Source organism: Rhinopithecus roxellana, chromosome 5, assembly GCF_007565055.1.
Source record: "Rhinopithecus roxellana isolate Shanxi Qingling chromosome 5, ASM756505v1, whole genome shotgun sequence".
Lineage (NCBI taxonomy): Eukaryota > Metazoa > Chordata > Mammalia > Primates > Cercopithecidae > Rhinopithecus > Rhinopithecus roxellana.
Window position 1 is genome coordinate 174026640 of NC_044553.1, and position 71260 is coordinate 174097899.

General features: G+C 43.0%; 2 protein-coding genes and 1 pseudogene across 4 annotated transcripts in view; 2 read left to right on the forward strand and 1 right to left on the reverse strand.

The window, feature by feature from the left end:
• Positions 1–11639: 11639 nt before the first annotated feature.
• Positions 11640–36036, forward strand: MTFMT (mitochondrial methionyl-tRNA formyltransferase). 2 transcript variants are annotated; one of them, XM_010355493.2, is made up of 9 exons: positions 11640–11865; positions 14213–14422; positions 18178–18300; positions 20600–20702; positions 22558–22633; positions 26308–26399; positions 32812–32890; positions 34066–34148; positions 35775–36036. In XM_010355493.2, the coding sequence occupies exons 1-9, from the start codon at positions 11666–11668 to the stop codon at positions 35952–35954; spliced, it is 1146 nt and encodes a 381-aa protein (XP_010353795.1). In that variant the 5' UTR covers positions 11640–11665; the 3' UTR covers positions 35955–36036. The 2 variants fall into 2 exon arrangements, with proteins under 2 accessions (XP_010353795.1, XP_030787471.1); XM_030931611.1 differs by lacking the exons at positions 32812–32890; positions 34066–34148.
• LOC104655936 lies at positions 14575–15155 on the reverse strand (annotated as a pseudogene).
• A 12606-nt stretch (positions 36037–48642) lies between the features above and the next one.
• SPG21 (SPG21 abhydrolase domain containing, maspardin) overlaps positions 48643–71260 on the forward strand; it is a 28193-nt gene continuing 5575 nt past the window's right edge. Inside the window, exons 1-8 of one of the 2 annotated variants that reach the window (XM_030930933.1) lie at positions 48810–48937; positions 49767–49962; positions 55281–55367; positions 59367–59528; positions 63836–63916; positions 64668–64813; positions 69667–69775; positions 70533–70640. In XM_030930933.1, coding sequence (XP_030786793.1) covers positions 55305–55367; positions 59367–59528; positions 63836–63916; positions 64668–64813; positions 69667–69775; positions 70533–70640 — 669 coding nt within the window. In that variant the 5' untranslated portion in view covers positions 48810–48937; positions 49767–49962; positions 55281–55304. Of the gene's footprint in view, positions 48938–49766; positions 49963–55280; positions 55368–59366; positions 59529–63835; positions 63917–64667; positions 64814–69666; positions 69776–70532; positions 70641–71260 lie in introns of both variants that reach the window. The other variant, XM_010355490.2, reaches the window with a different exon arrangement.

Below are 71260 nucleotides of genomic sequence, written 5' to 3' on the forward strand. Positions count from 1 at the left end.
AGTATGACCATGCTCCATAGTAATCAAATAACCTACCTGAGAGTAAACTCAGATAATACAGAGAACTAAGATCAGGGGAATTATTCCCAGAAAACAGTAGCAAGGGCAGCCAGGTGGGCTAATAAGAGAACTTACTCTACTGCCAGGGTGGAGGTCTTCACAGGTCATGCCCAGCAGGATTTGATAACTGTCATGGGCCTGTGACTGCCGTGTGGACTGTAGCACAGCTTGCTAATTTCCCCTCAGAGTACATTCTTCCCTTCTTTTAATAAGACAATCCTCTAAATTTTTTTTTTTTTTTTTTTTTTTGAGACGGAGTCTTGCTCTGTCGCCCAGGCTGGAGTGCAGAGTGCAGTGGCCGGATCTCAGCTCACTGCAAGCTCCGCCTCCCGGGTTCATGCCCTTTTCCTGCCTCAGCCTCCCGAGTAGCTGGGACTACAGGCGCCCGCCACCTCGCCCAGCTAGTTTTTTGTATTTGTAGTAGAGACGGGGTTTCACCGCGTTAGCCAGGATGGTCTGGATCTCCTGACCTGGTGATCCGCCCGTCTCGGCCTCCCAAAGTGCTGGGATTACAGGCTTGAGCCACCGCGCCTGGCCAATCCTCTAAATTTTAAAGGCATATGGCCACCCAACTAGAAACTGCATTTCCCAGGCCAGGCGTGGTGGCTCACGCCTGTAATCCCAGCACTTTGGGAGGCCGAGGTGGGCGGATCACGAGGTCAGGAGTTCAAGACCAGCCTGGTGATACCCCAGCTCTCCTAAAAATACAAATTAGCCGGGCATGGTAGTGTGCACCTCTAATCCCAGCTACTCAGGAGACTGAGGCAGGAGAATCGCTTGAACCTGGGAGGTGGAGGTTGCAGTGAGCCGAGATCACACCATTGTACTCAAGCCTGGGTGCCAGAACAAGACTCCATCTTAAATAAATAAATAAATAAAAATCAATTAATTAAAAAATAAATAAAAAGAAAAAAATAAACAAATAAAAAAAAATTAATGAACCTACATTTCCCAGATTCCTTGCAGTCATAAGTGGTCCTTTGACTAAGTTTTGGCCGAAATAGACCTGAGAAGTGATTGCAACTTCAGAATCACTTTTTTAAAAAATTTATACAAACTTTTTTTTTTTGGAGTATATATACAGGAAAGTACACAAAAGTTAAGCTCAGTGAATTTTCACTTGTGGACACAGTCATGCATGGGAACATATGCCATCCAGATCAACAAATAGAACAATTGCACCATTGCACACTGTACTCTAGCCTAAGCAACAGAGTAACACCCTGTCTCTAAAAGAAAAAAAGAAAAAGAAATAGAACGTTTCCAGATCTCAGAAGTCTTCTCTTGTCACTATCCCTTACAGAGGCAACCTGACTTTTAATATCATAGATTAATTTTGTCTGTTTTTATACTTTATATAAATGTAATTAATCAATATGCAATCTTTTGTGTCAGCTTCTTTTGCTCAACATTATACTTGTGAGATTCATCCGTGTTGTGTATAGTTGTGGTTCCTTCATTCCTGTTGTAGGGTAGTATTCTATTGTGTGACTATGCTGCGCTATTTCTACTTGTGGATCATATTTTTATGAGAAAATTCAACCCCTCCACTTCCTCCTTCCTCTTTCTGGAACACAGATATGATGGTGGAAAGGTCAGGACAGGGGTTGTTAACCTATGGACCAAATCTTTTTTTTTTTTTTGAGATGGAATCTCGCTCTGTCGCCAGGGTGGAGTGCAGTGGGGAGATCTTGGCTCACTGCAACCTCCACCTCCTGGGTTCAAGCAAGTCTCCTTCCTCAGCCTCCCAAGTGGTTGGGACTACAGGCACGCACCACCATGCCCAGCTAATTTTTGTATTTTTAGTAGAGATGGGGTTTCACCATGTTGGCCAAAATGTTCTCGATCTCTTGAACTCATGATCCGCCCACCTTGGCCTCCCAAAGTGCTGGAATTACAGGCGTGAGCCACTGCACCTGGCCTATGGGCCAAATCTGACCTGCAGAATGGTTTTGTAAAAAAAAAAAAAAAAAAAAAATCTTACTGGGACACGCTATGCTCATTTGTTTGCATATTGTCTAGCGTTGCTATGGCATTACATTAGCAGAATTGAGCAGTTGTGATGATTGGCCCACAAAACCTAAAATATTTGCCATTTGGTCCTCATTTACCAAACAGAAAAAAATTTGCCGGCTAGGCACAGTGACTTACGCCTGTAATCCCAGCACTTTGGTAGGCCGAGGCAGGTAGATCATGTTAGTTCAGGAGTTCGAGACCAGCCTGGGCAACATGGTGAAACCCTGTCTTTACTGAAAATACAAAATTAGCCGGGCTGTTGGTGCATGCCTGCAGTCCCAGCTACTCGAGAGGCTGAGGCAGGAGGATCACTTGAACCTGGTAGGTGGAGGTTGCAGTGAGCCAAGATCGCACCACAGTACTCCAGCCTGGGCAATAGAAGGAGACCCCTTCTCAAAAAAAAAAAAAGTTTACCAACCCAGACAGCAAGACAGAAGGAATCTGACCTCTTGAATGACCTCAGGTAGCTGAGCAGCCTACCTGCCCTGGACCACCTATCCGCTTCTGAAAGTGTTATGTACAGGAAAAGTTTGGGGATCTCCCTGTTACAGAAACTTACCCTGTACTGTAACTAATACATACATTCTGCATGTTTAAAAACGGTTTATTGGATAAGTAAATAACATGGCAGCAGAATTAACTTCTAGTCCTGTCTATCTTTGCTACTGACCAGCTGTGTGATCTTGAGCTAGTCACTGGGACCTCAAGTTTTTATCAAAACGCATTAAGGTTCTATAAGGAGTGAAAAAGCAAAGGATTTTAGAAACTATGATCAGAAGGAGCCAATTGTGTAATGACAAAGCGCAGGCCCTTTAAACATGGGAGATTTCCACCTGGAGTCAACCGGTTGGCTTATCTGCTAAATAAGGTAAAACACCAGTATGAAAGAGAACTTTTTCCCTAAATTGTGACGGAGGCAAGAGGGTAGGGAATACCCGCTCAGCTGTCCAGAAACCTGACCCTCAGCTGGATTGCAGAGGACCCTTTAACCTCAGCTCAGGGTTAAGTTCCAGGAGGCAGAGTCTTGCCCTGACCTTCAGGGCCTAAGGCTAAGTATCTTCCTGAGTCTCAGCCTCCTGTCTCCCCATGCTGAAAATGTGATGACTGCTAGGCTGACAGCCAGCAAAGGTTTCAAAGTGGTGGAAACTGCTCTGCATTTCCAGGGCAGGCTGTTCTGCTCCTTGGGGTGGGCCATCTGTCATCAGCTGGCGCCAGGAGGGGTAGACAGGCCCTTGGCTAGCTGTTTGTTCTCACCCTCATTTTCAAAAGCATCACTTACATGTAGAAGCCAGTTTAACAATTCAGTTTGAACAATAGTTCTTCCAAGTCCCTAACGGCAGCACGTTATCTTCTCAGTAAACTTCATGGAAAATAAAATGAAATCTGAAAGTGGTGATGTAAGGAAATGATGACACACGGGAGCAGAGATGTATGTTCAAGAATGTTCACTGCAACATTGTTTAAAATAGCAAAAAGAAAAAAAAGGAGTAGGCATGGTGGCTTCTGCCTGTAATCCCAGCACGTTGGGAGGCTGAGGCAAGAGGATCACTTGAGCCCAGAGTCCGAGACCAGCCTGGGCAACAAAGTGAGACCCAATCTCTAAAAAAATATTAACCAGGCATGGTGGCATACATCTGTGGTCCCAGCTATTTGGGAGGCTAAGGCAGGAGGATTGCTTGAGCCCAGAAGGTTGAGGCTGCAGTGAGGCATGATCCACCACTGTACTCCAGCCTGGGAGACAGAGTGAGATGCTGTCTCAAAAAAAATTTCTTTGTTTTTGTTTTGTTGTTGTTGTTGTTGTTGTTGGCCAGGTGCGGAGGCTCACGCCTGTAATCCCAGCACTTTGGGAAGCCAAGGTGGGCAGATCACCTGAGGTCAGGAGTTCAAGACCAGCCTGGCCAACATGGTGAAACCCCATCTCTACAAAAATACAAAAGAAATTAGCTGGGCATAATGGTGGGTACCTGTAATCCCAGCTACTCGGGAGGCTGAGGTGGGAGAATCACCTGAACCCGGGAGGCAGAGGTTGCAGTGAGCCAAGATTGTGCCATTGCACTCCAGCCTGGGCGATAGAGTGAGACTCTGTCTCAAAAAAAAAAAAAAAAAAAAAATTTTTTTGAAACAAAAATACAAATATCGAGGATCAGAGGAGTGGTTAAATTATGGTACCAGTGGAACTACATATGTCTTCTAGGGGCTAATTTTTATGTTAAACCCAGAGGAGGGAAAAAAAACAAATAGTGGAATTAGTAAGGGACATTTTTGGAAAAGGTAAGGAAAGTAAGTCCAAAATTATTTCCAGTGAAGCGCTGACTTGAGGTCTTCATCTGTAATAGGATGGTTGAGAGGAGTGACAGGTGTTCAAAGGGAAGTCATCTGTATACTGAAGTAAAAGGATCTCCATGATCAAAGTCTTTTTCTTCAGACACAAGTTTTGCTGGAAGCATTTCAAGAATATTTGCAAAATATAGGAAGTTTGGCAAAACCTGGTGTGAAACAGTAAAACCAAGTACAATATGTACTTTCTCCAAGAAAAGATTTTCTGCAGGCACCACCTCAATCCCTTTCATCTTATCGATAGCATTTGAGACTATCTATGTTGTTGACCCTTATTCATAATCCTTTAATTATTTCTATGTCTTTGACCTCTTGCTCCTGGTTATAGTATAACCAAAAATTTTCTTCAGTCCCCTACTAAACCAGAGTCCAAGAGTAGAATAAAATCAAAGTCTATCAGCCTTTCTTTTAGCTATAGGAGGTGCTTAAAGCTTAATCATTCTCAGACACAGCACTATGAATAGTTTCATTTTGCAGACATATTGTTCAATAATGTTTTTGAGGAATGTCAAACAACTTGGTAAGTAAGAATTGCGTGTTAATTTGTATCAGTTTTGTCCCTCCCATTTACAGGCAAGTAAGCACTCTTTTTTTTTTTTTTTTTTAAGACAGGTTCTGACTCTGCTGCCTAGGCTGGAGTGGTGTGAACATGGCTCATTGCAGCTTCAATCTCCTGGGCTCAAGTGATTCTCCCACCTCAGCCTCCCAAGTAGCTAGGACCATAGGTGAGCACCACCACACTTGGTTAATTTTAAAAATTTTGTAGAGACAGGGTCTTGCCCAGGCTGCTTTCAAACTCCTGGCCTCCAGTTATCTTCTGTCTTGGGCTCCCAAAGTGTTGGGATTATAGGTATGAGCCACCATGCCTGGCTTGATTATTTGCAGGCATACTATAGAGAAAGAAAAAAAAATTTAAGGAAAATATTGTTTTGCTAAGCGTAACCCATTTTACAACAAATTGCATTTTTTGGAGGCATCATCCTTAAATTTACCTGCATATTAATTTATCCATTTGGATTAAATTTTCCATTTAAGATATTCTGGCCAGGCACGGTGGCTCACGCCTGTAATCCCAGCACTTTGGGAGGCCAAGGTGAGTGGATCACCTGAGGTCAGGAGTTTGAGACCAGCCTGGCCAACATTGAGAAACCCCGTCTCTACTAAAAATACAAAAATTAGCTGGGCATGGTAGCAGGTGCCTGTAATTCCAGTTACCCGAGAGGCTGAAGTAGGAGAATCGCTTGCTTGAACCCAGGAGGCGGAAGTTGTAGTGAGATAAGATTGTGCCACTGCACTCCAGCCTAGATGACAGAGTTGAAACTCTGTCTCAAAAAAAAAAAAAAAAAAAAAGATTTTCTACAGTCTTGACCGCCTAGATAGAATATTTAATACATCCTGGATTCTAAGGGGGTTTGGCAAGGTGGGTAGGTATTCTGAGGCATTTGGTCCCTCATTTCTGAAAACTAGATGATCTAAAGTATACAATATTATCCATTTCATGAATTTTGAGGGTCCTCTGAAATAATATAGCAACCAAGGGTAGGACTCACAAAGCTAATAGTCAGAGAGATTTAGGGTAGTTCCTTTATGTGTGTTGAAAGTTCCTTTCAGTTTGAACATTTAAAGCCTATTACATTGAGGGTTAGAGATGGAACACAAATGACTAAAGAGATGTTTTTCATATGCCTAGTAGAATATAGAACATAAAAAAAATACTGACAATATTTCAAAACGCAATCTGAGTTTCATCATTGGTTTCATTCAGTCCTATATAATGAATTCTCCATAGGTGGGTCTTGGGTCAGCAGTCCACATTTGCAGAATTACCTGCTTCTAGACAAAGGCACCCTGGAAATCCTGAGATGTAAGTGCTCTGGTACAATGTGCTAGGCATCCATGTGCAGCAGCAAAGTCAGTTCACACAAAGAGGCCTGAACTCCTGAGTTTACTCCCTGCAGTATCAGTAGTTATATGATGATACACTGTCACTCACTGCTGGTGGGAATGTAAAATGGTGTGACCACTTTGGAAAACAGCTTGTCACTTCTAAGAATTAAAACATAGAGTGGGGCTCAGCAATTCCACTTTTAGGTATATATCCAAGAGAATTGGAAACATATTTCTTTTTTTTGAGATAGAGTCTCACTTGGTTGCCCAGGCTGGAGTGCAGTGGCTCGATCTTGGCTCCCTGCAACCTCTGCCTCCCAGGTTCAAGTGATTTTCCTGCCTCAGCCTCCCGAGTAGCTGGGACCACAGGTGTGCACCACCACTCCCAATTAATTTTTGTGTTTTAGTAGAGATGGGGTTTCATCATGTAGGCCAGGCTGGTCTTGAACTCCTGACCTCAAGTGATCCGCCTGCCTCGGCCTCCGAAAGTTCTGGGATAACAGGTGTGAGCCACCATGCCCAGCCTGGAAACACATTTCCACACAAAAGCTTGCACATGAATGTTCACAGTAGCATTATTCATAATAGCCAACAAGGAGGAACAATTCAAATGTTCAATTTGAGGCAAGATAGGTAGTCAAGGAAGTGACCATGTCCTCGGGATGCGGCAACCGTGGTGACCACACAGTCAACACAAGAATCCCCAGCATTCGCATTGTAGTTGAGCTCATTCAAGCAAAGCTATCTGCAGTAGGGAATTTCCCCTGTAAAGAGGATGTGTATTTTGGCCAGGCGCTGTGGTGCAGCCTGTAATCCCAGCATTTTGGGAGGCCAAAGCAGGAGGATTGCTTGAGCCCAGGAGCTCGAGACCAGCCTGGGCAACATGGCAAAACCCTGTCTCTACAAAAAAAAAATTAGCTGGGCATGGTGGCACATGCCTGTAGTTGGAAGGCTGAGGCAGGGGGATCACCTGAGCCTGGGAGGTCGAGGCTGCAGTTAACCGAGATCATGTCCTGGCACTTTACCCTGGGTGACAGAGCAAGACTCTGTTTCAAAAAAAAAAAAAAAAAGTGCCTGGTACAGCCCCTTCAGCCCCTACCCCCAAGGCTATAAAGTTTTATTTTGATATTTCTTCCAGAAGCCAAGATCTCTGACTTATATACAAGGGTCTTTAGGCTAACTGTGAGGAGAGAGAAGAAACCACCTGTTAATGATAAGACTGGGTAGCTCTGGTTTAATTTATTACAGAGTCAGCTAAATCAGATTGGAGGCAAGTAGGATTCCCACAGGAAAGCAGGATATAAGCAAATGAGCCTTTCTATAACTCTTACGTAAAGACTGAGATGATCATTATCCCCAACAGAGGGATGTATTATAGACCAGAAGGTTTTGGCAAATCTCCAGGGAATGATAATCTGTATTGTAAAATGTAAAGAGGATACCACAGGCACCTCCAACCCACCAAATTATTACACTTCTAGGAAAAATTTTCTTAGAAGTGTATTTATTGATAGCCCTTACATACGAACAGAAATATGCTACCACCCCACACAGGATACATGATATATATTCACAATAACAATCTATACAAAACTTCCTTGGGGTAGCTTCATCCTCTCTTTCCCATATTCTGAAGCTGGTAAATAAAGGAAGCTTGCTAGTGAGCAGCTGATTAGAAACTATGGAACTCATCAATTGCCTGCAATCGCCCTTCTTCGAGTCCCACGTGAGGGTAAAGGGTGATGAAGCAAGGCTATAGCGCTATCTAGTGGCTGTCTAGGAAGTAGCAAAGGTGATTTTGTTTAAAAAAGGACTTCTGTTTTATCACTGCATGTGTGGAACCTGATTTCAGAGAACAGCATCAAAAAGTGTTTTCGGATAAAAACACAGGTGTCCAAGAACAAGAACTGGCCACAGCTGTAGCTATTTTACTAACTAGTCTTTCCTCCTGTTAACAATATACAGCTTTGTTAACACCGTCTAGCATTTTTGCTGGGGGTAAGGGGTTAGGAACTAAAGTGTTTAAGATTTGGTCTCTTTAAGTCTACTTTGAAATATTCTTTTGGTTTTCTAGGATGCCCCTCAGCAGCAATGAGGAAATGTCCATATTGTTAGGCTGCTTCTCCTACCTGTGGTACATCTGGCTTCTCTTCCTGGGGCTCCTGACACCCCTTAGATGTCCCTTAACCTCTCCAGTCTCTCTCCTCAAGGAGAGAGTCCTGTGGACCCATGCTACTGCGTGTGGCCTTTCATCCCCAGCCCTGATTTACAGAGAGACCGGACAGGTTAGGGAGTGACATCTACTGGACCACACAGGGCAGTAACAACACAGAGGGCAGATTCCGTCAGAGGCACTGGAGCAAATGAACTATCCGCTACGCCCTGTGACGGGACAGACTGGTGGGCAGCACCTCCTTGCTGGCATCTGATGCAACCACAGGCAGGTGATGGCTGTACGTGGAGTGGCTCGTTAGGAACTGCATCTCAAAAGGCTTCACTGGGCTGTGCCCCGAGGTCAGTTCCTGCCCCTGGCACTGGGCTGACACCTATGTGTGGCAGTCCTTCCCCTGGTCAAATGTGGCATTGCCTCCTAGGCCACAAGCAGGGGTTCTTGTGGACTTAGGCGTTGGTCACCTTACCAACCGGAGTTCTGTTCTGTGGTAGTTATCCTTGCCCTGCAGATATAATACCCATATAGTCATGGGGTGGGGTGAGATGATGGGAACAGGAAGTGGAAATGCTTGTTGCCTCCTCCTCCTAAAGTGTACCAAGGTTTACACTTTAGGCAGCATCCAAATTCTTTTTTTTTTCTTTTTTAGATGGAGTCTTGCTCTGTTGCCCAGGTTGGAGTGCAGTGGCACGATCTCGGCTCACTGCAAGCTCCGCCTCCCAGGTTCACGCCAGTCTCCTGCCTCAGTCTCCTGAGTAGCCGAGACTACAGGCGCCCGCCACCACGCCTGGCAAATTTTTTGTACTTTTAGTAGAGATGATGTTTCACTGCGTTAGCCAGGATGGCCTCGATCTCCTGACCTCATGATCCGCCCACCTCGGCCTCCGAAAGTAGAATTACATTTTGCTTACCCTAAGAGAGGATACTGGAACAGAACTTGATCAAGGGAATAGAGGTTTGGGGTCCCGTCTCACTCTCCTTCTCATATGTGATCAGATAAGCAAAATTACTGGAATATCTTCCTCTTTGCTTCTCTTTTCTATTCAAAACACGTGAATTTCTCAATGTCTATGCATACATTAGACAATCTTCCTCAATAATACCAAACTATGTGAGAAATGGGGGTCCCTACAGAGTATTAAGGGGGTACATAGGCTGAGTGTGGTGGCTCATGCCTGTAATCCCAGCACTTTGGGAGGCTGAGGCAGGCGGAACACCTGAGGTCAGGAGTTGGAGACAGCCTGCCCAACATGGCAAAACCCTGTCTCTACTAAAAATACAAAAAATTAGCCAGACGTGGTGGCAGGTGCCTGTAATCACAGCTACTCAGGAAGCTGAGGCAGGAGAATCACTTGAACCAGGGAGGTGGAGGTTGCAGTGAGCTGAGATCACACCACTGCACTCCAGCCTGGGCGACAGAGCAAGACTCTGTCTCAAAAACAAAAACCAAAACAAAAACCAAAACAAAAACAAAAACAAGAACAACAACAACAATAACAACAAAAACAGGGCACATGGAGAAAGACAATAACTCTAAAGAGGCAAGAGCTCAAAGCTTCAGGATGAATGTCTGAACTTAGCATTGAAGAATGCATACAATTTAGAGAGGAATTAATGTGGGAGGGCAGTCTAGGCAGGAGAGCATGAGCAAAGGCGCAGGAGCAGGGATGTGCAGAGCTCATAATTTAGGAAAAAGGACTGGTCCAGGGTCACTGGGTTTAAGACTGTGTGACTGGGAAAAGGTGGTGAGATGGCCAGGCGCAGTGGCTCACGCCTGTAATCCCAGCACTTTGCAAGGCCAAGGTGGGCAGATCACCTGAGGTCAAGAGTTCAAGACCAGCCTGGTCAACATAGTGAATCCCAACTCTATTAAAAATACAAAAATGACCTAGGCATAGTGGCGCATGTCCCAGCTACTTGGGAGACTGAGGTGGGACAATCACTTGAACCTGGGAAGCAGAGGTTGCAGTGAGCCAAGATCACGTGCCACTGCACTCCAGCCTGGACAACAGAGTGAGACTGTCTCAAAAAAAAAAAAAAAAGGTGGTGAGAATTAGATTAGAACAAAATTCGGTTGAGGTCTGTGCTCAGATCCTGTTTCATGGATGTCTGATTCTACTCAAGGAGGCTTTGGGGATACAGAATCTAAGCACTAATGGTCCTCGGAGGTCTTCAAGGGATAAGGTTCCCTGTCCATTTTCCCTAGGAATCACCTCTATAGTATCCTTCTGTGTGCAAAGGATCCCACAGGGGAGGAGTAAAGATGGAACCTTCAATTCAGGAAGGTGATTGCAGGCAAGCAACTAAGCCTCAATTTCCTCAGGTGCAAAATGTGGGTAATTGACTTGCCTAATACATAGGATCGCTGTGAAGGCCAAGCGGCTAGGGTCACAAGCCTTGGAATTACAAGAGTCCCACCTCTGCTCTGTCATTTACTAGCTGTGTGAACCTCATACACTGATAAGTCCTTGCTTTCACAGAGCCTCAGTTTTTGTTCAGTAACGTGGTTGTAATAGTATTTACCTCCTAAGGTTGACCTGATGATTAACCAGAATAATGAATATAAAATGCTTAGCAAAAACGTACTCAGCAAATATTGGTTATAATGGTTGAGAAAATGACATGCACTACGTACATGAGGTTTCGTTGTCTGAAACACGTACGATTTGTTACCAAAAGACTTATCCTGGGCCAGCGCAGTGGCTTACGCCTGTAATCCCAGCACTTGGGAAGGCCAAGGCAGGAGGATTGCTTGAGACCTGGGCAACATGGTGAGATACTGTCTCTACAAAAAATCAGCCGCCCATGGTGATGTGTGCCTGTACCTCAGCTACTCCAGAAGGTGAGGCGGGAGGATCCCTTGAGCCCAGGAGCAGTGAGGTTGCAATGAGCCGTGATCGCGCCGCAGCACTCCATCCTGGGCGACAGAGCAAGACCCTTTCTGAAAGAAATAAAATAAAAATAAAATAAAAATAAATAAATGATTTTAAAAAGAAAAGAAAGACTTAATCGGGAGGATTGGCTACCTAGTGCAAATAAACAGAACAAAAATCTAGGGCCGCTGTAGCGGGCAAATTCGTTCACCAATTCCAACCAGACCCCGCCTCCAAGCAGGCAAGCCCCGCCCGCCCCAGGCTGCACTCTTGTCCCCGCCCCGATGCGCCTGCGCAGAGCGGGCCGCCGGCAGCCTAGGCGATGAGGGTGTTGGTGCGGCGCTGTTGGGGTCCTCCGCTGGCTCATGGCGCTGGGCGTGGGAGGCCGAGTCCCCAGTGGCGAGCGCTGGCCCGGCTCGGCTGGGAGGACTCCAGAGTCCGCGAGAAGCCTCCCTGGCGGGTGCTCTTCTTCGGCACGGACCAGTTCGCCTGCGAGGCGCTGCGGGCGCTGCACGCCGCCAGGTACCCGGGCCAGGGATCCGGGGACCCGGCCGCTGAAGGCCCCCAGGCCGCGCCCGGGAGGCCGGCCCCGAGGGTTTTGGACTTCTGGTCGCGGAAAGCAGGGGCGCCATAGCGGTGTGGGCCCAGATCTCGGCGTCTCCCGGCGCCCGGAAGGTGCGCCATTCCCGCCGGTCAGCCTTTGGGCGCCCAGTCCCTGCGGTCTGCGACCCCCACTCCCCGCCGCCTCTGTGGGTTCTCCAGGCACCCCGTCACCCACGCTGTGCCTAGCCGGGGCTGGGCGCTCTGCCTGCATCCCTCGGGCCAGTCCCACGGCCTCCCTGCCCGTTTTGCGTGTGGGGAATCCGTGGCTCAGAGAGGTTATGCGATTGCCGAAGGTCATCAGCCGAGGTGGTTCGGACTAAAACCGGGTCCCACTTCAAAGTTCCCTGCTTTGCATTTCCTCCTCCTGCCCCCATCCTTCGGCACACCCATATCGAGCTCTTTTGTTCCCCCTGTGCTCCTTGTATACAAGGACATAGTCCACAAGCTTCCTGTTTTCAAAAGGATAAATTTATAAATCAGAACTGTTAGGTATACATTTAGTATTCATAATATTTAACAAGTCTTGTTTACTGGGAAAGAAAATTATTTGAAATCCAACCAGTCCTGAGAGTCCATGGTATGTGGTGGCAAGACCATATATACTTCTCTCTTTTTCCCAATTAGTGTTTTTTATTTCCCCATTCTGTTTTTTCCTGACGCAGTCCCCCTTCCACTTTTTTTGTCATCCCTATCTCCTCTTCCCTACAAATACTTCCCTGCAGCCCCTCATGTATTGAATCCTTCGTCAATCCCCTGTGTGGTTTTCCTCCCTCCACACACCCCTCTGTGCACACACCCGGAAGGAAACCCCGTGTTGCCTTTGCACATCCTCCATGGGCTGCTGTTGTCACATGCGTCTCTCACTGCATTTATACGTTTATACCAACACTTTTGTTTTTGTTTGTTTTTGAGGCGGGGTCTTGCGCTGTCGCCCAGGCTGGAGTGCAGTGGCCAGCTCATAGCTCACTGCAGCCTCGACTTCAAGGATCAAGCAGTCCTCCCACCTCAGCTTCCAGAGTAGCTAGGACTACGAGCGCGCACCATCACGCCTGATTTTTAAATTTTTTGTAGAGGCAGGTTTTCACCATGTTGTCCAGGCTTATCTCAAACTCCTGGGGTCGAGCGATCCTCCCACCTTGGCTTCCCGAAGTGCTGAGATTACAGACATGAGCCATCATTCCTGGCCTATCCTGATACTTCTGATGATGCTTCACTTGGCAGCTCCATTACTCCTGTGCTTTCTTTATAGTGCCCCAGGACATACTCTTCATAACTCCTTAACATGTGCATACAATACCTGTATAATAAATGTTCCCCCCTGGGTACTAGAATACTATGCAGCAGGTAAAAAGGATGAGGTAGTGCTACATGTACTGCCATGGAATGATGCCCATGTTATGTATTTTTGTTTTTTAAAAAGTAGTGTGATGATATCATGGTTATGGTAAAAAAAAGTTCCATGGATTCAAAGGATATACAGTGAAAAGTTACCTACTTCCACCTCTCTTTAGCCGTTCCCAGTTCCTTTATCCAGAGACAGCCACTGTTTTCAGTTCCTTCTAGAAATGTGCAGTGCAAATACAAGTATATGTATATTTAACCCATTTTTCAAGAAGACTCACATCATGGCATAAATAGCATTGTTAAGAGGAAAAAAATGCAAATCAGTATGTAATATCCCAGTTGTGTAAAGTATCCATACTATATATGTTTCTGTATGCACAGGAAATCCCTAGAATGATACTGTTCAAACAGTAGCCACTAGCCATGTGTCGCTCTTTACATTTTAAGTAATAAAAATTAAATAAAAAATGAAAACTGAGGCCAGGCATGATGGTTCACGCATGTAATCTCAGCACTTTGGGAGGTAGAGGCAGATGGATCACTTGAGGTCAGGAGTTCGAGACCAGCCTGGCCAACATGGGGAAACCCTGCCTCCGCTAAAAAACACAAAAATTAGCTGGGTGTGGTGGTGCATGCCTGTAATCCCAGCTACTTGGGAGACTTGAGTCAGGAGAATCACTTGAACCCCGGGGGCAGAGGTTACAGTGAGCTGAGATCACTCCGCTGCACTCCAGCCTGGGTGACAGAGTGAGACTCCATCTCAAAAAAGAAAAAATGAAAACTCAGTCTCTCACACTAGTTTTAATCATTTAGCCCTAAATGCTTCATGAATTTAATCATACACATTCCTAGCGATATGTGAAGTCGTTTTAGCTTTGAGTTATTGCCTTAACACTCACACTTTTCTTCCAATCTAAATTAGGGAAAACAAAGAGGAAGAGTTAATCGACAAACTGGAGGTGGTCACAGTGCCTTCCCCATCACCAAGAGGACTGCCAGTGAAGCAATATGCTGTGCAGTCTCAGCTTCCAATATACGAGTGGCCGGACGTGGGATCTGGAGAATATGATGTTGGAGTAGTGGCTTCGTTTGGCCGACTTTTGAGTGAGGCTCTTATTCTTAAATTTCCCTAGTAAGTTTTATTTGTAAGGAAATACAGTATAGAAACCTTGGTCTTTATAAATGGGCCTTGTATCTAAAATGTGATAATTTGAACTCCAGTTATGCTTTCTGTAATCTTTTTTATTTTTACCATTTTATTTTTGTGTACATGTTTGCTTAAAGTCAATGAATTTCTCTGCCAGCTTCAGGTAACTGAAGGGCCTTTATAAGTAGTTTATATTGTTTAAACCCAAGGTATGCTGCAGACAGTCTGGAACACAATAGGAGATAACATCTTTCTAAAGACAGGCTTAGACATTTGAATCCAGTAACTTAAGATGTTCCCTTTCTCTGGTAACAGAGTTGATTCATACCAGGCTGCTAGGCCTCCGGTCACAGGTATAGACAAGAAAACAGGGTATAGACCACCAAAAGCAAGACCAACCAATCCATTCTGTGTTATGGTACAGGTTTCACAATTCAAATCACCTGTATTCGAAGGAAAATTTACAAAACTTTTGTAAGCTGTGTTTGTTGTAAGAAAAGGGATCACTGCCATTATTAAGTCAGCAGCTATAAGAGCCTGTGCCATGTTCAAGACGTGTTGAAAAAGACTATTTGCTATGAGGCCACAGAGGGCAGCATTAAATCCAGCACATGCTGATCCCTGTTCAGGTAGCTTGTGGAAGCTGGTTAATTTTTCTGGTTATGACATCAAAAATTGTTAAGTTTTCCTTGATAGTATTGGATTTATGATTTTCCATCTTGAGCCTTATGCTCTTCTCCCAGCAGCTGGTGTACCTCCCCAGGTCATCTTCAGCCACGCGGGGGCTCACTGAAGCCTTTGCTTAACTTGCCTGGGCACAGCCATATTTGGCTGACACATGACACGGCCTGATATTTTCTTTTCAAGTACTAAAGAACATTTTATTTGTGGCATGAGTTGTCAAAATGTATTTAATTCCTTATCACCCTCTGTAAGCTTTCATCCACCTTCGTTTAAATTCCATATATATGCCAAAAACACCCGAATTGATCCCTGTAGCTCAGCTCTGTCCCCAAACTCTAGTCCCCTAATACCTACTGCCTCCACAGCTCTGCCTGGATGTCTGATAGCCGCTTTACATTCAAGATACCCAAAGCATCTCCTAAAATCTTTATCTCAGTAAATGGCTACTCCATCCTTCTAGCTGCTTGCACCAAAATCCTGGAGTCATGCTTGATTTGTTACACCCCATATCCAGTCCATCAGTAAATCCTATTGGCTCTGCCTTCAAAATCTGTGTAGAATCTGTCTGTATCTCATCACTTCCACTGCTGCCACTCTCGCCTACATTACTACAGAAGCCTCCTAACTGGTCCCTACTTCTGTCCTTGGCCCTCTCAGTCTTTTACCAATCCAGCAGCCAAAATGATACTGTATTTATTTATTTATTTCTATTTTATTGTTTTTAGAGACAGAGTCTTGCTGTCACCCAGGCTGGAGTACGGTGTTGCTATCTTAGCTCACTGCAGCCCCAGACTCAAGGGATCTTCCTGCCTCAGCCTTCTGAGTAGCTAGGACTATAAGAATGTGCCACCACACTCAGCTCTTTTTTTTTTTTAGAGACAGGGGTCTCGCTATGTGGCCCAAGCTGGTCTCAAACTCCTGGCTGCACGTAATTTTCCTGCCTTGGCCTACCAAAGTTTTGGGATTATAGGCATGAGCCACTGTACCCTGCCTCAAAGTGATCCTTTTAAAACATAAGTCAGATCATGTCACTCTGCTCAAAATCCTCTGGTAGTTTTCTGTCTTACTCAGAGTAAAAGTTAGGCCAGGCCTAACTGGCCTCCCAGCTGTGCCTTGAACCTGCCGAGCATTTACCTTCTTCAAGATCTTTGTACTTAATATCCCCTCTGCCTGGAATGCTTTTCTCCCATATATATGCATAGTTATTTCCTTCTTCATGTTCTTGTTCAAGTGAAAGCTTTCTCTGACCACTACTAAAATTGTAATCTGTCCCCCTCATATTCCTCTTTGCTTTATTTTCTCCGTAGCCCTCAGCATCATCTGGCAAACCTTTTACATATTTTGTTTTTTCTTGCTTATCTCCTACTCTTTGTACATAAACTCCCTGAGGGCAGGGTTTTTTTTTTTTTCTATCTGGTTCACTGCTGCTTGTATGCCTAACACTTAGAACAGTGCCCACACATGGAGTGTGCTCAGTGAATGTTGGATTGGGCTGAACAGTGAGACTCAGAATATAAGACTTTCTCACATGTACATGCTCCCAAGTGCACAGAATCATGCTGATGGAGGCATCATTAAACTAATGACAGATTAATAAAGTATTTAAATTGCACATGAATGGATGATAGGTATATTAGGATAAACAGCAAAGGTGAATGGATCATTTGGTGGGGATTCAAGAAGCTTATTTTAGGCTGGGCGTGGTGGCTCACACCTGTGATCCCAGCACTTTGGGAGGCCGAGGCAGGTCACTGGAAGGTAGGAGTTAGAGATCACCCTGGGCAACATCCTAAGACCCTATCTCTACAAAAAATAAAAAAGTATCTGGATATGGTGGATGCACTTGTAGTCTCAGCAACTTAGGAGGCTGAGGTGGGAGGATCTCTTGAGCTTGGGAGGTTGAGGCTGCAGTGAGCCATCCAGCCTGGGCAACAGAGCGAGACCCTGCCTCAAAAAAATTTTGTAAATAAAGAAAGGAAAAAAAGAAAAAGCTTATTTTAGGCAGTCTGTATGTAAACCAAGTGAAGTGAGGATAGTTAGGTGACTAAACTATAAAATTAGAATTGTTCATGAGATGCATAATAGGGTTTGAGTGGTTCTCTTATAGTCATAAATGCATTTTTTTTTTTTTTTTTTTTTTTTTTTTTTTTTTTTTTTTTTTGAGAAGGAGTCTCGCTCTGTCACCCAGGCTGGAGTGCAGTGGCCAGATCTCAGCTCACTGCAAACTCCGCCTCCCGGGTTTACGCCATTCTCCTGCCTCAGCCTCCCGAGTAGCTGGGTCTACAGGCGCCCGCCACCTCGCCCGGCTAGTTTTTTGTATTTTTTTAGTAGAGACGGGATTTCTCCGTGTTAGCCAGGATGGTCTCGATCTCCTGACCTCGTGATCCGCCCGCCTCGGCCTCCCAAAGTGCTGGGATTACAGGCTTGAGCCACCGCGCCCAGCCCATAAATGCATTTTAAAATTTTATTTAAAAACTCCCAGACATCATGGGCTGTTGTAGAACATCTTTTTTGTTTGTTTGTTTGAGACAGAGTTTCGCTTTTGTTGCCCATGCTGGAATGCAATGGTGTGATCTCGGCTTACCACAACCTCTGCCTCCCGAGTTCAAGTGATTCTCCTGCCTCAGCCTTCCGAGTAGCTGGGATTACAAGCATGCACCACCACACCTAGCTAATTTTGTATTTTTAGTAGAGACAGGGTTTCTCCATGTTGGTCAGGCTGGTCTCAAACTCCCGATCTCAGGTGATCTGCCTGCTTTGGCCTCCCAAAGTGCAGGGATTACAGGCATGAGCCACTGCACCCAGCCAGGACATCTTTAGACAGCGAATAGTTGTCCTGGTTCTGTTTTTAATTAAATTTCATTGGTTTCTTACGGTAAGAGAGTGAATTAACATCTAACTTTTTTCGTTTCAGGTGATAAAAGACTTAGATTTAACTGTCAGTTTTTCCAAATTTCTGGGAAAGTTTCATAATGAAAAGTAGCATAATAGCTTAGGTACTGGTAACAAAGTGGTAAAGCCCACTGACATACTAATTTCTGCGTCTTCTAACTCAGTGGCATATTGAATGTCCATCCGAGTTGCCTCCCGAGATGGCGTGGCCCAGCCCCTGTAATCCATACAGTGCTTCACGGAGACACAGTTACTGGAGTAACAATTATGCAAATTAGACCTAAAAGGTAGCATGTATTTTTCTTTCTTGAGGTTTTTGTGATTTTAAATGTTGATGTCAGCCTGTTTGGGTGGCATTGGATGAATGGGTGGTGCTCACTAATTTCTGTGACTCCAGAGGGCTTCTTTTGCTTTTATATCCTTTCTGTTTTCTCCTGGTTTCTAACATCAACCGTATGTCTTTTGGTATTTATGCAGGGTCTCTTTAAAGTTCATATGAAAATTTTAATTTATTAATTGAAATCAGTTATATTATCAATACTTGGATTTCTATAAAAGACGTTGTATAAATGAGAGATGGATTTTTGTATGTGAATTGTTCTGAATCTTGGTTTTGCTGTTGCTGGCCTTGGTTTCTAAACTATGGCCAAAAAATTTTTGGAACCTGAAATAAGAATACATTGTATATCAATATGCAATATAATTGTCCTAAAACATTCATTTTGTCCTGTCATACCTACAGTTTAGAACAATTTAGAACAATTTTTTAAAAACAATTATTTAGAATTACTTGAGGAGTTTATTCAATCTCTGCCTGTTACCACCTAATTTCCCCTTAGAAAAGCATAATTCACAAGTTCACAAGAACAACATGGTATCTGGGATTTGCTTTAACTTACTTCAGAAAACAAGAGAGGGAGTAGATGAGACAAGAGTGGCAAAACTTTGCCTGTAATCCTAACACTTTGGGAGGCCGAGGTGGGAAGATCACTTGAGTCTGGGAGTTCAGTACCACCCTGGGCAACATATAAAAAATAAAAAAATTAGCCAGGTGTGGTGGTACACACCTGTAGTCGCAGTTACTCAGGAGACTGAGGTGAGAGGATCTCTTCAGCCTAGGAGGTTGAGGCTGCAGTGCATTCCGGCCTGGGTGATGGAGCCATTGCATTCCAGCCTGGGTGATGGAGCAAGAATCTGTCTCAAAAAAAAAAAAAAAATCTGAATGATGTGTATATGATGATTCATTAGACTGTTCACTCTGTTTTTGTGAATGTTTGCAATTTTTCACAATAAACATATTATTAAAGCTCCTAGGTTAGAAATAGAATTAACAAAAACACGAAGTAAAAAAATTTAAGTAAAGCATATTTCTCATGAAAACCTATGGCCAGTGTTTACAGAGCTTGATGTAAAATGTCAGACTTGTGGGAATGCAAATATACTTACATTTACTTTTTTTTTTTCTTGAGGCGAAGTCTTACTCTGTCACCCAGGCTGGAATGTAGTGCAGCGATCTCAGCTCACCGCAACCTCAGCTTCCCAAGTTCAAGCGATTCTCCTGCTACAGCTTCCCGATTAGCTATGACTACAGGCACATGCCACCATGCCCAGCTAATTTTTTTGTATTTTTAGTAGAGATGGGGTTTCACCATGTTGGCCAGGATGGTCTCGATCTCTTGACCTCGTGATCCGCCCACCTCGGTCTCTCAAAGTGCGGTGATTACAAGAGGCAACACGCCTGGCCCTACTTATAATTACCCATGGTGATAATCTAGGCAAAACTCTTATCCTTTGAGGAAGGGACTATAGAAAGAAATAATTATGGGCCAGGCACGGTGGCTCAAGCCTGTAATCCCAGCACTTTGGGAGGCCGAGACGGGCGGATCACGAGGTCAGGAGATCGAGACCATCCTGGCTAACACTGTAAAACCCCGTCTCTACTAAAAAATACAAAAAACTAGCTGGGCGAGGTGGCGGGCGCCTGTAGTCCCAGCTACTCAGGAGGCTGAGGCAGGAGAATGGTGTAAATCTGGGAGGCGGAGCTTGCAGTGAGCTGAGATCCGGCCACTGTACTCCAGCCTGGGCGACAGAGCGAGACTCCGTCTCAAAAAAAAAAAAAAAAAGAAATAATTATGAATATCCTAACTGTACTTCCATGGAAAATAAATTCTTTGCCTTATGCTTTTCATATATAGAGATTTTTTCATGCTATTACTGGTCGTATAATTTTTCTGTAATTGTAATTAAATTCCTGATACACAACTGTATCCTTTCTTTGCTTTAGGAAAAAATAAATTTAGACTCTAAATACAGGCCATATTTTGTTTTCCCATCTTTCAAACTGACATATCTTCCTTGCTAATGGCTATCTTTTTTTATTTTTTTATTTTTTAAGAGATAAGGGCTAGCTGTTGCCCAGGCTGGTCTCAAACTCCAGGGATCAAGCAATTCTGCTGCCTCAGCCTCCCGAGCAACTGGGACTATAGGCATGCAGACCACTGTACCCAGCTTGTATCTTTTTGTGTGTAGACAAACATTGATTCAGGAAATAGTAATCATTGTTATTTGCTTTTGATTTTTTGCTAGGTTTGATGTAGGTCCAATTCTCAAACAAGAAACTATTCCTGTGCCACCCAAGGGCACTGCAAAGGAATTGGAAGCAGTGTTGTCAAGACTGGGTGCCAACATGGTAAAATTCTCCAATATCCTACTGCTTTTTACTCATTTAGTGGGTTTCCTAAGTGGTTATGAAAAGAAGAACAATTTTGTGACTTCTAATTTTCTTGAAAACAAAAAAGGGTAGTTTCTGTCTTTGGCTTCCTAAAAATTAGCCTGGCATTTGTGATCTTATGTAAATCTTTGAGAATTTTATGAGGAGTAAGTACTAAATAAAGGCTTTCAAGTGAGACAGGTGATCTTACATGGCCTACTACATGTCATAGTGTGGCCTTAGACTATTCTTCCCAATTTCAGTCTTCTAACTTTCATATGTATACCTTGCATCCCTGTCAGAATGAACTAACAGCAGTTTCCTAAGCGACTCTTAACTTTCCTTCCATTTCTTTGCCTGGCTTCAGTCATTTACGCTAGAATTCTGCTGACGGTTCTACCTGTAGATCATCTTTCTTCTCTCTGTGACTTTGTATATATAGCTCATTGAGACTGCATGAATAGGGTCAGGGTAAATGTTTAATGACTAAATTTATGTTTTCCATATGAATGGGTTAATTTTATACAGAGGAATATATTTTTTTCCCCACCTGTATAGATGGTGTTTCCTATTCTAGGCATTTACCTCACAAATGATCTTAATGATAGTGACTGCCATTTATTGAACATTGGCTTGTGTACTACGACTGTTATAGATACTCTGTGGACTTTTTTTTTTACCCTCCCAACTTTGAGGCAGTTGTTGCTGTTGATTGTTTCACAGATGATGACATTGAAGGCCAGAGACAAGCTAAATAACTTTTCCACAATGAGACAGCTGGTAGGTGGTGGAACTAGGACTTGAACCCAGAGCTGGGTGACTCAATAGTACATTCTCTTTTTTTTTTTTTTTTTTTGAGACAGAGTCTCGCTCTGTCGCCCAGGCTAGAGTGCAGTGGCGTGATCTCGGCTCACTGCAAGCTCCGCCTCCCGGGTTCACGCCATTCTCCTGCCTCAGCCTCCTGAGTAGCTGGGACTACAGGCGCCCGCCACCGCGCCCGGCTAATTTTTTGTATTTTTAGTAGAGACGGGGTTTCACCGTGGTCTCGATCTCCTGACCTTTGTGATCCGCCCGCCTTGGCCTCCCAAAGTGCTGGGATTACAGGCGTGAGCCACCACACCCGGCTGTAGTACATTCTCTTATGAGATTTCACTGCCTTGTTACCCATGGGGTGAGAGTGTATATAGCCAAGCATGGGCTCTCCTGGTGCCAAAGCTTCCACAGCATTCTCTAGAAGTGAATCAATGACCTGTATCTACAGACAGCAGAATCTCTACTGAGGTTTCCCCAAGTAGACACCTATCCTCACATCTTAAGCCAATGTCCTACCTTGCCCTGCCACGTAGATCTTTTAAAGTTATAGGTTCAGCCTTGAAGAGCCAATAGTAAAGAAAAAAAAATTTTTTTTTTTTGAGACGGAGTCTCGCTCTGTCGCCCGGGCTGGAGTGCAGTGGCCGGATCTCAGCTCACTGCAAGCTCCGTCTCCTGGGTTCACGCCATTCTCCTGCCTCAGCCTCCCGAGTAGCTGGGACTACAGGCACCCGCCACCTCACCCGGCTAGTTTTTTTGTATTTTTTAGTAGAAATGGGGTTTCACCGTGTTAGCCAGGATGGTCTCGATCTCCTGACCTCGTGATCCGCCCGTCTCGGCCTCCCAAAGTGCTGGGATTACAGGCTTGAGCCACCGCGCCCGGCCAAGAAAAAATTTTTTAAATTGAAAAACAGAAAAAGAAAACAAAGAAAGCTACAGGTTATTTCATGGTACTGAATTGTAATGTGTTTCTGCTTTTGTTCTTATGTTCATTTTGAATATATCACACTCTTTTTTTTTGTAGCTCATTTCAGTTTTGAAAAATTTGCCTGAAAGTCTGAGCAATGGAAGGCAGCAGCCAACAGAGGGGGCGACTTATGGTGAGTGGGGGCTGCAGACTCTCACATCTTTCTAAAGGTTCTGCTTGTCATGATAGCATCTGAACATTCTGACTTCTTAGCTGTACTTTTCCCTTCATTTTGATTGAGTGCCCACTTTTATGTGCTTTTCCACAGAATGGTAGAAAGCGTTCTTCTCCCTCTTAGCATATAGCCTCATGAAGGATTGAGCATTTTTTTCCAACTTTTTGATTTTGAAAATATTAAATAGACTGGTATAATAAACACCAGTTTACCCCAGAGTCAACAATTATTAATGTTTGTCCATATTTTCTTGCTGTGTATTTAGTATGTGTATTTTAAATTTTGCTTATTCATTTGGAAGTATGAATCATGATCTTTCATTTCTAAGTAGTGTGCTTTTCCTAAGAAAAATGAACAATTTCCTAATAGCATCCAATATTCAGTTCATATTTAAGTGTTCCTAATTGTCTAAAAATTTATTTTATAGTTGTTTTATTTTTCAAACTAGGATTTAGTTGTAATTAGTTGTTGTGTCTCTTTAGTCTCTAAAAAAGATTCCTCTTTTTTTCCTCGCCCTATGTCATTGACTTTTTGAAGAGACCAGGCCAGTTATTTGATTTGTTTGTTTTCTTCCAGTGTTGTTTAACTTGTTCCCTATCACTTATATTTCCTATAATTAGTTCTAAAGGTTTGGCTGGATTCAGGCTGAAAGTTTTTGGAAAGAGTGTGTTTCAGTGACGTTTGTTTTCTTCTTTTTTTTTTTAGTAGAGTTAGGAGTATAAATATTTGTTTCAGTTTTTTAATTTTAGGGATTACTTCTTATTTTTCTTTATGATTAAATGTTATTTTTTGAATATATAAAACATATAGCTGATTCAAAAGTTAATATACCTAGAGAAGTCTTACTTTTGTCCCCTGCAGTCTTAAGGTACCACTTGAGTAAGCCAAGGTATCAGGTTGTACTAAAGCAAGTGAAGCTAAGTTTGATCACTTGGTTGAGATGGTGACCACCAGATCTTTCCAGTGTTAAGATGTGTTTTCCCTTTTGCAATTAGCAGACAATCTGTGGGGTAATACTCTGGCACTGTGCAGATACCCTGTTCACCAACAACCTTTCACATGATGGTTTTAGTACAGATTGATATTCCTTGCCCAAATGAATTATTTCACTGTGGATTACAAAATGGCAATTTTCTAATTCCTTTTACATTTAATAGCTGGTATTGTTCTGGAAAGAAGAGTTTTTCCTCATTAATTGGAGATGAATTTTAGTTAATCCTAAAATGGGGACAGGGGCTTAATTCTTTCTCTTTAATTAGCATAAGAAGTTGATGCCATTAATTTCCTTCAGTTTTGGTGTCAGATGTGTTCTTTTTAGTATCATTTGACACGTAGATTTTCACTGATTGTGTTTTACAGTCGTAATTCTTTACATTGATCAAATTTCCCATATTTGCCCAGTGGGAGCCCCTTAAATTTGGCTCCTACATTCTGTTAACACTCTTCATTTCCCACTAGTTTGGAGTGCTTCCTTGCTTCCACCACAGTAATGTCCCAGGCTCCCCTGTATGTCCTCTGGCCCACATTGAAATCTACCAGTGTGATTTCCAGGGAGCTCTTGTTCATTTTAGTGGGATCGATAGTTAGAGATCATCTGATACAACAGTGTGTGGCAAGATAAGATATCAGTGGATGAAACTAGAAATTATATTTTTTAAAAATATTTAAGCTTATATTGTTTATGATTCAAATTTATCATTAAAGGGTTTTCCTTATATTTTCTCACACTATCTTTTTTTAAATATTAACCTATTTATTTGCTATTCATAACATCGCTTCAGCATTACAATACCAATATTACTACTAACAGTAAAAATACTAAGTAAGATTTAAGATTTCTTTACAGTTTTCCTTTTTGCTCCTTAGAATATATCCTAAGGATATACAGTCAGATTACTGCCTTCAAAATTTCCTGGTAATGATAATTTTTTCCATGTGGTTTTGTTACCTAGTTTCATACATAGTTAAGTTTCAGTTTTTTTTTTTTTTTTTCTTTTAAGGGTTGCTTTATTTTCTTTCATGATTAAATTTTATTTTTTGAATGCATAAAATATTTACATGCTTCAAAAGTTAAAACAGCTTAGAAAGGTAGACTCATAGAAGTCCTACTTCAGTCTCTATCTCATCTAACCCGTATTCCTCCCTCTATAGGTAATATTTTTATTAGTTTCTGATTTAGTCTTCCAGTGTTTCCTTTTGCCAAAATAAGCAAACACATACATAGTGTTATTTTTTATTTTTCCTTCACAAAAGGCGGCATTAAATACATATTCTTCTTTGCCTTTGTTTTTTCACTTAATAGTGTATCTTGGAGACTACTTCCTATTAGTAAGAAGAGATTTTCCTCTTTCTTTCTTGTTTTTTTTTTAAGATAGGGTCTCTGTTACCTAGGCTGGAGTACAAAAGTGTGATCATGGCTTACTGCAGTCTCAAACTCCCAGTCTCAAGCAGTCCTCCCACCTCAGCCTCCCGAGTAGCTGGGACTGCAGGTACATTCCACCATGCCTGGCTAATTTTTTAATTTGTTGTAGAGACAAGTTCTAACTATTTTGCTCAGGTTGGTCTTGAACTCCTAGACTCAAGTCATCCTCCTGCCTTGGCCTCCCAAAGGCATGCCTGGCCTCCTTTTTGTTTTTTTGTGATGGCATAGTTCTCAGTTATGTGAATATATCATAATTTACCCAATAGATGTCTGATTGATGGGCATTTGGGTTATTTCCAATCTTTTGCTATTTCAAATAATAGTACTAATAAGATTAGGAAGATAACATGCATGTAGTTATTTGTAATAGTATAGTAAAACTACGTGGAGTAGTTTTAATGTACCTTATTCCTGTCAGTAATGTTGAAGATCTTTTCATATATTTAAGAACTATTTGCATTTCTTTTTTCTGGGTAGTGTTATATCTTTTTTCCCATTTTCCTATCAACATTTTGGTCTTTTTCTTTTCCATTTTTTGAGTACTTATATTTCATAATAGAGAAATTAGTCCTCTCTGAGATAATTTACAAATTCAGTTTGTCATTTGTGTTTTGATTTATGGCATTTCTTTTTGTCTCATTTAAAAAAAAAAAAAAGTTTATTTTGGCTAGGCATGGTAGCTCACACATCTAATCCTAGCACTTTGGGAGGATGAGGCAGGTGGATCACTTAAGGTTAGGAGTTCAAGACCAGCCTGGCAAACATGGCGAAACCCCTTCTCTACTAAAAATACGAAAAATTAGCCAGGCATGGTAGTGCATGCCTGTAGTCCCAGCTACTCGAGAGGCTGAGAAAGAATCTCTTGAGCCTGGGAGGTGGAGGTTGCAGTGAGCTGAGATCATGCCACTGCACTCCAGCCTGGGTAACAGAGCAAAACCCTGTCTCAAAAAAAAAAAAAGGTTTAATCTCATTTCATAGTTAGAAGGGTATTTTCTACTCCCAGGATGTAAAGAAGTTCACCCATGTTTTCTTTTAGTATTTATATGATTATTTATGTATTATTTTTACTTGATATATGGAAAATTTTGAACATATAGAAAAGTCAAGAGATTAGAATGAATTCTCTGGTATCTCTTACTTAGTATCAATAGCTATCAACTCATGGACATTGACCCTGATGTTCATTTTTGCTCTTGGCTTTATCTTGTAGCCCCTAAGATTTCTGCTGGTACCAGTTGTGTAAAATGGGAGGAACAAACTTCAGAACAAATATTCAGACTTTACCGTGCCATTGGAAATATAGTAAGTTGGGAAGTCAGGTTGCGGTTTTGCCTAGTTGGTTTTCTGTGTGTCTAATTTGCTTTCTAAATATTTTTATTTAGGAATAATCCCAAATGTATCCCAAATAAAAGGTTTATCTTAGGAACAAAAGTGCTGGGATTACAGGCTTGAGCCACTGCGCCCGGCATTTTTTTTTTTTTTTTTTTTTTTTTTTGGACAAGAGTGCCAAGACAATCAAATGGAGAAAGAATAGTATTCTCAATAAATAGTGCTGGGACAACTGGATGTCCACAATCAAATGAATGAATTTGGACCCTATGTCACATCATATGTAAAAGTTAAAGAAGCTAATGAATAGCTAAATCTAGAAAACTCTTAGAAGAAAATATAGGTGTAAATATTCATGACCTTGAATTAGGCAGTGGTTTCGTAGATATGATGCCATGAAGCATAAGCAATCAGACTAAAAATAGAGAAACTGGACTTCATCAAAATTAAAGAGTTGTGCTTCAAAGGACATGATCAACAAAGTAAAAAAGACAGGTAGGCCAGGCATAATGGCTCATACCTGTAATCCCAGCACTTTGGGTGGCTGAGACAGGAGGATTGCTTGAGCCTAAGAGTTTGAGACCAGACTGGGCAACGTAGTAAGTCCCCATCATTACAAAAAGTAAAAAATTAGCTGGGCATCATGGTGCACACCTGTGGTCCTAGCTACTTGTGAGGCTGAAATGGGAGGATGCACTTGAGCCAGGGAGGTTGAGGCTGCAGTGAGCTGTGATTGCACCACTGTGTTTCATCCTGGGTGACAAAGTGAGACCCTGTCTCAAAAAAAAAAAAAGAAAAGACAGCTTACTAAAAAAAGACAGAATGGGAGGGAATATTTGCAAATCGTATAACTGATAAGGGCCTAATATCTAGAGTAAAGAACTCTTACAACAACTCTGCAGTAAAACGACAAATAACCCAATTTAAAATGGCCAAAAAGACTGAGTAGACATTTCTTTTTTGTTTGTTTTTGAGATGGAATCGTGCTCTTGTTGCCCAGGCTGGAGTGCAGTGGCGCGACCTCGACTCATTGCAACTTCAGCCTCCTGGGTTCAAGTGATTCTCCTGCCTCAGCCTCCTGAGTAGCTGGGATTATAGGCATGCGCCACCACGCCCGGCTAATTTTTGTACTTTTAGTAGAGACGGGGTTTCACCACGTTGACCTGGCTGGTCTTGAACTCCTATCCTCAGGTGATCCACTCACCTCGGCCTCCCTAAGTGCTGGGATTACAGGCGTGAGCCACCGCCCTGGGCCCTGAGTAGACATTTCTTTCAAGCAGATACGTAATATGAATGACCAATAAGCGCATAAAAGATTATCAACCTCATCAGTCTTTAGGGATATGCAAATCAGAGCCACAATGAGATGCCACTTCACACCCATTAGGATGGCTATAATTCAAAAAACAGACAAAAACTAGTGTTGGCAAGGATGCAGAGAAATTTGGAAACTTCATACATTCGTGGTACCATGTTTACCTCTAAAAATGGTGCAACCTGTGTGGAAAACAATTTGGCAGTTCCTCAAAAAGTTAAACACAAAATCATCTTATGACCCAGTATTTCCATTCCTAGGTTTATACTCAAGAGAATTGGAAACATTATGCTCACACAGAAATGTGCTATGAATCTTCATAGCAGCATTATTCAGAATAGCCAAAAGGTGAAAACAACCCAAATATCCAACTGATGGATGCATAAATAAAATGTGGTATAGCCCTACAATGGAATATTATTAATACTCAGCCATAACCATAATCACATGCTATGACATGGATGAACCTGAAAAACACTATGCTAAGTGAAAAAACGATTTCACAACAGACTACATATGTTATTATTCCATTTATATGAAATGTCCAAAATAGGCAAATCCATAGGCTGGAGGACAGAGGATAATGGGAGGTATCTGATAATGGGTGTGTGTTTTTTGTGGGGAAGATGGGTGATGAAAATGTTCTAAAAATTAGGCAAGAAAAAAACGAGTGGCATTGGTTGAACGACTCTGAGTCTACTAAAAACCACTGATTTGGAAGCTTCAAAAGGGTGAGTTTTCTGGTATGTGAATTATATCTCAATAAAGCCGTCAAAAAAACAACCCAAGATGAAAAAGAGTTGGACATGTTTGAGGGACAGAAATGAGGCTGGTGTGGCTGGAGTATAGCTGGCAAGATGGAGAGTAGCTAAGGTGAGGTGAGAAGCAAGATTGAGTAGGATTGATGTGCAATGGGATGACATCAGAGGGACACGGCAGGGGAGTAATGGGATTAGGTATGTACATTCTTAAAAGTTTGCCCTGGCTGCTGCTAGAGAGTGGAGTGAAGGTCAGTTAGGGAACTGGTTGGGCATGGTGGCTCACACCTGTAATACCAGCACTTTGGGAGGCCAAGAAGAGTGAATTGCTTGAGTCCTGGAGTTCCAGACCAGTCTGGGCAACATGGTGAAACCCTGTCTCTTACACAATATACAAAAATTAGCTGGGTATCATGGGATGCACCTATAGTCCCAGCTACTCGGGTGGCTGAGGTAAGATGATCACTTGACCCTGAGAGGTTGAGGCTGCAGTGAGCTGTGATTCCACCACTGTACTCCAGCCTGGGCGACAGAGCAAGATCCTGTCTTAAAAAAAAAAAAAAAAGAAGAAGAAGAGAAGAAGAAGCTGCTGCAACTATAGGCAGATGACAGATGATGGCAGTTTGGAACAATGATAATGGTGGATACAAAGAAGTGGACATCCAGACTATGCTTGGAGATAGAGTCAGTGGGATTTGCTGATGGAATCTGGGAAATTAGGGCAAGATAAATTAGGATCATTCATAGATTTTTGGCTTGAGAAACTGGGTGAATAGTGGAACCATTTAATTGAGATGAGGATGTCTGGGGAGGAACAAATTTGGGAAGAGAAATCAATAGTTTTGGCAATGTTAAGTTTGACATATGTTAAGTTAGAAGACATTGATATGGAGATACCAAGTAGACAACTTCCTGAGATGCAATTTAGGCCAGTAGCTTGAAATCTCTTGGCACCTGTAACTTACTACATGATGATTCTTACTCTCTGCAGTTTATCTTCCCTGTACACGGAGAAACACTTTGTGCTATAAAAGGCTGAGCCAGAAGGTGGGGTTTGGTTCCTAGAGCTGCCCTTTACTAACCAAGAGGAAGGCCCTTGTCTTTGAGCTTCTGCTTTTTTTACCTCTAAAGTGGGGTTAATGACCATGTACACAACTGTCAAGATCAAAGGAAATGAACTAGGTGAATGTAAATTCATGTAAACATACTGTTTTGGCAGTAATGATGGCAGACACCAAAATAATTATATTCTTACCATCCCTTTCCTTTCTACAATGCTTTGCTGATAAGGTGAGCTTTACCTCCTCCAGAACAAGACTATATTCTGAGTATGTACCTACCATGTTTATTACTTTCAGAAAATAGAAATCTTTTTTTAGTCAGTAAACATGTTTCAAAAATATTTTGAGTTATTTAAAAGAAAAAAATTGCACATATGAAAATTGTTTCAGAACTTTTTTTTTTTTTTTTTTTTTTTTTTTTTTTTTGAGACAGAGTCTGGCTCTGTCGCCCAGGCTGGAGTGCGGTGGCCGGATCTCAGCTCACTGCAAGCTCCGCCTCCCGGGTTTATGCCATTCTCCTGCCTCAGCCTCCCGAGTATCTGGGACTATAGGCGCCCGCCACCTCGCCCGGCTAGTTTTTTTTTTGTATTCTTTAGTAGAGACGGGGTTTCACCGTATTAGCCAGGGTGGTCTCGATCTCCTGACCTCGTGATCCGCCCGTCTCGGCCTCCCAAAGTGCTGGGATTACAGGCTTGAGCCACCGCGCCCGGCCTGTTTCAGAACTTTTATTGAAGCAGGCGAAAGAGAAGTGAGCCAGCAAGTTATAGAAGAGGATATGACGTAGACACGGTTATGAACTTGTTCTTCCAATTCATTTACTTATTTGATTTAATGTTCAAATTATTACAACAACCTAACTCTTCTCAAAGTTAAATACCCTCTTTAAGGGATGTCCTAAAAAGAGCACTGCACTGAGAATCAGAAAACAGGAGCCAATCCTGGCTTTGCTACTAACTAGCTGGGTCCAACCTTAGGAAAACAGCTGCATTTCTCTGAGCCTCATTCTCTTCATCTATGAAATAGAGGATTGAACTACAGTCTGGAAATAAATGCATTCAATTCAGAAATTTGAGAGAACTTATTTCCTGGTGTGTGTTAATTTTTATTAACATATTTAAATCAGGCTCTAGGATCTCAGGTATGTTGGAAATGTGTTACATGATAAAGGGAGGGAGGGGTAAGATGGATTATCTAGTAAATAGCATTGGGATAACTGTCCAACCATTGGTGGGGGAAACCCTCAAATCCTATCTTTTAAAATCATAGTAACTGCTATATTATAACAATACATATGTAGTTAACAATACTGTACGGTATACTTACAATTTGTTAATTGAGTAGATTTTTCTTATGTGTTTTTTACCTTAATAAAAAAATCAAAATATAGATGGATCAAGGATTTAAATATAAAAATAAAATCACAAGGACTAGAAAAAAGCACAACTGAATAATTTGACAATATTTAATAATCTTAAAGTGTGGAATAAGCCTTTTTAAGTATGATATGAACCACCAAAGTCATGAGATAAAAGACTTATGAAAATAAAAAACTTATGCATGGAAAAAATGGCTGTCCCCAAGATTAAAAGTCAACAAACTGAGGAAAATATTCACAACACATGTAAGAGTTAAAAGGCAGGCTGGGCGCGGTGGCTCAAACCTTTAATCCTAGCACTTTGGGAGGCCGAGACGGGTGGATCACGAGGTCAGGAGATCGAGACCATCCTGGCTAACACAGTGAAACCCCCTCTCTACTAAAAAATACAAAAAACTAGCCGGGCGAGGTGGCGGGCGCCTGTAGTCCCAGCTACTCGGGAGGCTGAGGCAGGAGAATGGCGTAAACCCGGGAGGCAGAGCTTGCAGTGAGCTGAGATCCGGCCACTGCACTCCAGCCTGGGTGACAGAGCAAGACTCCATCTCACAAAAAAAAAAAAAAAAGTTAAATATTTTCTATATTTAGGAAATTAATGAGATAACCATCCCAGTTTTAACCAGGGCATAAACAGGCAAGTTACAGAGAAATAAAAGTGCACATAAATACATGGACAACTCCTCAGCTTCACTAATAATAAACAGCAAGAGATTATCATATTTTTTTCTCACTTATCCAGGCAGTTTAGCAATAAAATGTTGATGCTGTTTAACCCAGGCATTCCACTTTAAAAACGAACAAAAAACCCCAAAACTATTATCCAGAAATGTATAAGTGCTCAAAGATCTACCTACAAGGCTATTACCCTAGTTTATAGTGTCATAAATAGCAATAAATTGAAAATAACTGAAATATCTATCATAAAGATAGTTGTTGCATAAATTATGTATTCATAAAACGTTACTGTGCAGCAGAGAGAATGACATAAATATGTACTGATGAAACATCAATGCTTTATGGTCAAACAACAAAAGTCCTTGTAAAACAGTATTGATGCAGGACTTTTTGCTCCTTAACTCAGCTAAAATCTGGGTTCTTGTCTCACAACCAGGAAAAATTAGGCACGTGGACACATTGAAAGGTGAGGAGAGAGGAATTTATTAAAAGAAAGCTCTCAGCAAAAAAGAGGGAGTCCTGCCAACAGGCTTCCACCCCGCAGATTGAATACCAGGCTACCACACAGGAGCTGAAGGGGCCAGGCTCTTCCCCCGCGTGAGGCACAAATTTCTGGTGGCTCCACCCCCATTCTTCCAGTGCTCATGCGGGCTCTTAGTCTGAGCCACGCCACATTGATTTATTTCCTTTACTGCATATGTGTTAAGGGACAGAATTTTTCACCATGGACATGTTTAGGCAAGCCCCCTGTGCATAATGACCTGGGTGGCATTTGACTGTCTCCTGTCTCTATCAGTGTGTTCTACGTTTTTATAATAATATTTGTAGAAAAAAATACAGGGAAATGCACATCAAACTTAATAGTCGTTAATAGAGATGGGAATAAATACAGAATACTATCATTTTCTAAAATCTTTTAACATAATTGATGTAATGCTTGCATTTTTTATAAGGATAATTTTTAATTGGAAATATTAGTATATTAGATATAAACATTGATTTAAAAGTAACATTTAACATCTTATAAATCCTGGAAACACTGAGATAGAGAGTCATGTTTATGGTCTGTTCCATCAAACTTAGTGACTGAGTTCCCAATTCCTCTAATTGCAGGAAAAGTCCAGATTAACACAAAATAGTAGTTGAAAAGTGTTCGGGAGTTGAGTGTATTCCGTTATCATACCTTCTTTAATTTTACTTGCAGATTCCATTGCAGACGCTCTGGATGGCGAATACCATTAAACTTCTGGATTTGGTAGAAGTTAACAGTTCAGTCCTTGCTGGTACTAACTTTTGAATAGCTAACGTGGAAACTGTTTTCACTGTAGTCTATCCGGAAATATGTCTGTTTTATCATATCTCACAATTACTAAAAATAAGAATTAGTTTGTTTCAGTTCAGTAATGATAATACTTTCCATTCCCTTACTGTCTTATTCTTTGCAACACTCATTCTCATGTATTTTCTCATTTAATCATTACAAGAACTGGCCTGGTGCGGTGGCTCACGCCTATAATTCCAGCACTTTTTGAGGCCGAGGCGGGTGGATCACCTGAGGTCAAGAGTTCAAGACTAGCCTGACCAACATGGTGAAGCCCCATCTCTACTAAACACAAAAATTTAGCTGGGCATGGTGGCGCATGCCTGTAATCCCAGCTACTTGGGAGGCTGAGGCAGGAGAGTCACTTGAACCTGGGAGGCAGAGGTTTCAGTGAGCCAAGATTGTGCCATTGCACTCCAGCCTGGGCAACAAGTGAAACTCCATTTAAAAAAATAATAATAATAATTACAAGAACCTGGGGAGTAGGCAGAACAGTGTTCCCATCCCATTTTAAGCTCTGTGATTTCCTGCCTTAAAGTTTTCAGAGAGTGCAGAATGACTCGATTAGTTTCATTCTGGTGAATATTATAATGAAAATATCTGGGCAACTCAGTGAAAATCTAGGCCAGAGTGTATTCATACACCATGCCACAGGTCCATTCTTAGGCCCACCAGCACCCTCCCAATATGGTGGACAGAAGGAATGTGAGCCACAGAGGAAGCCGGTTTAATTTAGAGGTAGTTGGAGTTCTCCAGGAACCTAGGAATTAGGATTTGTTTGGGCGGGGATGAAAGGGCCAGATTAAATCCTAAACATCCCGTGTATTTCCCACGTTGGCTAGTTATTTCACCAAAGTGCTAACACAAAACTTGTAGATTCAGCATTTTAGGTGGTCACTGGGTAAAGGAATTACAGCTTTGTATGTTCATAGGCAGCTTTCCTTTGGGTTTCTGATGTACAGAAAGCACCGTGGCTTCCTTGTAAGTTTTGATTTACAAAGTCAGCATCATCAGCAAATGTGTTCTCTCCGGTATCAGTACTGCCTCCCAAGATGTTTTTTTGATTTTTAAGAAGTACTGTGAAGTTGCATAATTGCTTTTCTCTCTTACATATCTTTTCTTTTTTCCATTCTTCAGATCCAAAATTAACAGGACAGGCTCTTATTCCAGGATCAGTAATATACCACAAACAGTCACAAATACTGTTGGTTTATTGCAAGGTATGTTTTCCGTAGTTTCAGGTTATCATAGTTGTTTTACTGTGTTTATAGTCTGTATCATTTATTATTTTTAGTTGGAACTTAACTACCTGTCCATCAGATTTGGTCAAGAGGCCATTTAATTTTCTTTAGAAATAGTGAAGTCTCTAGCATAATTTTTTGAAAGTGATGAAGTTTTGCCAAGGCATTATTATTACTCAATCAAAGAAAGAAGATTCAATAACTTGAGTGCTTTCTTAAAATAACATGTGTATTTTTAGCAGCCCAATTTAATTAACAGCTCTTGTGCTTGGTAACATAAAAGATAGTCATATCAAAATGTCTGGCTGAGCTACTACAGGACATGGATCCTACTTGCTTTTACTACTTAACAGTAGTAAAGAGGAGATTTCTGAACTATTTAAAATAATTTTGGAATCATTATTGTTTTATTTATAAGACCATGGTGTGTTCTGAGAAGCATTCTATATTCCTTCCATTTCCTAGGTATTTTGCATCATATGGTGTTCATGTGAGATATTTCATACTTAAGAAGAGGTTTAGCCAGGCACAGTGGCTCACACCTGTAATCCCAGCACTTTGGGAGGCTGAGGTGGGTGGATGATCTGAGGTCAGGAGTTCGAGACTAGCCTGACCAACATGGAGAAACCCTGTCTCTACTAAAAATACAAAAATTAGCCAGGTGTGGTGGCAGACGCCTGTAATCCCAGCTACTTGGGAGGCTTAGGCAGGAGAATCGCTTGAACCCGGGAGGCGGAGGTCGTGGTGAGCCAAGATCGCGCCGTCGCACTCCAGCCTGGGCAATAAGAGCGAAACTCCGTCACAGGAAAAAAAAAAAAAAACAGTTTAAAATGTGTGATAGATTGACCTACAGACTGTGAATACAAAAATCCATCAACCTCTCTTTGTCTCTTGTCAGCTTATTCTGGAATAGTGCTGGATGCATATGTCTTGCTGTCCTTTTCCAGGTCTATATATATGTTTTGTTTTGTTTTGTTTTGTTTGTTTGTTTTTGTTTTGTTTTGTTTTTTTTGAGATGGAGTTGCCCAGGCTGGAGTGTAGTGGCACGATCTCAGCTCACTGCAACCTCCACCTCCTGGGTTCAATCGATTCTCCTGCCTCAGTCTTCCAAGTAGCTGGGATTACAGGCACCTGCCACCACGCCTGGCTAATTTTTCTATTTTTAGTAGAGACGGAGTTTCGCCATGTTGGTCAGGCTGGTCACGAATTCTTGACCTCAGGTGATCCACCTGCCTTGGCCTCCCAAAGTGCTGGGATTACAGGCATGAGCTACCACGCCTGGCCTATATATGTATTTCATGTTACATATCTTTTATTCTGCTCCCTTTGTATTTAAATACATTTATACAGGACTATACATTTGTTATCGCTCCTTGGTAATAAGCTTTTAATTTCAGTGGCAAAAACTGCAATGACTTTTGCACCAACCTAATAAGAGTCAAGGAATTCTACATGTTACTTAGTATAGTGCTATTTGCAGCTAGGCATTTAGTAAAGGTTTGTTGGTTTGTTTGTTTCCATGATAAAAATTGTATAAACTGATATTTACTTGGCTTTTTAGTTTTGCCACCCCTGCCTATTCACTATTTGTATTTTGCCCTTTAGGATAGTTGGATTGGTGTTCGATCAGTGATGCTCAAGAAAGCATTAACGGCTACTGACTTCTACAATGGATATTTGCACCCCTGGTACCACAAAAATTCCCAGGCTCAACCAAGCCAGTGCAGATTTCAGACTCTCAGACTTCCAACAAAGAAGAAGCAGAAAAAAACTGTTGCTATGTAACAATGCATTAAGTAGTTAGGAAGAAGATGGATAAAAATCTGTTACGTATTTGTAATTTATTAAAAACCTTATTTACAAGGAATTATCTGAACTTTCTTTTTTTTTTTTTTTTTTTTTTTTTTTGGAGACAGAGTCTCACTCTGTTGCCCAGGCTGGAATGCAGTAGCATGATCTCAGCTCACTGCAACCTCCGCCTCCCAGGTTCAAGCAATTCTGCCGCCTCAGCCTCCTGAGTAGCTGGGATTACAGGCACACGCCACCACATCCAGCTAATTTTTGTATTTTTAGTAGAGATGGGGTTTTACCTTGTTGGTCAGACTGGTCTCGAACTCCTGACCTTGTGATCTGCCCACCGTAGCCTCCCCAAGTGCTAGGATTACAAGCATGAGCCACTGCGCCCGGCCTGGAATTATCTGGACTTTTCAAAGAAGATGGCACTGTTAGAAGAAGAGAAGATTATTGTCAAAAAGATGGATTGCTGGCCGGGCGCGGTGGCTCAAGCCTGTAATCCCAGCACTTTGGGAGGCCGAGACGGGCGGATCACAAGGTCAGGAGATCAAGAACATCCTGGCTAATGCAGTGAAACCCTGTCTCTACTAAAAATACAAAAAAAAAAAAAAAAAAAAAAAAAAATTAGCCAGGCATGGTGGCGGGCGCCTGTAGTCCCAGCTACTCGGGAGGCTGAGGCAGGAGAATGGCGTGAACCCAGGAGGCGGAGCTTGCAGTGAGCTGAGATCCAGCCACTGCACTCCAGCCTGGGCGACAGAGTGAGACTCCGTCTCAAAAAAAAAAAAAAAAAAAGATGGATTGCCTCACTTTCCACTTTTTATGTAACAGTAGTTAAAAAATAGCTTTTTCTACTTGAATTACAAAAAAAGTTTAAATAAAACTTGTATTTATCTTTCCCTAAGAACAAGGGCAACCCTAACTGGTGTGTGTATGCACATACATACATACTGAGAAGAGGTTTTTTGTTTTTAGATGGATTCTTGTTCTGTCACCCAGGCTGGAGTGCAGTGGCGCGATCTTGGCTCACTGCAAGCTCCACCTCCCAGGTTCACGCCATTCTCCTGCCTCAGCCTCCCGAGTAGCTGGGACTACAGGCGCCCGCCACCATGCCTGGCTAATTTTTTTTTTTTTTTTTTTTTTTGTATTTTTAGTAGAGACAGGGTTTCACTGCATTAGCCAGGATGTTCTTGATCTCCTGACCTTGTGATCCGCCCGTCTCGGCCTCCCAAAGTGCTGGGATTACAGGCTTGAGCCACCGCGCCCGGCCAGCAATCATGAGCCACTATACCCGGCCGAGGTTTACAAGGTTACAAGCATGAGCCACTATACCCGGCCGAGGTTTTCTTGAAGTAGGAACGTGCTAACATTTTTCAGCTTAACTTGTGCAATAAAGGTTATTGAGCATCTGGTGTGTGCAAACTCATCTCCTCTATCTCCAGGAGAGTCAAGCACTTCTGGAGAAGGAGGTACAGTGACCGCAGAATCCACACATTGACTTTTCCTTCCTAGATTCTGACAGTGAAAGTCTTTCTCTATTCATTAAGTCATTTGTTAATTCAACACTATTTATTGATAGGGTGATTTGGTCATCTAAGTTAGGATGCTTTAATGAGTGAAAGAAGCACTTACAATAATTACTCCAGGGCAACAGACAGAAACCAGGACTCTCCCAGGCAAACTGGATTGTGTGGTCATCTGATTTATTGAGCATTTACTGTGTCACTAGAACTTCAAATTGGTTACCAAATGTTCAGAGATCAAATATTTGACATCTTCAATGTACCAGGGAGACAAATGTGTAAGCAAATATAATAGTTATCAATGCCATAGCAGAGGCATAATAGAAGCATTATGTCCCTCAGGGGTGTCCATGGAGGCTTCCCAGAAGAAGTCAATGGAATCAGCTTCCAAAGGATGAGTTTACTATGTAGACTAAGGCCTGGAAGGACATTCTAGCATATGCAGAGGCACAGAGACTTAAAAGAACACTATAGGGGGTTTTGGTAATGTTTAGCTGGGAGCATGATTGTTCTTTTATTATTCTTTAAACCATAAATTTGTCATACATTCCCTTGTATGTATGAGCTAGGTATAGAGCTGGCTGGTAAAAAGCTAACAATGGATTATGGAAGAGAAACAAATGGCATGTTAAATACCAGGGGAAAGCCCAGCGTTTTGATGAAAACAATTGATAAGGGTGGAATCTGGTGATAGAAATGAGACGAAAAGCAAGCTGAGGCCTGATCATGGAGGGCTTTGAGAGTTAGGGCCTTTGTCTCATATGCAGTAGACTGTTGGAGAGTGGTGGGATCAGAGTTAGATTTTGGAAATTTAACTTTGGTGGTAGTGTGGAAGATAGGTTGGGGGTAAAACCTGGGCAGGAAGATCTGTTGGAAGGTTAGAAATGTGACCTTCAGGGACATGGATGGAGCTGGAAGCCATTATCTTCAGCAAACTAATCCAGGGACAGAAAATCAAACATTGCATGTTCTTACTTATAAGTGGGTGCTGAACAATGAGAACAGATGGACACATGGTGGGGGAACAACACACAGGGGTCTCGGGGGTGGGGATGGGGTTGGGGGAGGGTGAGCATCAGAAATAATAAGGGATGCTGGGCTTAATACCTAGGTAATGGGATGATCTGTGCAGCAAACCACCATGGCACACAGTTACCTGTGTAACAAACCTGCGCATCCTACACACGTACCCTGAACTTAAAAAAGTTGAGGATAAAAGAGAAAAGGAATGTGAAGATCTGAATTACATCAGTGGTTGGGATGAAGGGGAGATGATTGAAAAGATTTTTGTGGATGAGGGAATTTGAGTTATTGGCTGTTATATCCTTATGTAGAGTTTTGGATCCACCACTGATGAGCTCTTTGATTTCTGGCAAGTCAGTATCACTGAACTTTATTTCTTCAAGTGTGAAATTAGGCTGATGATGAAAACAAAACACTACCAAAATAGTTTTGAGAATCAACAAGAGACTCTGAAAGTGCCTTGTTTTTCCAATTGTATGTATTGAACACTTAATCTCCTCCAGGCACTCTGCTCATGTTAGGGAACTGGAAGAGAACGGAAATCAGTGTCCTCTAGGAGCTCATGAGTATGACTTCTGCAGGGGATCTAAGGAAGTGCCCACTCAGACACTGCCACCAGTACTGGGGAAACCTGACTGAGGGCACAGCTTCCCGTCAGAGTTGTGACCCAGGAAAGGTTGGATTCCTCTTGCAACACCTAAGGAATATTCTGCCCCTTCCATCCCCTCAAACAGGGTAACGACTTCGACAAGGGGAATCTTGAATAGTTGACAGAATCGCAAGGGAGATCCCTTAAACTCTCACATTTGATGAAACCAATAATCTGTATGTGTGAAGTTAGGCTCTTGGTTGCAAATAACAGACTTGAAACACTTTTAAGAAATGGGGATTTTAGGCCAGGCATGGTGGCTCACACCTGTAATCCCAGCACTTTAGGAGGCCGAGGTGGGCAGATCACCTGAGGTCGGGAGTTCGAGACCAGCCTGACCAACATGGAGAAACCCCGTCTCTACTAAAAATAAAAAATTAGCCGGGCATGGTGGTGCATGCCTGTAATCCCAGCCTGGGCAACAAGAGCAAAAGTCTGTCTCAAAAAAAGAAAAGAAAAGGAGAGAGAGAGAGAGAGAAGAGACAGAGAGAGAAAGAAACTCGGAGGTTTCCTTTGGTTACTGTCACTCCCTGCCCCCCGTTCCCCATAGTTTATCTGATGACATATGTCTACTTAGCAGTTTTGATCTCTTGCTACCTACTGGTTAATGGCCTCAGCTCTGCCACCCCACATTCTGGGTGGAGCCTGTCTGACTCTCTAACCAATTACCATTGCCCTTGCCAGATAGAACCTTTTGTGTCAGACCACAACTAGTCCTTAGCCAGACTGTGAGTCGAGGCCTACCCCAATCCATTGATTCCACTCTGCAGAAAAAGCAGCATAAGGGGCTGTGAAATTGGTCATCATGACTGGCACAATTGGTATACCTAGGACTGTATGAAATACCTTTCATGCATCTGAAATCTTGAGGTAAGAGTGCAAGGCCCATCCTACAGTGTGCAGTTCCCCATCCAGGGAGCCTCAAGCTCATCCTGGAACTAGAGGATAAACACCAGGTATGGAAATGCCATCTTCAAGTTGGCAGCCCATTTCTTCAAGAAAGTAAATGATGCACATCCCAGACAGGCATCAGGAAGCCATATGACTTGCTCTTTGTTCAGGCCCCTGTAGAAACAACAATTCAGTGTGACTAAGTAGCGTTTCTCATCTGAACCAGAATCACCTGGAGTAGGTTCCTGGCCTCTGATACAGACATTGAGTCAGAATCTCTGCATCTGGGACTCTGCATTTTACCACACTCATCAAATAATTTTTCTGCTAGAGCAGTAATAGTTTTAACTAGCATAAGATATGCATGTTAATCTGAGCTACGTGTTGGCCCAGAGTCCAGAGTCCTCCCAGGAAGGTAGAACACAGTCTACTTTATGCTTTAGTTAAAAGGATGTATTTGCAAATACATTGCCTCCTTATGCAAGATGCTTCTATTTTGGTTCTTGTCGTTGCTGAAAAAATATGCTTTGCATCAGACTCCAAACCAAATTTTCTTGCTAGTTACTAGTTGAGTGACTCAGGACAAGTTGCTGAAAGTTTTAAAACTGATTTCTCAGTTTAAAAACGTGTAATACCTGCCTTGCAGAATAGAAATACATCTGGGAAGTGCCTGGCATATAGGAGACCCTCAATAAATGGTAGCTATTGTTGTCATCTGTGGTTAATATTATGTCAATGACTGGGCCATCAGGTGCCCAGACATTTAGTCAAACATTATTCTGGGTGTGTTTGTGAAGCTGCTTCTGGATGAGATGAACATTTGAATCACATCAGGCATGGTGGCTCATGCCTATAATCCCAGCACTTTGGGAGGCTGAAGCAGGCAGCTCACTTGAGTCTAAGAGTTCAAGACCAGCCTGAGCAACATGGCAAAACCCTGTCTACAAAAAATACAAAAGTTAGCTAAGCATGGTGACGCATGCCTGTGGTCCCAGCTACTTAGGAGGCTGAGGTAGGAGGATTGCTTGAGCCCAGGAGGTCGAGGCTGCGGTGCAGTGAGATTGTGCCACTGCATTCCAGCCTGAATGACAGAGTGAGACCCTCTCTCAAAAACAAACCAAAACAAAAAACCCCACACATTTGAATCAATGGATTCAGTAAAGCTGATGGCCCCCCTAATGTGGATGAGCCTCATCCGGTCAGTTGAAGGCCTGAATAGAATAAAAAGGCTGAATAAGCGGGAACTCCTCCAGCTTGACTGCCTTTGAGCTGGGATATTGGTTTTTACCCTGCCTTTAGATTTGAACTGAAAATCAGTTCTTCACAGGTCTCCAGCCTGCTGGCTTTTTCGCTGGAACTATACCATCAGCTCTCCTGGGTCTCCAGCTTGCCAACTATAGATTTTGGGATTTAAACTCCATAATCACACGAGCCAATTCCATATAATAAATCTCTCTCTATATATGTATACACCCCGATGGTTCTGTTTCCCTGGAGAACGCTGACTGATACATCACTACAGTCAAATGCTACTATAATCCCTTCTTTGGGCCTACAACATTTTCTTCTCTGAATGGTAGCAACAGCTTGTAGAAGAAGATGCCTTTACTTATTTTGATTTCTTGTTGACACATAATTATTGTATGTATTTATGGAGTACATTGTGATGCTTTGATATATTTAATAATGTGAGGGGATCAGATCAATGTAATTAGATATCAGTCATCTCAAACATTTGTCATTTCTTGTGCAGGAAACATTCAATATCCTCTCTTGTAGCTAGTTGAAAATACACATTGTTGTTAACTATGGTCATCCTACAGTGCTATACAACACTAGAACTTGTTCCTCTTATCTAGTTGTAGTTTGTGTCCTTTAATAAATCTCTCTCTAACCCTTCCTTTCCCCTCCCCTTTCAGGCCTCTGATAACCTCTATGACTGCTTTTTACTTCTATGAGATCAGCTTCATTTAAGCTTCCATATATGAATGAGAACATACAGTGTTTAACTTTCTGTTCCTGGTTTATTTCACTTATTTCTCCAGCTCACCAACTGCAGATTTGGGGATTTAGCCTCCATAATCACGTGAGCCAATTCCTTGTAATAAATCTTTCTCTCTACATATACATCTTGATGGTTCTGTTTCTCTGGAGGACCCTGAGAAATATGTCCTACAGTTCCATTCATGTTGCCTTGAACGGCAGGATTTCATTCTTTTTATGGTTGACTAGTATTCCATTGTGTATATATACCTCATTTTCTTTATCCATCCATCAGTTGTTAGACACTTAGTTTGATTCTATATCCTGGCTATTGAGGCTACTGCTGCAATAAACATGAGCATGCAGATGTCTCTTCGATATATTGATTTCCCTTTCTTTGGATGACTGCCCAGTAGTGGGATTGCTGAATCATATGGTAGCTCTATTTGCAGTTTTTACAGGAACTTTTATACTATTGGAAATGTCTTTAGACCAATAGGAGCAAAAGAATTTTCAAGTAGGGGAAGGACCTATATAATTCAAAATTTCTTTTTAGAGATGATGAAACAGGGGCCTAGCAACAGCTAGGTAGTGATAATACTAGGATTAGAACCCAAAGGCTACAGGAGATTTTGTTTTAAAGAAGGATTTGACTCTTCATTTGGTCTGGAGGACAAAAGAAACATTTCTGAGCATAAAATTGAGTTCTCGAGAATAGCTACCAAAAGGATGTTTGTTGCTTTATACTTTGTATTTAAGTCATTTCAACCTATTTTCACTATTTTTCTTTATATTTATCAAACAATTTCAAGGTGAAAATATATGACTTTGAGGGGCAGAGTCTTAGAGTCAACAAAGCTAGCATGAGCCTAGCCCTGTCACTGATTGTAAACCTAGGCTGGTTACTGAGCCTCTCCATGTATTGCCCTATCCATGAAATTAAAATTGTACCTGCTTTGCAAGTATTGTCATGAAGAATAGAAATAATATACTTGACCAGCCGTGGTGACTCACACCTATAATCCCAGCACTTTGGGAGGTCTAGGCGGGAGGATCACTTGAGGTCAGGAGTTCGAGACTAGCCTGGCCAACATGGCAAGACCTTATCTCTACTAAAAATACAAAAATTAGCTGGGCATGATGGTGCATGCCTGTAATCCCAGCCACTCAGGAGGCTGAGGCAGGAGAATGGCTTGAAGCCGGAAGGCAGAGGTTGCAGTGAGCCGAGATCCGGCCACTGCACTCCACCTTGGATGACAGAGTGAGACTCCATCTCAAAAAAAAAAAAAAAAAAAAAAACAGGAAAAGAAAAAAAGAAATAAGTCATCTAGCACAGTGTCTGAAGAAACACAGTAGGTTCTCAATATCACTATTATTAGCTAACATTTTTTGAGGGCTAGCCATGTGTGTAAGGACTTGACCTGGACTGTCCCATTTTATCTCTACAATAACCCAGTGAAGCAGGTACTGTTATTGATCCTCATTTTTCCAGAATTTTAAATGGTTAGTCAGTGGTGGAGCTGGAATGTATGCCCTGGTAACCTAGATTCCAGTCGGCGTGCCTAACCAATCTACTACCACCATGCGTCCATTTGCAAATATTTTTATCCTTGATTAGGGAATTTAATGTGTTTGGCTTTGGTGCTCAGAAACAAAGAAATGGGAACACATGCCAGTTGAATGCCCATGATATGCATGTACTATGCTAGACAATTTCAAAAATATTTCATTTTAGTTACTATTTCATCAGTCTTTTTTTTTTTTTTTTTTTAAGAGAGACAGGATCTTACTACGTTGTCCAGGCTGGAGTGCAGAAGCTATTCATAGGCACAATCATCATGCACATAGCCTCAAATTCCTGGGCTCAAGTATCCTCCTGCCTCAACCTCCCAAATAGCTGGGACTACAAGTATGCACACCCTGTCCAGCTAATCACTGTCTTTTTTTACCTCTAAGATTCATAAACTTTTCTAAGACCCTACAGATAGAAGCTATTTTTTGTAGTAAAAAAGTGCAGCTCTCGCTTTCCACTAATTTTTATTGCTGCTCTTCTTCCAGAAGGTAGATTATCCATTGTTATTTACATTAATTATTTACATCGTTGAAACATTGAGATGCTAGGTTGGCAGATAATACAAAAAATGTGGTACCTTTGCTTAGAAACTTTTATTCTAAAAAGTTAACGGACAAACATTAACTTTTCTGAGAAATTAAAATACTGTTTCCATTAAATAAGCTTTTTTGTGTGCAGGCTGTTTTGTTTGTTTTTGTTTTTGTTTTTCGTTTTTGTTTATTTTTTAGTTTGGAAGCAAGAAGGAGGAGGAATATTATCAGAGAAGGGCAGCTTTGACGAAAGGCTGCTATAAAGATTCTTTTTTTTTTTGAGACGGAGTTTCACTCTTTTTGCCCAGGCTGGAGTGCAATGGTGCGATCTTGGCTCACCGCAACCTCCCGGGTTCAAGCGATTCTCCTGCTTCAGCCTCCCGAGTAGCTGGGATTACAGGCATGTGCCACCACCCCGGCTAATTTCGTATTTTTAGTAGAGACGGGGTTTCTCCATGTTGCTCAGGCTGGTCTTGAACTCCCGACCTCAGGTGATCCACCCGCCTCAACCTCCCAAAGTGCTGGGATTACAGGCGTGAGCCATTGCGCCCGGCTGTAAAGATTCTTTAACATATCTCTTAGAAATTTATAAAATCTAAAATCTTAGAATTGGAAAGACCTTACAGATAATTTAGTTTAACCTTGGCCTCATTTTACAGAGAAGGAAACCAGACCTAGCAGAGGAAATGTTTTGCTCAAGGATAAAACTCAGGTTTCTGAACTCCCAGATGACAACTAATACATTATTAATTACAAATAACTATATATAACTTCTGTTTGATAATGCCTTTAGGTAGTAACCTCTAATATAGCTACATCAGCATTTTTCCAAGCCAGTTCCTGAATACCCACTTCGTGTCTGATTCCTCCAATCCAGTGCAGTATACATTTTACATAGACTTGGTCTGGCAATGAGGAAATAGCATTCATTTTCAATCTTGGGTCTCAGCATAATTTGGTATATAACACTGCAGTCGACTGTACCCTGTAAAGCTTTAAAGGGATGGTATTCCAAGAATTAGTATTAGTCTGAAAAACCAAGTGTTTTGTTTCTCTTTCACTTTTTTACATATCCATGGTTCCTGGGGGTAAAATAAAAGTTTTCACTCTAATGGGTGCAGTGGAGGGAGACATTCTAAGTGGAAGGAAGCGCATATACAAAAGTCTAGAGGCCTCCTGAGACATCAGGAGGTGTCTGGGGCCCTTCAAGCAGTTGGTACGACTAGAGCACGTTGGCCCCACAGAGAGCTGAATCAAGAGCCAGACCTGCTCTACTCTGCATACCTTGATCTTTAGCTTGAAGGCAGTGGGAAGTTATTGAAGGATTTATAGCAGAGGAATTACAGAAATATAGTTGCTTTTTATTATTATTATTATTATTTGAGACAGAGTCTTACTCTGTCATTCAGCCTGGAGTGCAGTGGCATGATCTCAGTTTACTGCAACCGCCGCTGCCCAGGTGGGTTCAAGTGATTCTCCTGCCTCAGCCTCCTGAGTAGCTGGGATTACAGGTGTGCACCACCACCACCACACCCAGCTAATTTTTATATTTTTAGTACAGACGAGGGTTTTGCCACGTTGGCCAGGCTGGTCTCGAACTCCTGACCTCAGGAGATCCACCTGCCTGGGCCTCCCTCATTGCTGTGATTACAGGTGTGAGCCACTGAGCCTGGCTGCTTTTAATTATTTTGATCAAACAGATAATATATGAATACATTTTAATATAAACTCAACTATTAAATCCAAAGTCAAAGTTCTTCACCACTCCCTCCATCCCCAGTTCCTTCGTCAGAGGTAATCACTCTGCTGCTTGGTACATATCTCTCCAAACATTTAAAAAAGTGCATTCATGGCCGGGCGCAGTGGTTCATGCCTGTAATCCCAGCACTTTGGAAGGCTGAGGCGAGCGGATCACGAGGTCAAGAGATCGAGACCATCCTGGCCAACATGGTGAAACCCTGTCTCTACTAAAAATACAAAAATTAGCTGGGTGTGGTGGCGGGCACCTGTAGACCCAGCTACTCAGGAGGCTGAGGGAGGAGAATTGCTTGAACCTGGGAGGCGGAGGTTGCAGTGAGCCGAGATGTGCCACTGCATTCCAGCCTGGAGATAGAGCAAGACTCTGTCTCAAAAAAAAAAGGAAAAGAAAAAAAGTGCATTCACTTATGTATACACATGCACAGAGATATTTCTGGATCTGGGATTATTTTGTGTGTTTTGAAACAAATATTATCCTGTGAAAAGATAAATTAAGAGGGACAGAGCTTGGGTTTGGGCAATTATGAGAGCCAACTGGCCATCTGTTTACTTTGCTTGGTGTTCACAGCATATTTTGTGAACGTTCCAGTTTTTCTGTGAGATTCTCACACATGAATCGTGCTGTGGGAACCATTTGGCAGACCCCAGCCACAACAGCTGCAAATCCTTACAGCCATGTCCACCAGGTCAGCCTGCACTGGGACCTGCCTGAATCAAAAGTTTGCTGCCTGCATTTGTGCATTGCAATTCGACTGGAATTCACAGATATTAAATGTTCTTTGTTGGGATTAGGAAATGGACAATGTGCTTGCCATGTGTTATGGAACAACTGAGGACACAAACATGACCATGGGTTCCCTTTCTGAAACAATTAAAACATTTATTGTTTTTGGATTGGTCTACATTGTAATAAAAGTTGATATGTAACAAAATGTTTCTGCATAGTGTTTTTTTTTTTATTATCTATTGTCAAGTTAAAGTTTACTACCACACTAACAGAACAATGACTTTTAACATATGGGCATATCCACAGATTAGGTCTCATTAAAGCTGTTACTAAGTGAGGGCTAGGGATGTGGGGTCTAAGGAATACAGTTTTAGGAATAAATAAGGAAATGTGGATACATTTATTTATTCCACTCATTTATTCATTCAATATACTTTTTTGGTGGGGAAGACGAGGTCTCTTGCTTTGTCACCTAGGGTGTGGTGCAGTGGCTTCGACCTCTGAGCTTAACAGATTCTCCCATCTCAGCCTCCTGAGTAGCTGGGACTATAGACGTGCGCCACCATGCCCGGCTAATTTTTGTATTTTTTTGTAGAGACAGGGTCTCCCATGTTGCTCAGGCTGGTCTTGAACTCCTGGGCTCAAGCGATCCATCTACCTTGGCTTCCCAAAGTGCTGGGATTACAATCAATATACATTCAGTACCTATTATTTATACGCTAATCATGTGCTAACTCACTGGGTGAATCACTCTATTCCCTTTGCTCTAGATTGAAGCTTCGAGACCACCTGGGAAAACAGACAACTAATGTAATGAATATCCATAACCAGTTTCACAGACAACCAGTAGTTTGCAAGTTATTCCACCCATGGAACGATTCCAAATATTGGAGAAAAGGCCCCCAAGTTAAAATACTCCATGGAAACATGCTCTATACATCTATGTGGTGCTTACAATAAAAGATGACTTCCTGCGACTGACTTGCAACTCCGAAAGAAGTGATTTAGAGGAAAAAAAAAAAGAAAGAAAGAAAGAAGGAAAGAGAGAGAGAGAGAGAGAGAGAGAGAGAGAGAGAAAGAAAAGAAAGAAAGAAAGAAAGAAAGAAAGAAAGAAAGAAAGAAAGAAAGAAAGAAAGAAAGAAAGAAAGAAAGAAAGAAAGAGAAAAAGGTAAGTATGTCACCGTGCTCTTGGGAAATGCTTCTGGGATTTGTCAAATTTCTAGAGTGGAACCCAAGGTTCCTGAGCCAGGGGACAAAAGTGATAATTAAGTAGGATGCAATTTAGTTGGAATCTTCCCTGACCTTAATCCCATAAACAGTTGCCTCGGTAAGGGCAAAGTCTACAGGCCCTAAAACAGGGTACAAGCTTCCCTAAAACATATTAGAGAGAAGCACTTTCAACAGGACCTTATTGCAGGATCCCTAAAAAAAATTCAAAACAAGGAGATTTACATGTTATTCACCTTATCATAATTTCAGAAATATTTTACTAAAAAAAAAGAGTCGTGACGTCTACAACACCTTAAGACGTTGACGTTTGCAACACCTTAAGAACAATGATTATAAGTGTATTAATATTCTCTCTGATTTTAAGGGAAAAGTGATGCAGGAAGAGGAAGATGGGTGGGCGTACGTTCCCAGAAATCCCCAGAACGTCAAAAGGGAAGTGGCGGCTTTGAGTGGAAGACTAACGGAGAGCTTCTACGGTTGTGCCAAAGGAAAAAAAATGTTCCTAAGAAAAGAGTATACAAAGTTCTGTTCACCAAAGCCTGGAACCCAAAGGTGTCCCTCCAAAGCTGTATACGACAGAGAAAACGCGAACTGAAAGCAGAAACGGGTCCCAAGGGGCCAGGCGCCCCCTCCTCCTAGGTACGCAGGTCAGACAGAACTAGGGCTGACCCACAGGTAATTCAGCCCTCTCCCAACGCCCGCCGCCGCCGAGGATCCCACGGAGCCGCCCCCGCTCCCATCGCCGTGGCGACCGCCGGAGCCACGCAGCACCGCCCCTTCCTCGCGACGTGGCCCCGCCCCCTCAGAACCCGGAAGCGGGAGTCTCGCGCCTGCTGAGCGGCCGTTGGGGAGTGGGGAGCGCGCCGGCCCGGGAGTGGGGAGCGCGCCGGCCCGAGCTCGCTCGGCCACGCGCCCCGCCCCTCAGAGGCCGGCCTCCTTCTCTCTCCTCACGGCCTGCTGCGCCCGCGGGTCCCGAGCGCTTGATCGCCCGCCCCGACCGGAACCCAGCCGCCTCCACGGCCCGCGCTCGTACTGGAGCGAAGAGCGGCCTCTGGAAGGAGGGGAAGGGACGTGGGGGCGGCCACGGCAGGTGAGGGTGGGCGAAGACCTGGGAAGCGGCTGGGTGTGCGGTATGCGGGGTTGTAGGTGTGTGTATGGCGCGTGGCTGCTTTGGTTGGTGTGACTTTGTGAGTATGTTCTGAGTGGGCCGGTCCATGTGACCACTCACGTGATCACGTGCCCTTGTGAGTGTGTGTCTGGGGCCGAGTGTGGGCTGTGGGGTGGTCGGTGTGCTTGTGACCCTGTCTTTGTGTGGCTGTCACCAGTGGGACTGGCGGGGAGCTGTGTGTGTCTCCAGCGGGAGGTGGGAGCGGCAGAGGGCTTAACCGGGGCATCCTCCTGTAAACCCATCCTCGGGCTACACGACTGCAGCCCAGGAACATTTTTTTTTCTCAACAAACTTTTAAGAACTCTGAGCAGAGGTCAGTAATTTTGGAGACAGCACCTCGGCCTGAAAGTGACAGATGTCTTTGTTGTTGCTGAGTGTGGGCCAGGCGTGAGGTTTGTGAACGGGGGATGAGGAACAGAGCGGGACCGGAGTGTCTCATTTTTCCTCTTCTCGTTTCCCTGGGGAGTTATAAGTTAGACATTTATGCTGCTTCCTTTGTCTCCACCTACACTGGTTCAGCTCCTTTTGGCACAAAGATTCAACAAATTGAGGAATAACTTTTTTTTTTTAATTTTTTTTTTTTGAGACGGAGTCTCGTTCTGTCACCCAGGCTGGAGTGCAGTGGCCCGATCCCGGCTCACTGCAAGCTCCGTCTCCCGGGTTCACGCCATTCTCCTGCCTCAGCCTCCCGAGTAACTGGGACTACAGGCGCCCGTCACCACGCCCGGCTAATTTTTTGTATTTTCGGTAGAGAGGGGATTTCACCGTGTTAGCCAGGATGGTCTCGATCTCCTGACCTCGTGATCCGCCCGCCTCGACCTCCCAAAGTGCTGGGATTACAGGCGTGAGCCACCGCGCCCAGCCACTGAGGAGTAACTTAATAAGCTGTGTCCAAATTCCAAAAGCTTTTATACCAAGAGCGTGAGAAGAGATGTCACAGATACCAGGTAGGCAGCTTTTCCTCCTGTAAGGTTTAGAGATAATGCAATGAAGAAAAGAGGGATAGCTCTCCCCTGAAGAGATCTAAGAAAAGGATAGCTGTGTACTTCTGTGGTGAGGGATGGAGAGGTGCATTAAAAAGCCAGTTGCATCGCCCAGAGACTCTCAGCTTCCAATATTTTGTCATGGCTAATATTTATAATCACGGATTGTCCATAATGCATGTCAACTATAGATTGAAATAAAGTAGCAGAAACCTCTGACTAGTTATGCTGGTTATGTGACTTAAACATTGATAAAGGTGATTTTGTTGACTTTAAAGTGGCAGGTGGCCGGGCGCGGTGGCTCAAGCCTGTAATCCCAGCACTTTGGGAGGCCGAGATGGGCGGAACACGAGGTCAGGAGATCGAGACCATCCTGGCTAACATGGTGAAACCCTGTCTCTACTAAAAAATACAAAAAACTAGCCGGGCGAGGTGGCGGGCGCCTGTAGTCCCAGCTACTCCGGAGGCTGAGGCAGGAGAATGGCGTAAACCCGGGAGGCGGAGCTTGCAGTGAGCTGAGATCTGGCCACTGTACTCCAGCCTGGGTGACAGAGCAAGACTCCATCTCCAAAAATAAAAATAAAAATAAAAAATAAAAAAAAATAAAGTGGCAGGTTCTTTTGAAGCCCTGAGCGATAGGGGCATAGTCACAACTGGCAGGTTTTTTTTTGTTTGTTTGTTTGTTTTTTGAGACAGAGTCTCACTCTGTCACTCAGGCTGGAGTGCAGTGGTGCGATCTCAGCTCACTGCAACCTCCGCCACGCAGGTTCAAGCTCTCCTGCCTTAGCCTCCTAAGTAGCTGGGATTACAGGCGCCCGTCACCACGCCCAGCTAATTTGTTTTTGTTGTTGTTTTGTTTGTTTTTTTGAGATGGAGTTTCGTTCTTGTTGCCCAGGCTGGAGTGCAATGATGCGATCTCGGCTCACCGCAACCTCTGCCTCCCGGGTTCGAGTGATTCTTCTGCCTCAGCTTCCTGCTTAGCTGGGATTACAGGGATGCGCCACCAAGCCCTGCTAATTTTGTGTTTTTAGTAGAGATGGGGGTGCACCATGTTGGCCAGGCTGGTCTCGAACTCCTGACCTCAGGTGATCCACCCCCCTCACCCAGCCTCCCAAAGTGCTGGGATTATAGGTGTGAGCCACCGCACCTGGCCACAACTGGCAATTTTTATTGTCCAGCAGCACAAGGGCCAGAGAAGACCGGGAGTCCACAGCACACCCTGAAGAGGGGTTTCCTTAGGCAAGATTGAGGCTAATATTGTGGCCCTTTTCCCACCGGCATGAACAGGTGCTTTTGTTTTTGTGAGGAACAAAATCATGAGAGATCAAATCAGTTTTGAGCTCATGGTCCACATTCTTTCTTATTCAGTACTGACCAGTTTAGTCACAATCTCAGTTAACCTTTGCCGTATACAGAATATTCCTGTTATGACTTGGAAAAGTATACTCCCTTGGTGGATGAAAGAGAGCTAGGAGAACAAACTTTCCTATTCATACCACTCACAGCTGCTTTCCCTTTGCAGCAGTGATCTTTTTTTCCTTAGACGTCAGTTGGTCAGATGCAACATTTGGTATCCATTTTACCTTTCGTGTACTGCCAAACTAGCACAAGTGTTAAAATTACTTGTCTCTACAAAAATTTAGTCACAGCGAAGTGGAATCTCTCCATCTTGTAAGATTACTTTTAACACGTTGGCGTAGTGAAGTAGTTGTGAATTATTCTGAAGACTGTTGGTAAGGAACATCTTCCTATTTACTGCTATGGGAAAGAAGAGGATGACCGCATGAATATGTGTGCCTGTGTATGTGTATTTGTATGGTGGTTTGGTTTGTGCATTACAACTGATTCCAAAGCTATGAATGTTTTATTTTATCCCATTTTGTGACTCTAGAAGCACACTTTCTGGCTTTAGTTAGCTAAGGTGTTTTATAAATCTGTTAAGTAGATGTTATTTGCTAAACATGTTTTTTATTTCCCTCCTTTAGAGTAGATTGTTTCTAATAATGCAATACTAGGAAATGTCTCCATTAAGAAGTATTTAGATGATATAGGAGTATTTCAAGTCTGTCCAGGTAGAAAATATTCCAGAATTAAGTATATGTGCTAGTTGCTTTCAATTAAAAGTTATAATCAGCTTGGAGAAAGCCTATACTTAAAATGGCTTAGATTTTTTTTTTTTTTTTTTTTTTTTGAGACGGACTCTCACTCTGTCATCCAGGCTGGAGTGCAATCTTGGCTCACTGCAACCTCCGCCTCCTGGGTTCAAGCGATTCTCCTGCCTCAGCCTCATGAGTAGTTGGGATTATAGGCGGCCACTGCCATGCCTGGCTAATTTTTTTTGTATTTTTAGTAGAGAAGAGGTTTCGCCATGTTGGTCAGACTGGTCTTGAACTCCTGATCTCAGGTGATCCACCTGCCTCAGCCTCCCAAAATGCTGGGATTACAGGCGTGAGCCACCGCGCCTGGCAAAACTTTTTAACATATTAATTTTTTTTTGTTTTTTTGAGATGGAGTCTCGCTTTGTCACCCAGGCTGGAGTGCAGTGGAACGATCTTGGCTCACCACAACCTCTGCCTCCTGGGTTCAAGTGATTCTCCTGCCTCAACCTCCCAAGTAGCTGGGACTACAGGCGCGTGCCACCACACCAGACTAATTTTTGTATTTTTAGTAGAGACGGGGTTTCACTATCTTGGCCAGGCTGGTATTGAACTTCTGACCTCGTGATCCGCCCACCGCAGCCTCCCAAAATGCTGCGATTACAGGCGTGAGCCACTGTGCCTGGCCTTAACATATTAATATTTAAGATAAAATGGATATGCAAAGAATTATTTTCTTTATTTCAGTATGAATAACTATCTGTGCACACTAAGTTTCAATGTAAGACTGGATGATGATTTTCTTAGTACTTTGAAGCAACTTATGATTTTAACAAACTTCTCTAAAATTACCATCTTAGCTTTGAGAGGAGAGACCATTATCACAATGTCAAGGTTGTAAATCAAGTTTAGTGTTGGAATGTCTACATCTGCTGTCTCCTCTGGGTTCAGCTTAGTACGTCTCCAAGGTCACAGTTGAGTCTACTGAGGGCTCTGTGTTCCTGAGGGAGCAGATCTCGAGGGCCACCAAGGAAGAGTTCCATTGAGTTTAGAATCCCTGTTCCTTGCCAGTCCAGAGAACTCCCTCTAAAACAACAGTTCAGAGTCAGCCCGCGAGTTAGGTCCTGGAGTCTCAACCTCATGGTAGCCGTGCTACGATCAAGGCTTGCTCTTGAGGTAGAGGAAGTGGTACAAAGCAAATATTTGAATTCTTCCTGGTGGAATTTCCTCACTTAGCAATAAGAATCTGCAACAGGGAACTATAATTTCAGTTTCCTGTTATGACATAGCACAGATGCCTGAGCAAAGAGGGGCAGCCTTTTAGTTGAGGATGTTCAGCTAGACCAAAGCTCACAGATGCCAGGGTTAGGAGGATGGCCCAGTTCATTCTCCTTAGAATGTAGTTATTCATTTCATCAACAGATAATGCCTGCTATGTGCCAAGCACTGATCTGAGCTTTGGGGACACAGTGGTAACATAGTCACAGATGAGAAAACAAACTCCAAAAGGATCAAGACTTATCTAAGATCACAGAGCTATGAAAACCAGAAGTCACTAAGTTCACAACAAAAGACTACACATTTTTTCCTAAAGGCGAATGTTTCATTTTGTTGCTACTTATAGTGCCTTCAGGTTTACATTATGGATCTTTCAGAGGACCTTGTGTAACTTTTAATCATGTCCATATGAGTGACAAATTTGTCTGTATTTTGTATTAAGAACTACATGTAGGCCGGGCACGGTGGCTTATGCCTGTAATCCCAGCACTTTGGGAAGCTGAGGCGGGTGGATCATGAGGTCAGGAGCTCAAGACCAGCCTGGCCAAGATGGTGAAACCCTGTCTCTACTAAAGGTACAAAAAATTAGCCGAGCGCGGTGGCAAGAGCCTTTAATCCCAGCCACTCGGGAGGCCGAGGCAGGAGAATCACTTGAACTCGGAGGGCAGAGGTTGCAGTGAGCCAAGACTGCGCCACTGCACTCCAGCCTGGGCGACGGAGTGAGACTCTGTCTCAAAAAAAAAAAGGAACTACATGTGAATTTCTGGTTATGTGCAATTACAGTTAGATTTATGGTGTATTGTGAATTTTTCAGGAAGCAGGCTTAATTTAAACTTCTTTCTCTAGGCTGGGTGTGGTGGCTCACACCTGTAATCCCAGCACTTTGGGAGGTGAGATGGGAGGATTGCTTGAGCCCAGGAATTCGAGACCAATGTGGGCAACATAGGGAGGCCCCCATCTCTACAAAAAATACAAAATTCGCCTGTCATGGTGGTGTGCACCCATTGTCTCAGCTACTCAGGAGGCTGAGGTTGGGATAATCGCTTGAGCCTCAGAGGTCAAGGCTGCAGTGAGCTGTGATTGTGCCACTGAACTGCAGCCTGGACAACAGAGCAAGACTCTGTCTCAAAAATTAAAAAAGTCAAAGAACATCAACTCCTTTCTCTAGCATGGACTATCCCTATAGTCAGACAGGAGCATCTTTAGTAAAGGGATTCTTAAGGTAATGTCAAAAGATAGCTGATGGTATTGGAGTTGAGAACTAAGACAGGAAGTATGGTGTCAGAAAAGGCCGTCTCACATCTGGTCCTAGCATTGCCATGTGCTCTCGGATAAGTCAATTAAATTTTCTAGACCAGATTCCTTTTCTGGAAGAACTAAAAGTGTTGGAATAATTTCTTTAAAAGCTCTTCTGGTAGCTGGGCACAGTGGCTCAGTCCTGTAATCCCAGCACTTTAGGAGGCTGAGGTGGGTGGATCACCTGAGGTCAGGAGTTCGAGACCAGCCTGGCCAACATGGTGAACCCCCATCTCTACTAAAAATACAAAAATTAGTTGGGTGTGGTGGTGGGCACCTGTAATCCCAGCTACTCAGGAGGCTGAGGCAGGAGAATCACTTGAATCCCAGGAGGTGGAGGATGCAGTGAGCCGAGATCGCACCACTGCACTCCAGCCTGGGCGACAAGAGTGAGACTGTCTCAAAAAAAAAAAAAAAAAAGTGCCCTTCTGATCCTGTGATTGTAGTATTTCACCAAATTGTTTTTCTGTAGTTTGAGTATATACTGAAAAATAGCCAGTTTCCTGGGTTTTCTTCTTTAAAGTATTGTTGGTATAGCTAGATCAGACTCTGCATTTAGTTCTGATGTAAACATGAATTCTTGACATGAAATATCACATGCTTTTATTTCAGGATTAACCTCCATTTCAGCTAATCATGGGAGAGATTAAAGTCTCTCCTGATTATAATTGGTTTAGAGGTACAGTTCCCCTTAAAAAGGTATGTATGGTTTTACTATACCTCTTATTTGCAAAATCTTATATTGTTTTTGTGTGTGATTTAGATGTCATGTCTTAGTAGTGTTTGAGAGTAAAGGTTACTGCCAAGTATCATGACTCTGGGTTGCAGAGGATGAAGTTCACCCCTTCCCTGTCATGTACAGTCAACTTTTGAGACTCATTTTAGAGTGAAAGCAAGTATAACTGTACTCATTTTTATTTATTTATTATTTATTTATTTTTATTTATTTTTGAGATGGAGTCTCGCTCTGCCGCCCAGACTGGAGTGCAGTGTACTGCATGATCTTAGCTCACTGCAACCTCTGCTTCCCAGGTTCAAGCGATTCTCCTGCCTCAGTCTCCCAAGTAGCTGGAATTACAGGCATGCGCTGCCACACTCAGCTAATTTTGTATTTTTAGGAGAGGCAGAGTTTCACCATGTTGGCCAGGCTGGTCTCGAACTCCTGACCACAACTCCTCCACCCACCACCCGCCTTGGCCTCCCAAAGTGCTGAGATTACAGGCGTGAGCCACCGTGCCCAGCCTGTACTCATTTTTTACAATTGCTTTTACATATACAAGCAAGCAGGTATGTATGTACTCTTCTATATAGTTTAGTGGAAAGTTTATAGCAACTATATAGTAAGTACAGTCAGATTATATTCCTGTTCCTCAGATTTAAGAATGGGGTCACATTATAGAGCTTCTGTTTGCAATGACATACTCGTTCTGCCACAGTCATCTTCTGGAAGCTTTATTTTCCTGGGATGTTTGAAAGTCCTAAATACTTATATTGCCGTTGAGTATTGACTCTGCTTCCCAAATTAATCCGAGTTTGGGGATCACACCAGACAAAGGCAATTCAAGTCACTGAGTAAAGTAAAACCTTTGCTGATTCTCTTGCAGAAGTGTTAGAATCCAGTGATCTTAAGATCTTTTGCAGCTGTTTGTGATGGCTCATGCCTGTAATCCTGGCACTTTAGAGACCTAGGAGGATCACTTGAGGCCAGGAGTTTGAGACCAGCCTGGGCAACATAGTGAAACCCTGTCTCTGTAAAAAGAAAAAATTAGCCAGGTGTGGTGCTATGCACCTATAATCCCAGCATTTGGAAGGCAGAGGCAGAAGGATTGTTTGAGCCTAGGAATTTGAGATCAGCCTGGGCAATGTGACGTGACCCTTTCTCTACAAAAACTAGAAAAAATTAACTGGGTGTGGTGGTGCACGCCTATAGTCCCAGATACTCAGGAGGCTGAGATGGGAGGATTGCTTAAGCCCAGGAAGTCAAGGCTGCAGTGAGCTGTGATTGTGCCACTGCACTCCAGCCTGGGTGACAGAGCCAGACCCTGTCTCAAAAAAAAAAAAAAAAGCAAAAAAGTGAGTGGCAAAATATACAGGGCAAAAACATGAGCAAGAGATACATTATCACCATCTGTGACCTGCGGAAGTCCAAAGGGGAACTGTTAGGCCTCTATGGACTTTGCCTTGCTCCATTTGTCTGCTCCTAGTGATGCCAGTGAGTGACCCTGGTTAGTGTGCTGCCATGCACACAGTGACACTGTGGAGTCCATAGCCCTGCTAGTGAGGAGCTCTCAGAAAACAGAGCCTGGAGGCCTTGAGTTTTTTAATATAAAAGTAGAACAAATACTGATTTGCATTGTCAAATGTTCAAGCAGTTAATGTACTTTTCTAAATACCACCAAAAGTCAGAGAAAACAAAAATTAAACCAGGATGCAGTGAATAATAATAACTAATACTTCTAGGACACTTAACATTCGCCAGACTCTGCTGAGCACTTGACTTGCCTCAGCTTGCCTTTTTTTATCTTTCCTTTTTCTTTTTTTTTTAAAGAGAGAGGATCTCTCCCTCTGTTGCTCAGGCTGGAGTGTTGTTGTATTTTTATTTATTTATTTATTTATTTATTTATTTATTTATTTATTTATTTTAAAGAGACAGGATCTGGGCTGGGCACAGTGGCTCACGCCTGTAATCCCAGCACTTTGGGAGGCCAAGGCGGGTAGATCATGAGGTCAGGAGTTCAAGACCAGCCTGACCAATATGGTGAAACCCTGTCTCAACTAAAAGTACAAAAAATTAGCTGGGCATGGGAGCACGTGCCTGTAATCCCAGCTACTTGGGAGGCTGAGGCAGGAGAATTGCTTGAACCTGGGAGGCAGAGGTTGCAGTGAGCCGAGATCGTGCCACTGCACTCCAGCCTGGGCTACAGAGTGAGACTCCATCTCAAAAAAAAAAAAAAAAAAAAAAAAGAGAGAGAGACAGGATCTCCCTCTGTTGCTTTGGCTGGAGTGTTGCGCGATCATATAGCTCAATGCAACCTTGAACTCAAACGATTATTGTGTCTCAGCCTCTCAATTAGTTGGGACTATAGGTGTGTATCATCACACCTGGTTAATTTTTTCATTTTTTGTAGAGACGGGGATCTCACTATGTTGCCCAGGTTGGTCTCAAACTCCTGGCCTCAAGCAGTCCTGCCTTTTGCCTCCCAAAACACTGAGATTACAGGCGTGAGCCATCACGCCTGGCCCTCAGCACATTGTTTTCCTTCTTCCTTTTTTTTTTTTTTTTTTTAAGACAGAGTCTTGCCCTGTTGCCCGGGCTGGAGTCCAGGCTGGAGCCTGATCTCAGCTCACTGCAACCTCTACCTCCCAGGTTCAAGCGATTCTTTTGCCTCAGCTTCCCCAGTAGCTGGGATTAAAGGCATGTGCCACCATACCCAGCTAATGTTTGTATTTTTAGTAGAGACAAGGTTTCACCATGTTGGCCAGGCTGGTTGCAAACTCCTGACCTCAGGTAATCTGCCCGCCTTGACCTCCCAAAGTGCTGAGATTATAGGCGTGAGCCACCATGCCCGGCCCCCTCAGCTCTTGCCAGTGCTCATTATTTCCCCGTCATGTTGGGTCAAGAACCACTGCATCAGGAAGGTTTCTGATTACCTTCCTGCTTCCTACCCGCTTTTCACCAAAAAGCCAGTTTCTCTCTGTGCCACTCCCTAACCCCTACTGGTTTGATGTATTCTCCCAGAGTGACACATAGACCTGCCTCGTTCCCCTTCTGTAGCAGAGTCTCCCCCACAACTTCCCAAAGGCTTGGTTTAGAGAGGCTGCTGAAGCATCTCCTGAGCTGGTGCTGTCTCTACCCACCTATCCAGATGGATAGAGACACGAGCTAGGAGCCTCGTCTCCCCATCAGCTCCCCTGTTCGTACTGACCCTGCACATCCCAGCCAGTCCTCTGGGTCAGCACTGCAGAATAACTGCAGACTGCCCTCCTTGTACAGACACATTCTTAAACACACACACAACCAGAAATGTGGGAAGAAATAAGATGCCTTGTATAGAGTTCACTGTTTAATGTTAAGCAAAATAGATTTCTTCCTATTGTTGTGGATGGAGGGGAAAGGTAGAAACTGATAGAAGCAGCCAGGTGTGGTGGCTCACGCCGGTAATCTTAGCACTTTGGGAGGCTGATGCAGGCAGATCACCTGAGGTCAGAAGTTCGAGACCATCCTGGCCAACGTGGTGAAACCCTGCCTCTAATAGAAATACAAAAATTAGCTGGGCGTGGTGGCACATGCCTATAATCCCAACTACGTTGGAGGCTAAGGAACAAGAATCACTTGAACCCGGGAGGTTGCGGTTGCGGTGAGCCGAGATCACGCCACTGCACTCTAACCTGGGTGACAGAGCGAGACTCTGTCTCAAAAAAAAAAAAAAAAGCGGTGGGAGGGGAAGAAACAGAGAAGCAGCAGCCCTTTGGAAGATTATAAAGTAGTTCTAAGTAGTTCCGTGGAATATGTTAGCCCTGAGGAAAGAAAAGGAGAACAGAGGAGTCTGTCATGCATGCTAATCTGGTGTGAGCTTCAGGTTACCTTGTAACAAACAAGGCAGTAGTGTTAAAATTGTCAGTGAAATGATAGTGTAAAATAACATAAAAAGCAAATTTATAAGGTTTTCCACTTTTTTCTTTTAAATTTCCCTCCAGATTATTGTAGATGATGATGACAGTAAGATATGGTCGCTCTATGACGCAGGCCCCCGAAGTATCAGGTGTCCTCTCATATTCCTGCCCCCTGTCAGTGGAACTGCAGATGTCTTTTTCCGGCAGATTTTGGCTCTGACTGGATGGGGTTACCGGGTTATTGCTGTAAGTATTACTGATTCAGTATTAAAATTCAGACCGACGTTTTGTGTTTTTTTGTTTGTTTGTTTGTTTTTTGTGCTTCTGTCTCTGATCAGCTATAGTAATGGGCACCGTTTGTTTGTTTGTTTGTTTATTTGTTTGTTTGTTTGTTTGTTGAGACAGAGTCTAACTCTGTTGCCTAGGGCTGGAGTGCAGTGGCGCCATCTCAGCTCACTGCAACCTCCGTCTCCCAGGTTCAAGCGATTCTCCTGCCTCAGCCTCCCGAGTAGCTGGGATTACAGGTGCCCACCACTATGCCCGGATAATTTTTTGTATTTTTAGTAGAGACGGGGTTTCGCCATGTTGGCCAGGCTGGTCTCGAACTCCTTACCTCATGATTCACCTGCCTCAGCCTCACAAAGTGCTGAGATTACAGCCATGAGCCACTGCGCCCAGCCGGGCAGTTTTCTTTAATTGAGGAAAGATATTGTTTGCCTATTTTAATATGTGAGATGAAGCCTTTTGAAGGAGGCTAGTGTGAGTCCACAGTCACACAGAGATTCAGAGGGAACAAACCTCTGTTGGCAGCCTCTCCATGCCCAGCATTTACGTGCATTCTCTCCTGACGCCCTTCTCTCAACTCGGAGTGGTTGGAAGTGTTGTCCTTGTTTACAGATGAAGAAACTGAGGTCTAGCTCACACAGCCAGTAAGTGGTGGAGGGAGGAACTGAGCTCCGTCTCCTGGCTCTGTTTCTGCTCCTCGTTTTGCCACAGCACTGCTTCCAGGGTTGCTGAGCATGGAATATTAGACAACAAAGGGATTAGCTAACACACAAGTGACTGAAAAGCTGGCTTTTCATGTAAATCTTTGATATTTGAGGTGAGATTCATTAATTAGCTCATATGTTAGCGTTTGGTTAGGAAGTTTTTGTTCCTGATTATTACTTTATAGCCGAGTTTGGTCTAAATCCAGTTTCCCAGTGATCGTTCTTGAGTCTTCTCTGGGAGAAAAGTGTGTGGGAAAGGCACTCTTCCTGGTGACTGATTTTTTTTTTTTTGCATGCTTCCACTGTAAGGACACAGGTTGGTCAGGACGTTGGTCTCCTAATTTCCCAGGAAGGAGAGAGCCTCTTTAGCTGGCAGTCACGTGCAGTATTCACTTGTAAGTGGTACTCCCAGTGGGAGTGCTGCTGTTAGTGTATGTTTTATTTACTGTTGAAGGGGATGAAAAAGCATGTCACATGTCTTCTCTCGGAAGGTAACTGAAAATTCTACTGAGGTTACCACCAATTGAGGCCACACAAAAGATATCAGTTCCTCTTCCTCCTGAGAGCCTGTCTCTTACTTGAGAAAACAGTTATCATCACCACCACCTGCTGCTTTTCTCCTGGGTCTTTTCTTCTCTGGCTTAATTTCTCCAGCTTCTTTAACCATTCCTCACATGACATGTTTGAGCCTCTACAACATAATCCTCCTTTGTTCAGATTTTCAGTCATTCCTCTTCACAAACAGCCTTCTAGAACAGGGCAGGAACTGCCCTCATTCCAGCCCTCTGCAGCCTGAGACATGACACTACCATTTCTGGTGGCCCCTGTTGATCAGCCAGGGAGGGGGAGCCAAGCAGCCCGCAGGTGCCCGTCCCACTTGGGAGCGCTGTCCAGCAGCGTTTCTTGCTCCACAGTGGCAGGTCATGAGAGCCTTGGCTTCTGGCTGGATGTTTCTTCTTTACTCTCAAGGTTCTCGATGTGGGCTTTCCCTGTTTCATTAGGAGGATAGTTAATCAAGAAAAGGTCAACAGCATCTTGATCAGAATGTTCAGCTCCATGAGGCTGTGAAACTTATTTGATATTTGTTAGTATCTAGCAGTTACAATGCACAGATCTTTTTAAATTTTTTTTGTTGTAATTGTAGATTCACATGCAGTGTAAAAAATAGTTCAGAGAAATATCCTCTTTACACATTTCCCCAGTTTCCGCCAAACCTTTGCAAAACTGTAGTACAATATCACAACCAGGATATTGATGTTACTACAATCTACCAATCTCATTCAGGTTTCTCCAGTTCTGCTTGAACACATTTGTTTGTATGTATTAAGTTGTGTATAATTTTGTCACCTATGTGGGCATGGATATTTATAAATTAAAGACTCCATGAAAATATCATCCCCTTTCTTTTAGGCTATCATCTGACTCAAATTCTCAAACTTTCTGCTAGGGAGAATCGGTTCCCCATTCTTTCTTGGAATGGTGGAAGTTTTATCCACAAATAGAATTTTAATAATAAAAGTCATACATCAAATCTAAAATGATCCCATAATTCATTTGGCAGTATCCATTCCAGTGATTCATCAATAACAAAATGAACCTAAGTGCTTAAACAATAAACCTGTTAGACGAGGTTTTTTGAGGTTTGTTTTTGTTTTTGTTTTTGTTTTTTGGAGACGGAGTCTCACTCTGTCGCTCCAGCTGGAGTGCAGGAGTATGATCTTGGCTCATGCAACCTCCACCTCTCAGGCTCAAGCAATTCTCATGCCTCAACTTCCCCAGTAGCTGGGATTACAGCTGCCTGCCACCATGCCTGGATAATTTTTGTATTTTTTTAGTAGAGGTAAGGTTTCACCATGTTGCCCAGGCTGGTCTCGAACTCCTGACCTCAAGGGATTCCCCCGCCTCGGCCTCCCATAGCGGTGGGATTACAAGTGTGAGCCACTGCGCCCAGCCAGTGAGTTTTATATGTACATAAAAAAGGAATTCTTGGCCAGGTGCAGTGGCTCACGCCTGTAATCCTAGCACTTCGGGACGCCGAGGTGGGTGGATCACGAGGTCAGGGGATCGAGACCATTCTGGCTAACACAGTGAAACCCCGTCTCTAATAAAAATACATAAAAAAAAAAAGAAAATTAGTCGGGCGTGGTGGCACGCCGCTGTAGTCCCAGCTACTTGAGAGACTGAGGCAGGAGAATCGCTTGAACCCAGGAGGCGGAAGTTGCAGTGAGCTGAGATCGTGCCACTGCACTCCAGCATGGGTGACAGAGTGAGACTCCATCTCAAACAACAAAAAAAGGAATTCTTAGGGGACAAACCTGAGTCCCTTAGAAATGAGTTTGTGACTTGTACTTTTTTTTCCTCATCATTGCCAGCATTAATAGACAGGCTACATATAGTCGAGTACCATACTTCTTTTTCACAAACAGAAGTACAGTAGCCTGGCATGGTACTTCTGTTGGCTCACACCCGTAATCCCAGCACTTTGGGAAGCTGAGGCAGTCAAATCGCTTGAGGCAGGCAAATCGCTTGAGCCCAGGAGTTCAAGACCAGCCTGGGCAACATGGCAAAACTCCATTTCTACAAAAAAAAAATATATATATAAAATTCAGCCAGGCATGGTGGTGCATGCCTGTGATTCCAGCTACTGGGGGGCTGGGGTGGGAGCATCGCTTGCGCCCAGGAGGTTGTGGCTGCAGTGAGCTACAGTTGTGCCAATGCACTCCAGCCTGGGTGAGAGAGAGAGAGACCCTATCTCAAAAACAAGCTGGGTGTGGTGGCTCGTGCCTGTAATTCCAACACTTTGGGAGGCCAGGGCAGGTGGATCACTTGAGGTCAGGAGTTTGAGACTAGCCTGGCCAACATGGCAATACTGTGTCTGTACTAAAAATATAAAAATCAGCTGGGTATGGTGGTGGACATCTGTAATCTCAGCTACTCAGGAGGCTGAGGTAGGAGAATCGCTCAAACCCGGGAGCCAGAGGTGGCATGAGTCGAGATCGCGCCACTGCCCTCCAGCCGGGGCAACAGAGGAGACTGTCTCAAGAAACAAACACCCCAAAGTACAATAAATGAAATAGAGTAACTAAGTCATTTAAAAGAAGAGGAACAACTTTACTGAATACCCCCTTAAAGAAATGCTACCAAAAAGAGAGGGAGCTCTCCTTAGAACAAATTTTGTTTCCATCTCTCCTGAGCCATAATTCTGAATGAAATTAGATTTAAGAGAAAACCGTATTTCTTACTGGGATGGGTTCTGGTATATTCATCCTTGAACCCCAGACTTTTTCAGCTGTTTAGAAAGGAAATTGATGGGAATTGAAATTGTTACTCACGTAATATCATTAGAATGTGCTTACTTTTTATACTCTTTTAATTTGGTCTGTTAGATAAAATGTGAATTATGAAGTTTCGTAAAAAGTGAGAGCTTATTTTTACATATTTTGAATAAGGAGCAGCGCTTAAGCAAATGAGAAATGCCACTGTTTGAGTCCTAAGTTTTTCAAATACATGAGTTGCATTTTTACTTTTATGATTTTTAAAATAAAATTATTGTTATTATTTCAGTTGCAGTATCCAGTTTATTGGGACCATCTTGAGTTCTGTGATGGATTCAGAAAACTTTTAGACCATTTACAATTGGATAAAGTGAGTACCCTGAAACTAATTACATACATACAATTTTTTTTTATTTTTTGAGATGAAGTCTCACTCTGTCACCCAGGCTGGAGTGCAGTGGCATGATCTCAGCTCACTGCAACCTCCGCCTCTTGGGTTCAAGTGATTCTCCTGCCTCAACCTCCAAAGTAGCTGGGATTACAGGCATGTGCCACCATGCCTGACTAATTTTTGTATTTTTAGTAAAGATGGGGTTTCGCCATGTTGGCCAGACTACTCTCAAACTGCTGACCGCAAGTGATCCGCCCACCCCAGCCTCCCGAAGTGCTGGGATTACAGGTGTGAGCCACTGCGCCCAGCCCTCTTTTGTTTTTTAATAATAGCTTTATTGCAACATAATTCATATACCATATATTTACCCTTTTAAGTATACAGTTCCATGTTTTTAACTAACCTCGTGATCCACCTGCCTCGGCCTCCCATAGTGCTGGGATTACAGGCATGAGCCACTGCGCCTGGCCTGGTTTTGTTTTCTAATGCAATCTGTGAATGATATTTTTAAAAATTATATAACTTGGATGCAGAGTTGTATTATCTTGATGGACTGTGTAAATTGCATTTAAATACAATATTTTCTAAATTTCTAGCTGCTGTAAATATTTTAGTCTATTGGCTAGTGATAACATATTCTGTGGTTAGTGATAATTGAAGCAACTTTTTAATACTCATGTTTAAGATTGATCAGTATTTTAGGATCTGCCTCATATTTGTTTATAATTAGGTTCATCTTTTTGGCGCTTCTTTGGGAGGCTTTTTGGCCCAGAAATTTGCTGAATACACTCACAAATCTCCTAGAGTCCATTCCCTAATCCTCTGCAATTCCTTCAGTGACACCTCTATCTTCAACCAAACTTGGACTGCAAACAGGTAAGAACAAAATTATTATTTCTGTTCAGTGAAATTTTGAAAATGTTGGCTTTTGAGTGTTTGGTATATTAGGAAGGGAAGGCTTATATCTACTTCTATATTCTGCAACTTCCTTGCCTTTTTTTTTTTTTTGGATACAGAATCTTGCTCTGTCACCCAGCCTAAAGTGCAGTGGTGCAACCACAGCTCACTGCAGCCTTTATTTCCCAGGCTTAAGCGATCCTCCTACCTCAGCCTCGCAAATAGCTGGAACTACAGGCAGGCATGCGTGGTACCACACCTGGTTCATTTCTGTATTTTTTTGTAGAGATGGGATTTTGCCATGTTGCCCCATGCTGGTCTCTAACTCCAGAGCTCAAGCAATCTGCCCACCTTGGCCTCCCAAAGTTCTGGGATTACAGGCATGAGTCACTGTGCCCTGCTGTTTCTTGACTTTTAAAATTAGAAACAATTACCTTTACAAAAGGAAAGAATTGCATAAACTCTAAATTCAGCTTTATTACCCTAAATTTTTAAATTTTGTTTAATATTCATTAATACACTTTCTCTGTTTCTATTCAGTATTTCTGTATAACTAATACCATGTTCTGTTTATCCCACTTACTATTTTGTGTAAACAGTTCCATGTTTGACTGACATAGTTTTATTAGGCATTTGACTTTTCCCAATTCTTCATCACATTCTACAGTAAATCTTTGTACAAATTACCGGGGTTTTTCCCTTACCGATTTTTTTCCTTGAGATATGTTCTCCAAATGGAAAGACTAGAGCATTTGGTCTGTCAACAGACGTTCTGCACATCATGACCCTTGATATTAGTCTGTTCTTCCAAAAGATAGAAATGGTGGAAATGAGGCCGGGTGCGGTGGCTCACACCTGTAATCCCAGCACTTTGGGAGGCTGAGGTGGCTGGATCACCTGAGATTGGGAGTTTGAGACCGGCCTGACCAACATGGAGAAACTCCGTCTCTACTAAAAATACAAAATTAGCTGGGCATGGTGGTGCATGCCTGTAATCCTAGCTACTTGGGAGGCTGAGGCAAGAGAATCACTTGAACCCGGGAGGCAGAGGTTGCCGCGAGCCGAGATCACGCCATTGCACTCCAGCCTAGGCAACAGGAGCAAAACTCCATCTCAAAAAAAAAAAAACCAAAAAAAGAAATGGTGGAAATGCTTCGGGGGCAGCCAGTGGGGTACTTGTTTCCTAGGAGCCATCCTTTCATTGATTTTATCATTTTAAGTAATTGATAGGTATCTATGATGCTATACAGCTGGCCACTGGACTTTTTTTTAAAGGCTAGAGCCTTGCCTTGCTAGCAATGAAAGAAGTATCTCTACAAATAATAATAATATTTGTATCTCTACAAATAATAATAATAATAAATTAGCCAGATACCATGGTACACAGCTGCAGTCCTAGCTACTCAGGAGGCTGAGTCAGGAGGATCGCTTGAGCCCAAGAGTTCGAGGCTGCAGTGAGCCACAATCATGCGTCTGTACTCCAGGCTGGGTGACAGACCAAGCCCTATTTCAAAAAAAAAGCCCAGTGACTAAACATATCTGTATGATCAGTGTTTTCTTTTTTTTTTTTTTTTTGAGACGGAGTCTCACTCTTGCCCGGGCTGGAGTGCAGTGGCCGGATCTCAGCTCACTGCAAGCTCCGCCTCCCGGGTTCACGCCATTCTGCCTCAGCCTCCCAAGTAGCTGGGACTACAGGCGCCCGCCACCTCGCCCAGCTAGTTTTTTGTATTTTTTAGTAGAGACGGAATTTCACCGTGTTAGCCAGGATGGTCTCCTGACCTCGTGATCCACCCGTCTCAGCCTCCCAAAGTGCTGGGATTACAGGCTTGAGCCACCGCACCCGGCAGTGTTTTCAAATAATGTATAGGGAAGTATTGTTTTCACATCTACTTAAGATTGCACTCTGATATATTTTAGTTTTTCTGATGTTACCTTAGTAGTTACTCAGCGTTCATGCAACAATTTCTTGTATACATTAGCTGCTTTACAAATCCTTCCCATCCAGATAATGCACTAAATAATGCTCATTATTTTTGGTGATTTTTATTGCTGTTCTTTTTTTTTTTTTTTTTTTTTTTTTGAGGCGGAGTCTCGCTCTGTCGCCCGGACTGGAGTGCAGTGGCCAGATCTCAGCTCACTGCAAGCTCCGCCTCCCGGGTTTACGCCATTCTCCTGCCTCAGCCTCCCGAGTAGCTGGGACTACAGGCGCCCGCCACCTCGCCCAACTAGTTTTTGTATTTTTAGTAGAGACGGGGTTTCACCGTGTTAGCCAGGATGGTCTCGATCTCCTGACCTCGTGATCCGCCCGTCTCGGCCTCCCAAAGTGCTGGGATTACACGCTTGAGCCACCGCGCCCGGCCTTTTATTGCTGTTCTAATTGTCAGACTGCCAAGACAACCCCCATTCAGTTTGTGCTCTGGCACATGAGCTGCTTTTTGTCAAGTATCTGAGTGCTTACTGTGTGCCACACGCTGAGGATACAGGAGTGCGCAAAGCCAACAGGGTCTACCCCTTACAGAGCGTACTTAGACCTCATCCCTTCAAAAGATAAGAAAGTGATGGGGCTGGGAGAGAACTTAGAAAGTTAACTGGAAGGTGACTCAGTGTTCCTTTTGAGGGAAGCTCAACTTCCAGCAAGGCTGTCCCAATGATAATAAGCATCAGAAGGTAGTTTGCACCTCATCTAAGTAATTTTCATCATAGGTTTAGAGAAATTAGTGTTTACCCTCCAAGATGGCTCTTAACAGTTGAATTTAATGGAATAAATATAAACTAAAGATCATATATAGAACTCCATAGGCCAGGCGCGGTGGCTCAAGCCTGTAATCCCAGCACTTTGGGAGGCCGAGACGGGCGGATCACGAGGTCAGGGTCAGGAGATCGAGACCATCCTGACTAACACGGCGAAACCCTGTCTCTACTAAAAATACAAAAAATTAGCCGGGCGAGGTGGCGGGCGCCTGTGGTCCCAGCTACTCAGGAGGCTGAGGCGGGAGAATGGCATGAACCCGGGAGGCGGAGGTTGCAGTGAGCTGAGATCCGGCCACTGCACTCCAGCCTGGGCGACAGAGCAAGACTCCGTCTCAAAAAAAAAAAAAAAAAAAAAAAAAGAAATCCATAAAGATCTGACCAGTCACAGTGGCTCACACCTGTAATCCCAGCACTTTGGGAGGCAGAGGTAAGAGCATTTATTGAGTCCAGGAGTTCTAGACCAGCCTGGGCAACATAGCAAGACCCTGCCTCTACAGGAAAAAAAAAAACATTTTTTTTGAGATGAGAGTCACTCTGTTGCCCAGGCTGGAGTGCAGTGGCACAATCTGACTGCAACCTCCACCCCCTAGGTTCAAGTGATTCTCCTGCCTCAGCCTCCCGAGTAGCTGGGATTATAGACGCCTGTCTAAATTAGCCCCTGGCTAATTTTTGTAGTTTTAGTAAGAGACGGGGTTTCACCATGTTGGCCAGGCTGGTTTTGAACTCCTGACCTTGTGATCCACCCACCTTGGCCCCCCAAAGTGCTGGATTACAGGCGTGAGCCACTGCGCCTGGCTCAGTAAATTTTTTTTTTTTTTTGGAGAGGGAGTCTGGCTCTGTCACCCAGGCTGGAGTGTAGTGGCACCATCTCCGCTCACTGCAAGCTCCGTCTCCCGGGCTCACGCCATTCTCCTGCCTCAGCCTCCCGAGTGGCTGGGACTATAGGCGCCTGCCACCATGCGCGACTAATTTTTGGTATTTTTAGTGGAGACAGGGTTTCACCGTGTTAGCCAGGATGACCTCCCAAAGTGCTAGGATTACAGGCGTGAGCCATACCTGGCCCCGGCTCAGTAAATTTTTTAAAATTAACCAGGCCTGGTAGTGCGAGTCTGTAGTCCCAGCTACTCGGGAGGCCAAAGTAGAAGGATCACTTAACAGGAGTTTGAGGCTACAGTGAGCTATGATCACAATACTGCACTTCAGCCTGGGCAACAGAGTGAGACCCTGTCTCTAAAAAAAATTTTTTTAATTGTTTAAATTAAAAAATAAAAAGAGGCCAGGAGTGGCTCACACCTGTGTTCCCAGCACTGTGGGAGGCTCAGGTGGGTGGATCACTTGAGGCCAGGAGTTTGCCACTAGCCTGGCCAACATTGCAAAAGCTCATCTTTACTAAAAATACAAAAGTTAGCCGGTGTGGTGGCATGCGCCTGTAGTCCCAGCTACTTGAGAGGCTGGGACATGAGAATTGCTTGAGCCTGGGAGCCAGAGGTTGCAGCCAGCTGAGATCACACCACTGCACTTCCAGCATGGGCAACTGACTGAGACTCTGTCTCAAAAAATAATAACAGTAGTAAATTGAAAAAATAAATCTATAAATATCAATTTGTCTTGAATTAGCCAAGTTGAATCTAATAGTAGCAAATTTGGGGAGTTGTAATAACTTTCAAATTGGGATTTTGAAATCTATTTTGAAATATCAATCAGTAAAAAGATAATATCAAAGGAAAGAATATTTCTCTTAATGCTCAGTTTTCCAAAGGAAATAGTTTAATCCTTGGAAATAGGGCCAATTAGAAAAAAAAAAAATCTTGGACTCATCAGAATGTCTATCTCAGTAAAGGTACTTTGAAATATCACTTATAATTATCCTAAATCCTCAAATTAAAGTTTAATTATATGAAGCCATAACTGTTTGGAAACTTGGGAAAGTGTGTATAAAAACCAAATGCTGAGCTCTTTGAAGGAGGGGATGAGGACTTTTTATTTCTAGATCCCAAGCTAATACAAAGCTTTAATGTTCGATGAATATTTGCCATGTGTAGTCTCGGAAGTTTAAATTATAAAGTCTTTGTGTTTTACAGCTTTTGGCTGATGCCCGCATTTATGCTCAAAAAAATAGTTCTTGGAAATTTTTCATCTGGCCCGGTGGACCCTATGATGGCTGATGCCATTGATTTCATGGTAGACAGGGTAAGGATCATGACATTGGGGTGGGGACACATTGTACTGGGAATTTTCACATCTACTTGGTTCCAGAAGATAGATCTGTCTCACAAGTATGTGTTAGAGGTATTTGCTAAACAGATTAATACATCTGAGCAGATATTATTGCTGGTAAGGGCTTGTCTACATTAGTGCTTCCCACCAGCTGTTTGTCAAAATCACTTAGGGGAGCTTTCAAAAATATAGATTGTAAGGCCTCACAGCAGACCATCCATCTGGAATCCCTGGGCATGGGATCTGTGAATCTATTTTTACTTCAGTCTTTTCCTTTACTCACCAGGTAAATCTGATGAACCAGGTCTGTTGGCCTGCATTTAGGAACTCCTGGACTAGATGATTTCTCAAGTCTCTTCTAGCTCTAAGATCCCTTAAAGGTTTATCTTAAAAAAAAATACCAAAAAAAACCATGTATCTGTCACCTTTGAGCAGTAGGAATTGGCTTGCTGCCCATGGGCACCTGGCTGGAGTAGGCAGTGTAAGCTGAGAGCTATAGAAGGCCAGGTTTCATTGGTTTGTATCCAGGTTTCCAGAATATAAAAATGCCACCACCTCCTGAGAAGCCCAGTTCATGGTCTCTCACCTATGTTGTGGTTCCTCACTGGTGACTTTTCTGGCCCCACCACAGATGATACCACCTTTATAAGCACAAATGTTGTCTGTGAATTTAATGTAAATGTGAAAAATAAAATTATTTCAAAAACTTTACCTGTGTTTCTTCCTGCAGCTGGAAAGTTTGGGTCAGAGTGAACTGGCTTCAAGACTTACCTTGAATTGTCAAAATTCTTATGTGGAACCTCATAAAATTCGGGACATCCCTGTAACCATTATGGATGTAAGCTTCCTTTTAAGTAAAATAGTTGCTGTGCTTTTTAAAATGTGTATATCAAGATCTCCTAAAAAACCATTTGATAACTTTCAATGTGCCTCTTCAAATGCTGCCTTGGCTTTTGTTTTTACCCTCCAGCTTTCTCAGTTCCAAAATAATCTGTTTATTGCTTATCTTGGATTTCTTTCTGGCAGGAATAACACCATTGAAATCAAAATAGGCTGATCACAGAGGCTTATGCCTGTAATCCCAGCGCTTTGGGAGCCTGAGGCAGGAGGATTGCTTGAGTCCAAGAGTTCAGGACCAGCCTGGGCAACATAGCGAGACCCTGTCTTCTGTTTACTAGAAAAGATAAAAATAAAAATGAATCAAAATAAATTTAAACAAGGGAGTCTACCCATTTGATGTATTTTTGCTGTTCTCATCAATAGATACTGCACCTTAGCCATTACATATATGGGCAGCAAAGAGAAGGTGCTTCACAAGAGTAGAGAATCAAGAATTCCATAGTCTAATTACCACAAAAGCTTGCTTATTTTTTCATTGTGGTAAAAAAATATATGTTAAAAATATGCCATTTTAACCATTTTTAAGTGCATAGTTGAGTGGCATTAAGTATATTCACA

What these genes read in the sequence shown, in the direction of transcription:
- MTFMT (XM_010355493.2), top strand. Translation starts at nt 11,666, where the DNA reads ATGAGGGTGTTGGTGCGGCGCTGTTGGGGTCCTCCGCTGGCTCATGGC. An exon ending in ATGCAAATTAGACCTAAAAG is followed by an intron (nt 18,301 to 20,599) that starts GTAGCATGTATT and finishes ATTTTTTGCTAG; the next exon opens with GTTTGATGTAGGTCCAATTC. An exon ending in TAACAGTTCAGTCCTTGCTG is followed by an intron (nt 32,891 to 34,065) that starts GTACTAACTTTT and finishes TCCATTCTTCAG; the next exon opens with ATCCAAAATTAACAGGACAG.